A 72,089-nucleotide genomic window follows, 5' to 3' on the forward strand; every position below is an offset into this window, starting at 1 on the left:
GCCCAGGCTTGTGTCCAATATGGCCCCTTATTCACTATGTAGTGCACTACTTTACACACAGGCCCAGGCTTGTGTCAATATGGCCCCTTATTCACTATATAGTACTACTTTACACACAGGCCCAGGCTTGTGTCCAATATGGCCCCTTATTCACTATATAGTGCACTACTTTACACACAGGACCAGGCTTGTGTCCAATATGGCCCCTTATTCACTATATAGTGCACTACTTTACACAGGCCCAGGCTTGTACCCAACCAAACTCACATAGAGGATGTATCAATATGGCCCCTTATTCACTATCTAGTGCACTACTTTAGACACAGGCCCAGGCTTGTGTCCTACTTTGGCCCCTTTTCACTATATAGTGCACTACTTTACACAGGACCAGGCTTGTGTCCAATATGGCCCCCTTATTCACTCTATAAAGGGAACAGAATGACTTTCTATGGGTCCAGGCACTCTATAAAGGGAATAGAATGACTCTATGGGTCCAGGTTAACACTCTATAAAGGGAATGAATGACTCTATGGGTCCAGGTTATTCACTATATAGGGACTAGGAATGACTCAGGGCCAGGTTAACACTCTATAAAGGGAATAGAATGACTCTATGGGCCAGGTTAACACTCTATACAGGGAACAGAATGACTCTATGGGACCAGGTTAACACTCTATAAAGGGAACAGAATGACTCTCTATGGGTCCAGGTTAACACTCTATAAAGGGGAACAGAATGACTCTATGGGTCCAGGTTAACACTCTATAAAAGGGAACAGAATGACTCTCTATGGGTCCAGGTTAACACTCTATAAAAGGGAACAGAATGACTCTATGGGTCCAGGTTAACACTCTATAAAGGGGAACAGAATGACTCTATGGGTCCAGGTTAACACTCTATAAAGGGGAACAGAATGACTCTATGGGTCCAGGTTAACACTCTATAAGGGGAACAGAATGACTCTCTATGGGTCCAGGTTAACACTCTATAAAGGGAACAGAATGACTCTATGGGTCCAGGTTAACACTCTATAAAGGGGAACAGAATGACTCTCTATGGGTCCAGGTTAACACTCTATAAAGGGAATAGAATGACTCTATGGGTCCAGGTTAACACTCTATAAAGGGGAACAGAATGACTCTCTATGGGTCCAGGTTAACACTCTATAAAGGGGAACAGAATGACTCTATGGGTCCAGGTTAACACTCTATAAAGGGAACAGAATGACTCTATGGGTGACACTCTATAAGGGAACAGAATGACTCTATGGGTCCAGGTTAACACTCTATAAAGGGAACAGAATGACTCTCTATGGGTCCAGGTTAACACTCTATAAAGGGGAACAGAATGACTCTCTATGGGTCCAGGTTAACACTCTATAAAGGGAACAGAATGACTCTCTATGGGTCAGGTTAACACTCTATAAAGGGGAACAGAATGACTCTCTATGGGTCCAGGTTAACACTCTATAAAGGGGAACAGAATGACTCTCTATGGGTCCAGGTTAACACTCTATAAAGGGAACAGAATGACTCTCTATGGGTCCAGGTTAACACTCTATAAAGGGAACAGAATGACTCTATGGGTCCAGGTTAACACTCTATAAAAGGGAATAGAATGACTCTCTATGGGTCCAGGTTAACACTCTATAAAGGGAACAGAATGACTCTCTATGGGTCAGGTTAACACTCTATAAAGGGGAATAGAATGACTCTCTATGGGTCCAGGTTAACACTCTATAAAGGGAACAGAATGACTCTCTATAGGTCCAGGTTAACACTCTATAAAGGGAACAGAATGACTCTCTATGGGTCCAGGTTAACACTCTATAAAGGGAACAGAATGACTCTCTATGGGTCCAGGTTAACACTCTATAAAGGGGAACAGAATGACTCTCTATGGGTCCAGGTTAACACTCTATAAAGGGGAACAGAATGACTCTCTATGGGTCCAGGTTAACACTCTATAAAGGGGAACAGAATGACTCTCTATGGGTCCAGGTTAACACTCTATAAAGGGGAACAGAATGACTCTATGGGTCCAGGTTAACACTCTATAAAGGGAACAGAATGACTCTCTATGGGTCCAGGTTAACACTCTATAAAGGGGAACAGAATGACTCTATGGGTCCAGGTTAACACTCTATAAAGGGGAACAGAATGACTCTATGGGTCCAGGTTAACACTCTATAAAGGGAACAGAATGACTCTATGGGTCCAGGTTAACACTCTATAAAGGGGAACAGAATGACTCTATGGGTCCAGGTTAACACTCTATAAAGGGGAACAGAATGACTCTCTATGGGTCCAGGTTAACACTCTATAAGGGGAACAGAATGACTCTCTATGGGTCCAGGTTAACACTCTATAAAGGGGAACAGAATGACTCTATGGGTCCAGGTTAACACTCTATAAAGGGGAACAGAATGACTCTCTATGGGTCCAGGTTAACACTCTATAAAGGGGAACAGAATGACTCTCTATGGGTCCAGGTTAACACTCTATAAAGGGGAACAGAATGACTCTCTATGGGTCCAGGTTAACACTCTATAAAGGGAACAGAATGACTCTCTATAGGTCCAGGTTAACACTCTATAAAGGGGAACAGAATGACTCTCTATGGGTCCAGGTTAACACTCTATAAAGGGAACAGAATGACTCTCTATGGGTCCAGGTTAACACTCTATAAAGGGGAACAGAATGACTCTATGGGTCCAGGTTAACACTCTATAAAGGGGAACAGAATGACTCTCTATGGGTCCAGGTTAACACTCTATAAAGGGGAACAGAATGACTCTCTATGGGTCCAGGTTAACACTCTATAAAGGGAACAGAATGACTCTATGGGTCCAGGTTAACACTCTATAAAGGGGAACAGAATGACTCTATGGGTCCAGGTTAACACTCTATAAAGGGGAACAGAATGACTCTATGGGTCCAGGTTAACACTCTATAAAGGGAACAGAATGACTCTCTATGGGTCCAGGTTAACACTCTATAAAGGGAACAGAATGACTCTATGGGTCCAGGTTAACACTCTATAAAGGGGAACAGAATGACTCTCTATGGGTCCAGGTTAACACTCTATAAAGGGGAACAGAATGACTCTCTATGGGTCCAGGTTAACACTCTATAAAGGGAACAGAATGACTCTATGGGTCCAGGTTAACACTCTATAAAGGGGAACAGAATGACTCTATGGGTCCAGGTTAACACTCTATAAAGGGGAACAGAATGACTCTCTATGGGACTCTATAAAGGGGACAGAATGACTCTATGGGTCCAGGTTAACACTCTATAAAGGGAACAGAATGACTCTATGGGTCCAGGTTAACACTCTATAAAGGGGAACAGAATGACTCTATGGGTCCAGGTTAACACTCTATAAAGGGGAACAGAATGACTCTATGGGTCCAGGTTAACACTCTATAAAGGGGAACAGAATGACTCTATGGGTCCAGGTTAACACTCTATAAAGGGAACAGAATGACTCTATGGGTCCAGGTTAACACTCTATAAAGGGGAACAGAATGACTCTCTATGGGTCCAGGTTAACACTCTATAAAGGGAACAGAATGACTCTATGGGTCCAGGTTAACACTCTATAAAGGGGAACAGAATGACTCTCTATAGGTCCAGGTTAACACTCTATAAAGGGGAACAGAATGACTCTATGGGTCCAGGTTAACACTCTATAAAGGGAACAGAATGACTCTATGGGTCCAGGTTAACACTCTATAAAGGGGAACAGAATGACTCTCTATGGGTCCAGGTTAACACTCTATAAAGGGGAACAGAATGACTCTCTATGGGTCCAGGTTAACACTCTATAAAGGGGAACAGAATGACTCTATGGGTCCAGGTTAACACTCTATAAAGGAACAGAATGAATGGGTCCAGGTTAACACTCTATAAAAGGGACAGAATGACTCTATGGGTCCAGGTTAACACTCTATAAAGGGAACAGAATGACTCTATGGGTCCAGGTTAACACTCTATAAAGGGGAACAGAATGACTCTATGGGTCCAGGTTAACACTCTATAAAGGGAACAGAATGACTCTATGGGTCCAGGTTAACACTCTATAAAGGGAACAGAATGACTCTCTATGGGTCCAGGTTAACACTCTATAAAGGGGAACAGAATGACTCTATGGGTCCAGGTTAACACTCTATAAAGGGAACAGAATGACTCTATAGGTCCAGGTTAACACTCTATAAAGGGGAACAGAATGACTCTCTATGGGTCCAGGTTAACACTCTATAAAGGGAACAGAATGACTCTATGGGTCCAGGTTAACACTCTATAAAGGGGAACAGAATGACTCTATGGGTCCAGGTTAACACTCTATAAGGGGAACAGAATGACTCTCTATGGGTCCAGGTTAACACTCTATAAAGGGGAACAGAATGACTCTATGGGTCCAGGTTAACACTCTATAAAGGGAACAGAATGACTCTATGGGTCCAGGTTAACACTCTATAAAGGGAACAGAATGACTCTATGGGTCCAGGTTAACACTCTATAAAGGGAACAGAATGACTCTATTCCAGGTTAACACTCTATAAAGGGAACAGAATGACTCTATGGGTCCAGGTTAACACTCTATAAAGTGAATAAGACTCTCCATTCCAGGTTAACACTCTATAAAGTGAATCCTTTGGAACACAGCCACAGTAGTAACCCTTATAAATCTGCAGATCCTTGGGTCCATTTCAATCTGCAGATTGGGTTTTTTATTTTCAAAATCACAACGTGACAGTAAAACAGTCTTTAAAGAAAGAAGAGATGAAACCATGCAACACTCAACAAGCCCACGTTACAGTTACTCCTGGGTTCAGGTTAACCATCTCTATCATCATCATCATCATCATCATCATCATCATCATCAATATCATGATCATCATCATCATCATCATCATCATCATCATCATCATGCATTCATATCATCATCATCATCATCATCATCATCATCATCATCATCATGATCATCAATATCAATATCAATATCATCACCACCATCATCAATATCATCATCATCATCATCATCATCATCATCCATCATCATCATCATCATCATCATCATCATCATCATGATCATCAATATCAATATCAATATCATCATCATCATCATCATCAATATCATGATCATCATCAATATCATGATCATCATCATCATCAATATCAATATCAATATCATCATCATCATCATCAATATCATCATCATCATAATCATCAATATCATCATCATCATCACTTACAACACCATAAGACTTCACACAATAGTGACAAGGACGTTTGACTTTTTGGGGGAGGCAGAATCGATCAAATCTCGAAGACCTCAGGGGTGGAGACCTCAGGGGGAGACAGAAGACCTCAGGGGGAAGACCTCATCCACTGAGTTTGACAGGACAAAAATCACGCCGTAGATAGTCATTCTTCTGTTTCATTAGTTCCTTACCACGTAGATAGAACGGGGTTCTCTTCTGTTTCAGTAGTTCCTTACCACGTCAGAGATAGAACGGGGTTCTCTCTGTTTCAGTAGTTCGTTACCCAGTCCATCGCTGCCTTTAGGCCTCATGCTTGGTGTTAAAGGGGGACAGTGACCCCGAGCAGCAGATATACACTACACTTCAGCAAACTAACCACTGGCACCAAACGCTAACCTGCTCCTCCCAGATCAGTGTCTAACCTGCTGCTCCCAGATCAGTGTCTAACCTGCTGCTCCCAGATCAGTGTCCCACAACCTGCTGCTCCCAGATCAGTGTCTGCTCCTCCCAGATCAGTGTCTGCTGCTCCCAGATCAGTGTCTAACCTCCTCCTCCCAGATCAGTGTAACCTGCTGCTCCCAGATCAGTGTCTGCTGCTCCCAGATCAGTGTCTGCTGCTCCCAGATCAGTGTCTAACCTGCTGCTCCCAGATCAGTGTCTAACCTGCTGCTCCCAGATCAGTGTCTAACCTGCTGCTCCCAGATCAGTGTCTAACCTGCTGCTCCCAGATCAGTGTCTAACCTGCTGCTCCCAGATCAGTGTCTAACCTGCTGCTCCCAGATCAGTGTCTAACCTGCTGCTCCCAGATCAGTGTCTAACCTGCTGCTCTCAGATCAGTGTCTAACCTGCTGCTCCCAGATCAGTGTCTAACCTGCTGCTCCCAGATCAGTGTCTAACCTGCTGCCCCCAGATCAGTGTCTAACCTGCTGTTCCCAGATCAGTGTCTAACCTGCTGCTCCCAGATCAGTGTCTAACCTGCTGTTCCCAGATCAGTGTCTAACCTGCTGTTCCCAGATCAGTGTCTAACCTGCTGCTCCCAGATCAGTGTCTAACCTGCTGCCATCATTAACCATGCTCCCAGATCAGTGTCACAACCTGCTTTCAGTGTCTAATGCAGATCAGTGTCTAAGCTGTTCCCAGATCAGTGTCTAACCTGCTGCTCCCAGGAAGTGTGTGCCATCATTCATTCATATTGTCATGTTTGGATGCCAGGAAGTGGCTAGGAGTGACATGCTGGTCCATACTGTTATACCCAGGAAGTAGCTGGGAGTGACATGCTGGTCCATACTGATATACCCAGGAAGTAGCTAGGAGTGACATGCTGGTCCATACTGATATACCCAGGAAGTAGCTAGGAGTGACATGCTGGTCCATACTGATATACCCAGGAAGTAGCTAGGAGTGACATGCTGGTCCATACTGATATACCCAGGAAGTAGCTAGGTGACATGCTGGTCCATACTGATATACCCAGGAAGTAGCTAGGAGTGACATGCTGGTCCATACTGTTATACCCAGGAAGTAGCTAGGAGTGACATGATGGTCCATACTGTTATACCCAGGAAGTAGCTAGGAGTGACATGATGGTCCATACTGATATATCCAGGAAGTAGCTAGGAGTGACATGCTGGTCCATACTGATATACCCAGGAAGTAGCTAGGAGTGACATGCTGGTCCATACTGATATACCCAGGAAGTAGCTAGGAGTGACATGCTGGTCCATACTGATATACCCAGGAAGTAGCTAGGAGTGACATGCTGGTCCATACTGATATACCCAGGAAGTCAGCTAGGAGTGACATGCTGGTCCATACTGATATACCCAGGAAGTAGCTAGGAGTGACATGCTGGTCCATACTGATATACCCAGGCTAACCAATCACCATCGTAACATTCTAATTTACATTCTGACTGGAATAATCATGTCATGATACTTTGGGTGCTAACAGTGGCACCCATTACAGATACTAAACCTCCAACCCAGTTGACCCTCTACTGTACTGTATAGATACGTCTCAGGGTCACTAACCTGCCAGGGAGGTAAAGACACTGTGTAGGCTACTGCCGTTAGGCTGTATTCTGTAGCGACGACTACAGAACATATTGTACACATCACAATCACATGTTCTTCATCATAGCCAGACAACAGGCTTCCTCAGGATGTTTACATGATGTTTAATGGAAGATGGTTGATACATGGTGAATGGCGTTATCTTTTTAAAGAGCAACTCTCTCAATAGGCAAAGAGGCAGACATTTTGGGGAAATTACATTCAAGAAGCATTGAAAAATAGAGCAACTATAAAAGGACAAACCTGAGAAAACAGCAGTTGTCTGTTGATATGTTACCATGGTAACACTCCCCAGACAGCGTGAAGTTGATATGTTACCATGGTAACACTCCCCAGACAGCGTGAAGCCATGTTGTTTTACATGGATCCAATAACAGCTCAGGTGTGTCAACTATAACAGAGACAGGAGGCAACTGAAAGACACAGTAACAGAAATGAGATTCTAGATGTAGAACTTAGAAGATGGTCATTCTAGAACTATAACTTAGAAGATGGTCATTCTAGAACTATAACTTAGAAGATGGTCATTCTAGAACTATAACTTAGAAGATGGTCATTCTAGATGTAGGACTTAGAAGATGGTCATTCTAGATGTAGAACTTAGAAGATGGTCATTCTAGATGTAGAACTTAGAAGATGGTCATTCTAGATGTAGGACTTAGAAGATGGTCATTCTAGATGTAGAACTTAGAAGATGGTCATTCTAGATGTAGAACTTAGAAGATGGTCATTCTAGATGTAGGACTTAGAAGATGGTCATTCTAGATGTAGAACTTAGAAGATGGTCATTCTAGAACTATAACTTAGAAGATGGTCATTCTAGATGTAGGACTTAGAAAGATGGTCATTCTAGATGTAGGACTTAGAAGATGGTCATTCTAGATGTAGGACTTAGAAGATGGTCATTCTAGATCTAGAACTTAGAAGATGGTCATTCTAGATGTAGGACTTAGAAGATGGTCATTCTAGAACTAGAACTTAGAAGATGGTCATTCTAGATGTAGGACTTAGAAGATGGTCATTCTAGATGTAGAACTTAGAAGATGGTCATTCTAGATGTAGAACTTAGAAGATGGTCATTCTAGAATATAACTTAGAAGATGGTCATTCTAGAACTAGAACTTAGAAGATGGTCATTCTAGAACTATAACTTAGAAGATGGTCATTCTAGAACTATAACTTAGAAGATGGTCATTCTAGATGTAGGACTTAGAAGATGGTCATTCTAGAACTATAACTTAGAAGATGGTCATTCTAGATGTAGAACTTAGAAGATGGTCATTCTAGAACTATAACTTAGAAGATGGTCATTCTAGAACTATAACTTAGAAGATGGTCATTCTAGATCTAGGACTTAGAAGATGGTCATTCTAGAACTATAACTTAGAAGATGGTCATTCTAGATGTAGGACTTAGAAGATGGTCATTCTAGATGTAGGACTTAGAAGATGGTCATTCTAGATGTATAACTTAGAAGATGGTCATTCTAGATGTAGGACTTAGAAGATGGTCATTCTAGATGTAGAACTTAGAAGATGGTCATTCTAGAACTAGAACTTAGAAGATGGTCATTCTAGAACTATAACTTAGAAGATGGTCATTCTAGATCTAGAACTTAGAAGATGGTCATTCTAGAATAGGACTTAGAAGATGGTCATTCTAGATGTAGGACTTAGAAGATGGTCATTCTAGATGTAGGACTTAGAAGATGGTCATTCTAGATGTAGAACTTAGAAGATGGTCATTCTAGATGTAGAACTTAGAAGATGGTCATTCTAGATCTAGAACTTAGAAGATGGTCATTCTAGATGGAGGACTTAGAAAGATGGTCATTCTAGATGTAGAACTTAGAAGATGGTCATTCTAGAACTATAACTTAGAAGATGGTCATTCTAGAACTATAACTTAGAAGATGGTCATTCTAGATGTAGAACTTAGAAGATGGTCATTCTAGAACTATAACTTAGAAGATGGTCATTCTAGAACTATAACTTAGAAGATGGTCATTCTAGAACTATAACTTAGAAGATGGTCATTCTAGATGTAGAACTTAGAAGATGGTCATTCTAGAACTATAACTTAGAAGATGGTCATTCTAGAACTATAACTTAGAAGATGGTCATTCTAGATGTAGGACTTAGAAGATGGTCATTCTAGATGTAGGACTTAGAAGATGGTCATTCTAGATGTAGGACTTAGAAGATGGTAATTCTAGATGTAGAACTTAGAAGATGGTCATTCTAGATGTAGAACTTAGAAGATGGTCATTCTAGAACTATAACTTAGAAGATGGTCATTCTAGATGTAGAACTTAGAAGATGGTCATTCTAGAACTATAACTTAGAAGATGGTCATTCTAGAACTATAACTTAGAAGATGGTCATTCTAGAACTATAACTTAGAAGATGGTCATTCTAGATGTAGAACTTAGAAGATGGTCATTCTAGATGTAGGACTTAGAAAGATGGTCATTCTAGATGTAGAACTTAGAAGATGGTCATTCTAGAACTATAACTTAGAAGATGGTCATTCTAGAACTATAACTTAGAAGATGGTCATTCTAGAACTATAACTTAGAAGATGGTCATTCTAGAACTATAACTTAGAAGATGGTCATTCTAGATGTAGGACTTAGAAGATGGTCATTCTAGATGTAGGACTTAGAAGATGGTCTAGAACTTCTTAGATGTCATTCTAGAACTATAACTTAGAAGATGGTCATTCTAGATGTAGGACTTAGAAGATGGTCATTCTAGAACTATAACTTAGAAGATGGTCATTCTAGATGTAGAACTTAGAAGATGGTCATTCTAGATGTAGGACTTAGAAGATGGTCATTCTAGAACTATGTAACTTAGAAGATGGTCATTCTAGATCTAGAACTTAGAAGATGGTCATTCTAGAACTATAACTTAGAAGATGGTCATTCTAGATGTAGGACTTAGAAGATGGTCATTCTAGATGTAGGACTTAGAAGATGGTCATTCTAGAACTATAACTTAGAAGATGGTCATTCTAGATGTAGGACTTAGAAGATGGTCATTCTAGAACTATAACTTAGAAGATGGTCATTCTACTATAACTATAACTTAGAAGATGGTCATTCTAGAACTATAACTTAGAAGATGGTCATTCTAGAACTATAACTTAGAAGATGGTCATTCTAGAACTATAACTTAGAAGATGGTCATTCTAGACTGAAGATGGTCATTCTAGATGTAACTTAGAAGATGGTCATTCTAGATGTAGGACTTAGAAGATGGTCATTCTAGATGTAGGACTTAGAAGATGGTCATTCTAGATGTAGGACTTAGAAGATGGTCATTCTAGATGTAGGACTTAGAAGATGGTCATTCTAGATGTAGGACTTAGAAGATGGTCATTCTAGATGTAGGACTTAGAAGATGGTCATTCTAGATATAGGACTTAGAAGATGGTCATTCTAGATGTAGGACTTAGAAGATGGTCATTCTAGATGTAGGACTTAGAAGATGGTCATTCTAGATGTAGGACTTAGAAGATGGTCATTCTAGATGTAGGACTTAGAAGATGGTCATTCTAGATGTAGGACTTAGAAGATGGTCATTCTAGATGTAGGACTTAGAAGATGGTCATTCTAGATGTAGAACTTAGAAGATGGTTAGAAGATTCTAGATGTAGGACTTAGAAGATGGTCATTCTAGATGTAGGACATTTAGAAGATGGTCATTCTAGATGTAGGACTTAGAAGATGGTCATTCTAGATGTAGAACCTAGAAGATGGTCATTCTAGATGTAGGACTTAGAAGATGGTCATTCTAGATGTATAACTTAGAAGATGGTCATTCTAGATGTAGGACTTAGAAGATGGTCATTCTAGAACTAGAACTTAGAAGATGGTCATTCTAGATGTAGAACTTAGAAGATGGTCATTCTAGAACTATAACTTAGAAGATGGTCATTCTAGATGTAGAACTTAGAAGATGGTCTAGAACTATCTAGAAGATGGTAATTCTAGATGTAGGACTTAGAAGATGGTCATTCTAGATGTAGAACTTAGAAGATGGTCATTCTAGATGTAGGACTTAGAAGATGGTCATTCTAGATGTAGGACTTAGAAGATGGTCATTCTAGACTGTAACTTAGAAGATGGTAATTCTAGATGTAGAACTTAGAAGATGGTCATTCTAGAACTATAACTTAGAAGATGGTCATTCTAGATGTATAACTTAGAAGATGGTCATTCTAGATGTAGGACTTAGAAGATGGTCATTCTAGATGTAGGACTTAGAAGATGGTCATTCTAGATGTAGGACTTAGAAGATGGTCATTCTAGATGTAGGACTTAGAAGATGGTAATTCTAGATGTAGAACTTAGAAGATGGTCATTCTAGATGTAGGACTTAGAAGATGGTAATTCTAGATGTAGAACTTAGAAGATGGTCATTCTAGATGTAGGACTTAGAAGATGGTAATTCTAGATGTAGAACTTAGAAGATGGTCATTCTAGATGTAGGACTTAGAAGATGGTCATTCTAGATGTAGAACTTAGAAGATGGTCATTCTAGATGTAGAACTTAGAAGATGGTCATTCTAGATGTAGGACTTAGAAGATGGTAACTTCATGAGGAGTATGAGACACGCTGTTGTCAAACATTCTAACTGATAACTAACATTACAAAGGGCTGCTCCTTGAAACCTTGTTGAACTGGCAATTTTCAGAATAGAACACTTTAGAATAACCTTCTAGAATGTGCCTCTCCCATTATGGGGTGTAAATACATCTCCATACTCCAACGTCACTGTATGAGTGAGTCCCACGGGTTTAACTTCATTTGATCCCCTTCAGTTAATACACTGTAGTAGAGAACATCAGATTACATCACAAATAGACAAGTGGATCTCCACCTACAGCTCACACCTCCTGCCTCCCAAAATGGCCCCCTATTCCCTACATAGTGCACTACTTTTAACCAGAGCCGTGATGGTAGTGCACTATATAGGGAATAGGGGGCCATTTTGGTTTGTAGCCCACGATGTTCGGTTGTCTACTATGATGTGATACTGGTTTGGTTTATGACAACATCCTCTCTGTCTCGTTCTAGACCGTGCCTAACCTAACTTCCTGTTTACACCTTTCATACCGGCCTCTGTCTTTTACTATTATACAGGTGGGCCTTGGAGGGAGGGGGAGAGGAGGGGGAGGAAGAAAGAGGGAGAGACAGTCCTTCTAAATGAAGAGGGAGAGAAGGAGGGAGAGGGGAGACAAGGGGAGAGGGAAGCATGGAGAGAAGGATGAGGTCTCTATCCATCCCAGTCCTTCTAAATGAAGAGGGAGAGAAGGAGGGATAAAGTGGGGGAGACAAGGGAGAGAAGGGGTAAGAAGGAAGGATGGAAGGGGAAAGGGAGAGGTGGAGACACAGGGAGATGGAAGGAGGGAGAGAGAAATGAGGCTCCTCTCTATTCGTCCCAGTCCTTCTTGATCCCCAGGTTCCACTCCCAGGAGAGGTGGTCGGTCTTGTCGTCATCGGTGAAGTGGGACTTGATGTGGTAGCTGCCTCTGACAATCATGCCTTTGGGCGCCTCCTCCACCGGGGTCATGAACTCGTGCTCCTCCACCCGCGGCCCGTAGCTGCCCACCATGTACACCGCCTTGTCCACTGCACGACACAAAATGGACGCTCAGTTGCACACTTCCTAGCCAGGTTTTAAGGGTAAATGTGGGGAAACTGTGACAATTTGTGTCAGTGACAACACACCAAATGGCGGCTCAGTTGAACAGTTGGTAATCAGGTTTTAGGTGAATGTGGGGGAAACTGACATCTTGTGTCAATGAAAACACACAAAATGGCACCTCAGTTGCATCGCTGTTAACCTGGAATTAGGTGTACGTGTGGAAACTGTGATGTCTTGTGTCGATGACAACACATAAAATGGCAGCTCAGTTGCACCCTTGCTAGCCAGGGTTTAGATGTATGTATCAGAAACTGACACTGTCTATGGGCCTAAACAGCACAGCGTATCCACAGCTCGGCACAAAATGGGGTCCTCCTTACCTCTGATTCCTTTCCTGTAGGTCAGATGGACGTACTTCAGCCCAGACACAATATCCCTGTTAACCTGGAGAGGAGAGGAGAGGAGAGGAGGAGAGGAGAGGGAGGAGGAGAGGGAGGGAGGGGAAGGGGAGGGAGGGGAGGGAAGGGAGGAGGGGGAGGGGAGGGGAGAGGAGGGAGGGGGAGGAGGGAGGGGAGAGGAGGAGGGGGGGAGAGGAGGAGGGGAGGGGAGGAGGAGGGGGAGGGGAGGGGAGAGGAGGAGGGGAGGGAGGAGGGGAGGAGGAGGAGGGGAGGGGAGGGGAGGGAGGGGAGGGGGAGAGAGGAGATGAGAGGAGGGAAGGAAAGGAAAGGAAAGGAGAGTTATTGTAATATGAAGTCTCATTAAGAGGCAACTTTAGACAGCTTTGTTCCAAAACACTCTACTCCCTATTCAGTGCACAATGTTTGACCAGGGCACTTAGCCCTATAGGTCCTGGTCTAAATTAGTGCCCTCAGTCCTATAGACCCTGGTCTAAATTAGTGCCCTCAGTCCTATAGACCCTGGTCTAAATTAGTGCCCTCAGTCCTATAGACCCTGGTCGAAAGTAGTGCCCTCAGTCCTATAGACCCTGGTCTAAAGTAGTGCCCTTAGTCCTATAGACCCTGGTCTAAGTAGTGCCCTCAGTCCTATAGGCCCTGGTCTAAAGTAGTGCCCTCAGTTCTATAGGTCCTGGTCTAAAGTAGTGCCCTTCAGTCCTATAGGCCCTGGTCTAAAGTAGTGCCCTTAGTCCTATAGGCCCTGGTCTAAAGTAGTGCCCTTAGTCCTATAGGTCCTGGTCTAAAGTAGTGCCCTCAGTCCTATAGACCCTGGTCTAAAGTAGTGCCCTTAGTCCTATAGACCCTGGTCTAAGTAGTGCCCTCAGTCCTATAGGTCCTGGTCTAAAGTAGTGCCCTTCGTCCTATAGGCCCTGGTCTAAAGTAGTGCCCTTAGTCCTATAGGTCCTGGTCTAAAGTAGTGCCATTAGTCCTATAGACCCTGGTCTAAAGTAGTGCCCTTAGTCCTATAGACCCTGGTCTAAAGTAGTGCCCTTAGTCCTATAGGCCCTGGTCTAAAGTAGTGCCCTTAGCCCTATGGGTCCTGGTCTAAAGTAGTGCACTATATATGGAATAGGGTGCCATTTGAGGCACACACAAGTAGGGGTGTGAACGTTTCAAATAGTGATCTTGAACTTTAAGAAAAATCCCTAACAGAAAAACAGTTGTTTTGGTGGCCTAGTGATGGAAGTCAGATCCGCTGCCTGTTCAATGGTGCTTCTAAACCATCTCCAGAGTAGTGCCCTCAGTCCTATAGACCCTGGTCTAAAGTAGTGCCCTCAGTCCTATAGACCCTGGTCTAAAGTAGTGCCCTCAGTCCTATAGACCCTGGTCTAAAGTAGTGCCCTCAGTCCTATAGACCCTGGTCTAAAGTAGTGCCCTCAGTCCTATAGACCCTGGTCTAAAGTAGTGCCCTCAGTCCTATAGACCCTGGTCTAAAGTAGTGCCCTCAGTCCTATAGACCCTGGTCTAAAGTAGTGCCCTCAGTCCTATAGACCCTGGTCTAAAGTAGTGCCCTCAGTCCTATAGACCCTGGTCTAAAGTAGTGCCCTCAGTCCTATAGACCCTGGTCTAAAGTGCCCTCAGTCCTATAGACCCTGGCCCTCAGTCCTATAGACCCTGGTCTAAAGTAGTGCCCTCAGTCCTATAGACCCTGGTCTAAAGTAGTGCCCTCAGTCCTATAGACCCTGGTCTAAAGTAGTGCCCTCAGTCCTATAGACCCTGGTCTAAAGTAGTGCCCTCAGTCCTATAGACCCTGGTCTAAAGTAGTGCCCTCAGTCCTATAGACCCTGGTCTAAAGTAGTGCCCTCAGTCCTATAGACCCTGGTCTAAAGTAGTGCCCTCAGTCCTATAGACCCTGGTCTAAAGTAGTGCCCTCAGTCCTATAGACCCTGGTCTAAAGTAGTGCCCTCAGTCCTATAGACCCTGGTCTAAAGTAGTGCCCTCAGTCCTATAGACCCTGGTCTAAAGTAGTGCCCTCAGTCCTATAGACCCTGGTCTAAAGTAGTGCCCTCAGTCCTATAGACCCTGGTCTAAAGTAGTGCCCTCAGTCCTATAGACCCTGGTCTAAAGTAGTGCCCTCAGTCCTATAGACCCTGGTCTAAAGTAGTGCCCTCAGTCCTATAGACCCTGGTCAAAGTAGTGCCCTTAGTCCTATAGGTCCTGTTCATAGACCCTGGTCTAAAACCAGTCCTATAGACCCTGGTCTAAGTAGTGCCCTCAGTCCTATAGGTCCTGGTCTAAAGTAGTGCCCTCAGTCCTATAGACCCTGGTCTAAAGTAGTGCCCTCAGTCCTATAGACCCTGGTCTAAAGTAGTGCCCTCAGTCCTATAGACCCTGGTCTAAAGTAGTGCCCTCAGTCCTATAGACCCTGGTCTAAAGTAGTGCCCTCAGTCCTATAGACCCTGGTCTAAAGTAGTGCCCTCAGTCCTATAGACCCTGGTCTAAAGTAGTGCCCTCAGTCCTATAGACCCTGGTCTAAAGTAGTGCCCTCAGTCCTATAGACCCTGGTCTAAAGTAGTGCCCTCAGTCCTATAGACCCTGGTCTAAAGTAGTGCCCTTAGTCAGACCCTAGTGCCATTAGTCCTATAGGCCCTGGTCTAAAGTAGTGCCCTCAGTCCTATAGGTCCTGGTCTAAAGTAGTGCCCTTAGTCCTATAACCCTGGTCTAAAGTAGTGCCCTCAGTCCTATAGGCCCTGGTCTAAAGTAGTGCCCTCAGTCCTATAGGTCCTAAATGGTAGACTAAGTAGTGCCCTGGTCTAAAGTAGTGCCCTTAGTCCTATAGACCCTGGTCTAAAGTAGTGCCCTTAGTCCTATAGACCCCTCCTATAGACCCTGGTCTAAAGTAGTGCCCTTAGTCCTATAGACCCTGGTCTAAAGTAGTGCCCTTAGTCCTATAGACCCTGGTCTAAAGTAGTGCCCTTAGTCCTATAGACCCTGGTCTAAAGTAGTGCCCTTAGTCCTATAGGCCCTGGTCTAAAGTAGTGCCCTTAGTCCTATAGGCCCTGGTCTAAAGTAGTGCCCTCAGTCCTATAGACCCTGGTCTAAAGTAGTGCCCTCAGTCCTATAGGCCCTGGTCTAAAGTAGTGTAGCCCTGGTCCTGGTCTAAAGTAGTGCCCTGGAATAGGGTCCTATAGGCCCTGGTCTAAAGTAGTGCCCTCAGTCCTATAGGTCCTGTTCAATGGTGCTTCTAAACCATCTCCAGAGTAGTGCCCTCAGTCCTATAGACCCTGGTCTAAAGTAGTGCCCTCAGTCCTATAGACCCTGGTCTAAAGTAGTGCCCTCAGTCCTATAGACCCTGGTCTAAAGTAGTGCCCTCAGTCCTATAGACCCTGGTCTAAAGTAGTGCCCTCAGTCCTATAGACCCTGGTCTAAAGTAGTGCCCTCAGTCCTATAGACCCTGGTCTAAAGTAGTGCCCTCAGTCCTATAGACCCTGGTCTAAAGTAGTGCCCTCAGTCCTATAGGCCCTGGTCTAAAGTAGTGCCCTTAGTCCTATAGGCCCTGGTCTAAAGTAGTGCCCTCAGTCCTATAGGCCCTGGTCTAAAGTAGTGCCCTCAGTCCTATAGACCCTGGTCTAAAGTAGTGCCCTCAGTCCTATAGACCCTGGTCTAAAGTAGTGCCCTCAGTCCTATAGACCCTGGTCTAAAGTAGTGCCCTCTAAAGTAGTCCTATAGACCCTGGTCTAAAAGTAGTGCCCTCAGTCCTATAGACCCTGGTCTAAAGTAGTGCCCTCAGTCCTATAGACCCTGGTCTAAAGTAGTGCCCTCAGTCCTATAGACCCTGGTCTAAAGTAGTGCCCTCAGTAGACCCTTGGTCCTATAGACCCTGGTCTAAACCATCTCCAAGTAGTGCCCTCAGTCCTATAGACCCTGGTCTAAAGTAGTGCCCTCAGTCCTATAGACCCTGGTCTAAAGTAGTGCCCTCAGTCCTATAGACCCTGGTCTAAAGTAGTGCCCTCAGTCCTATAGACCCTGGTCTAAAGTAGTGCCCTCAGTCCTATAGACCCTGGTCTAAAGTAGTGCCCTCAGTCCTATAGACCCTGGTCTAAAGTAGTGCCCTTAGTCCTATAGGTCCTGTTCAATGGTGCTTCTAAACCATCTCCAGAGAAGGTTTCCTGTTGGCATTCAAAAAGCCCTTGTGTACCTTTATAGACGAACAGACATGCCGTAGCCTGACACCGCCTGGTATAGAGGTCCTGGATGGCAGGAAGCTTGACCCAAGTGATGTACTGGGCCGTTCGCACTACCCTCTGTAGTGCCTTGCGGTCGGAGGCCGAGCAGTTGCCATTACCAGGCGGTGATACAGGATGCTCTCGATGGTGCAGGTGTAGAACCTTTTGAGGATCTGAGGACCCATGCCAAATCTTTTCAGTCTCTTGAGGGGGAATAGGTTTTGTTGTGCCCTCTTCACAACTGTATTGGTATGCTTGGACTATGTTAGTTTGCTGGTGATGTGGACACCAAGGAACTTGAAGCTCTCAACCTGCTCCACTACAGCCCCGTCGATGAGAATGGGGGCGTGTTCGGTCCTCGTTTTCCTGTAGTCCACAATCATCATCTTTGTCTTGATCTCATTGAGGAAGGGTTGTTGTCCTGGCACCACACGGCCAGGTCTCTAACCTCCCTATAGGCTGTCTCGTCGTTGTCGGTGATCAGGCCTACCACTGTTTTGCCATCGGCAAACTTGATGATGTGTTGGAGTCGTGCCTGGCTGTGCAGTCATGAGTGAACAGGGAGTACATTAGGGGACTGAGCACGCACCCCTGAGGGGCCCCAGTGTTGAGGATCAGCATGGCAGATGTGTTGTTACCTGACCTCACCACCTGGGGGCTGCCCGTCAGGAAGTCCAGGATCCAGTTGCAGACGGAGGTGTTTACTCCCAGGGTCCTTAGCTTATTGATGAGCTTTGGGGGCACTATGGTGTTAAACGCTGAGCTGTAGTCAATGAATAGCATTTTCATTGGTCTTCCTTTTTTCCAGGTGGGAAAGGGCAGTGTGGAGTGCAATAGAGATTGCATGATCTGTGGATCTGTTAGGACGGGTATGCAAAGTGGAGTGGGTCTAGGGTTTCTGGGATAATGGTGTTGATGTGAGCCATGACCAGCCTTTTAAAGCACTCCATGGCTAGAGATGTGAGTGCTACGGGTCTGTAGTCATTTAGACAGGTTACCTTAGTGTTCTTGGGCACAGGGACTATGGTGGTCTGCTTAAAACATGTTGGTATTACAGACTAAGACAGGGACAGGTTGAAAATGTCAGTGAAGACACTTGCCAGTTGGTCAGCACATGCTCGCAGTACACGTCCTGGTAATCCGTCTGGCCCTGCGGCCTTGTGAATGTTGACCTGTTTAAAGGTCTTACTCACATCGGCTGAGGAGAACGTGATCACACAGTCTTCCAGAACAGCTGGTGCTCTCATGCATATTTCAGTGTTATTTGCCTCAAAGCGAGCATAGAAGTAGTTTAGCTCATCTGGTAGGCTCGTGTCACCGGGCAGTTCTCAGCTGTGCTTCCCTTTGTAGTCTGTAATGGTTTACAGGCCCTGCCACATCCGACGAGCGTCAGAACCGGTGTAGTACGACTCGATCTTAGTCCTGTATTGACGCTTTGCCTGTTTGATGGTTCGTCGGACGGCTTTGCGGGATATATTATAAGCTTCCGGGTTAGTCCTGCTTCTTGAAAGCGCCAGCTTTCGCCTTTAACTCAGTGAGGATGTTGCCTGTAATCCATAGCTTCTGGTTGGGGTATGTACATACGGTCACTGTGGGGACGACGTCATCGATGCACTTATTGATGAAGCCAATGTCTGATGTGGTGTCCTCCTCAATGCCATCGGAGGAATCCTGGAACATATTCCAGTCTGTGCTAGCAAAACAGTCCTGTTGCTTAGCAACTGCTTCCTTTGACCACTTTTTTTATTGATCTAGTCACTGCTGCTTCCTGCTTCAATGTTTGCTTGTAAGCAGGAATCAGAAGGATATAATTATGGTCAGGTTTGCCAAATGGAGGGCGAGGGAGAGCTTTGTATGCGTCTCCTCATACCCTCGTAAAACTGACTATCCTACCGATCCTTGACTTCGACAATGTCATTTACAAAATAGCCTCCAACGCCCTACTCAGCAAACTGGATGTAGTCTATCACAGTGCCATCCGTTTGGTCACCTGGTTAAATAAAGGTGTTCTCAACTAGCCTACCTGGTTAAATAAAGGTGTTCTCAACTGGCCTACCTGGTTAAATAAAGGTGTTCTCAACTGGCCTACCTGGTTAAATAAAGGTGAAATAAAATAAATAAAAAAAGAGAAGAGAGCAGAACAGAACCAAACAGAGCAGAGAAGAACAGAACAGAACCAAACAGAGCAGAACAGAAAGGTGAAGAGGAGATTGATCCCTGATCTGTTTCACCAGTCTTGTGCTTATCTCCCCCCACCAGGTGTCTCCTATTTCCCTCCATTATCCCCAGTGTATTTATACCTGCGTTTTCTGGTTGTCTGTTGCCAGTTCGTCTTGTTTTGTCAGGTCTTACCAGCGTGTTTCCTGTTTCTCCTGTTCAAGTTCTAGTTTTCTAGTCTTCCCGGTTCCAACCTTTCTGCCTGTCCTGGCCCTGAGCCTGCCTGCCGTTCTGGCCCTGAGCCTGCCTGCCGTTCTGGCCCTGATTGACTCTGTCTTGGACTTGTGAACCCCTGCCTGCCCTCGACCTGCCCTTTAAACTGTCCCTATGTTATAATAAATATTCTGAGACCCGAACCATCCGACTCCTGTATCTGCATCTAGGTCAAATGCTGAGTCGTGACAGAGATGTTCTCACCTTAAAGTGTATCTTCACTCTGTAGTCCAGGACAAAGGAGGAGAAGGTTCTTACCTTGAAGTGTATCTTCACTCTGTAGTCCACTCCTTCCTTCATGGTGAAACTCTTCTTCTTCAGAGCTTCCGGGTCACCTGCAGGTCAACACCATGACAACGTGAGGTCAACAGATGAGGTTATCACTTCAATATTCAAACACAACATCCAAACTGCTGATGATATCCATATTGTTTTGAAGTTCTCTGTGTCTCTGACTGTTCTCTGTGTCTGGTCTCTGACTGTTCTCTGTGTCTGGTCTCTGACTGTTCTCTGTGTCTGGTCTCTGACTGTTCTCTGTGTCTGGTCTGACTGTTCTCTGTGTCTGGTCTCTGACTGTTCTCTGTGTCTGGTCTCTGTGTCTGGGTTCTGGCTGTTCTCTGTGTCTCTGTCTGGTCTCTGTGTCTGGTCTCTGACTGTTCTCTGTGTCTGGTCTCTGACTGTTCTCTGTGTCTCTGACTGTTCTCTGTGTCTGGTCTCTGACTGTTCTCTGTGTCTGGTCTCTGACTGTTCTCTGTGTCTGGTCTCTGACTGTTCTCTGTGTCTGGTCTCTGACTGTTCTCTGTGTCTCTGACTGTTCTCTGTGTCTGGTCTCTGACTGTTCTCTGTGTCTCTGACTGTTCTCTGTGTCTGGTCTCTGACTGTTCTCTGTGTCTCTGACTGTTCTCTGTGTCTGGTCTCTGACTGTTCTCTGTGTCTGGTATCTGACTGTTCTCTGTGTCTGGGTTCTGACTGTTCTCTGTGTCTGTTCTCTGACTGTTCTCTGTGTCTGGTCTCTGACTGTTCTCTGTGTCTGGTCTCTGGCTGTTCTCTGTGTCTGGTCTCTGTGTCTGGGTTCTGGCTGTTCTCTGTGTCTGGTCTCTGTGTCTGGTCTCTGACTGTTCTCTGTGTCTGGTCTCTGACTGTTCTCTGTGTCTCTGACTGTTCTCTGTGTCTGGTCTCTGACTGTTCTCTGTGTCTCTGACTGTTCTCTGTGTCTGGTCTCTGACTGTTCTCTGTGTCTGGTATCTGACTGTTCTCTGTGTCTGGGTTCTGACTGTTCTCTGTGTCTGTTCTCTGACTGTTCTCTGTGTCTGGTCTCTGGCTGTTCTCTGTGTCTGGTCTCTGGCTGTTCTCTGTGTCTGGTCTCTGTGTCTGGTCTCTGGCTGTTCTCTGTGTCTGGTCTCTGGCTGTTCTCTGTGTCTGGTCTCTGACTGTTCTCTGTGTCTGGTCTCTGACTGTTCTCTGTGTCTCTGACTGTTCTCTGTGTCTGGTCTCTCACTGTTCTCTGTGTCTCTGACTGTTCTCTGTGTCTGGTCTCTGACTGTTCTCTGTGTCTCTGACTGTTCTCTGTGTCTGGTATCTGACTGTTCTCTGTGTCTGGGTTCTGACTGTTCTCTGTGTCTGTTCTCTGACTGTTCTCTGTGTCTGGTCTCTGACTGTTCTCTGTGTCTGGTCTCTGGCTGTTCTCTGTGTCTGGTCTCTGTGTCTGGGTTCTGGCTGTTCTCTGTGTCTCTGTCTGGTCTCTGTGTCTGGTCTCTGACTGTTCTCTGTGCCCAATCTCTGACTGTTCTCTGTGTCTCTGACTGTTCTCCGTGTCTAGTCTCTGACTGTTCTCTGTGTCTCTGACTGTTCTCTGTGTCTGGTCTCTGACTGTTCTCTGTGTCTGGTCTCTGACGGTTCTCTGTGTCTGGTCTCTGACTGTTCTCTGTGCCTGGTCTCTGACTGTTCTCTGTGCCTGGTCTCTGACTGTTCTCTGTGTCTGGTCTCTGACTGTTCTTTGTGTCTGGTCTCTGACTGTTCTCTGTGCCTGGTCTCTGACTGTTCTCTGTGTCTGGTCTCTGACTGTTCTCTGTGTCTGGTCTCTGACTGTTCTCTGTGTCTGGTCTCTGACTGTTCTCTGTGTCTGGTCTCTGACTGTTCTCTGTGCCCGGTCTCTGACTGTTCTCTGTGCCCGGTCTCTGACTGTTCTCTGTGTCTCTGACTGTTCTCTGTGTCTCTGACTGTTCTCTGTGTCTGGTCTCTGACTGTTCTCTGTGTCTGGTCTCTGACTGTTCTCTGTGTCTGGTCTCTGACTGTTCTCTGTGTCTGGTCTCTGACTGTTCTTTGTGTCTGGTCTCTGACTGTTCTCTGTGTCTCTGACTGTTCTCTGTGTCTGGTCTCTGACTGTTCTCTGTGTCTGGTCTCTGACTGTTCTCTGTGTCTTTGACCTTTCTCTGTGTCTCTGACTGTTCTCTGTGTCTCTGACTGTTCTCTGTGTCTCTGACTGTTCCCTGTGTCTCTGACTGTTCTCTGTGTCTGGTCTCTGACTGTTCTCTGTGTCTCTGACTGTTCTCTGTGTCTGGTCTCTGACTGTTCTCTGTGTCTCTGACTGTTCTCTGTGTCTCTGACTGTTCTCTGTGTCTCTGACTGTTCTCTGTGTCTGGTCTCTGACTGTTCTCTGTGTCTCTGACTGTTCTCTGTGTCTGGTCTCTGACTGTTCTCTGTGTCTCTGACTGTTCTCTGTGTCTGGTCTGTGTCTGGTCTCTGACTGTTCTTTGTGTCTGGTCTCTGACTGTTCTCTGTGTCTCTGACTGTTCTCTGTGTCTGGTCTCTGACTGTTCTCTGTGTCTGGTCTCTGACTGTTCTCTGTGTCTTTGACTGTTCTCTGTGTCTCTGACTGTTCTCTGTGTCTCTGACTGTTCTCTGTGTCTCTGACTGTTCTCTGTGTCTGGTCTCTGACTGTTCTCTGTGTCTCTGACTGTTCTCTGTGTCTGGTCTCTGACTGTTCTCTGTGTCTCTGACTGTTCTCTGTGTCTCTGACTGTTCTCTGTGTCTGGTCTCTGACTGTTCTCTGTGTCTGGTCTCTGACTGTTCTCTGTGTCTGGTCTCTGACTGTTCTCTGTGTCTCTGACTGTTCTCTGTGTCTCTGACTGTTCTCTGTGTCTGGTCTCTGACTGTTCTCTGTGTCTGGTCTCTGACTGTTCTCTGTGTCTGGTCTCTGACTGTTCTCTGTGTCTGGTCTCTGACTGTTCTCTGTGTCTCTGACTGTTCTCTGTGTCTCTGACTGTTCTCTGTGTCTGGTCTCTGACTGTTCTCTGTGTCTCTGACTGTTCTCTGTGTCTGGTCTCTGACTGTTCTCTGTGTCTGGTCTCTGACTGTTCTCTGTGTCTCTGACTGTTCTCTGTGTCTCTGACTGTTCTCTGTGTCTGGTCTCTGACTGTTCTCTGTGTCTCTGACTGTTCTCTGTGTCTGGTCTCTGACTGTTCTCTGTGTCTCTGACTGTTCTCTGTGTCTGGTCTCTGACTGTTCTCTGTGTCTGGTATCTGACTGTTCTCTGTGTCTGGGTTCTGACTGTTCTCTGTGTCTGTTCTCTGACTGTTCTCTGTGTCTGGTCTCTGGCTGTTCTCTGTGTCTGGTCTCTGTGTCTGGGTTCTGGCTGTTCTCTGTGTCTCTGTCTGGTCTCTGTGTCTGGTCTCTGACTGTTCTCTGTGTCTCTGACTGTTCTCTGTGTCTGGTCTCTCACTGTTCTCTGTGTCTCTGACTGTTCTCTGTGTCTGGTCTCTGACTGTTCTCTGTGTCTCTGACTGTTCTCTGTGTCTGGTATCTGACTGTTCTCTGTGTCTGGGTTCTGACTGTTCTCTGTGTCTGTTCTCTGACTGTTCTCTGTGTCTGGTCTCTGACTGTTCTCTGTGTCTGGTCTCTGGCTGTTCTCTGTGTCTGGTCTCTGTGTCTGGGTTCTGGCTGTTCTCTGTGTCTCTGTCTGGTCTCTGTGTCTGGTCTCTGACTGTTCTCTGTGCCCAATCTCTGACTGTTCTCTGTGTCTCTGACTGTTCTCCGTGTCTAGTCTCTGACTGTCCTCTGTGTCTCTGACTGTTCTCTGTGTCTGGTCTCTGACTGTTCTCTGTGTCTGGTCTCTGACGGTTCTCTGTGTCTGGTCTCTGACTGTTCTCTGTGCCTGGTTTCTGACTGTTCTCTGTGTCTGGTCTCTGACTGTTCTCTGTGTCTGGTCTCTGACTGTTCTCTGTGTCTGGTCTCTGACTGTTCTCTGTGTCTGGTCTCTGACTGTTCTCTGTGTCTGGTTTCTGACTGTTCTCTGTGTCTGGTCTCTGACTGTTCTTTGTGTCTGGTCTCTGACTGTTCTCTGTGCCCGGTCTCTGACTGTTCTCTGTGTCTCTGACTGTTCTCTGTGTCTGGTCTCTGACTGTTCTCTGTGTCTGGTCTCTGACTGTTCTCTGTGTCTGGTCTCTGACTGTTCTCTGTGCCCGGTCTCTGACTGTTCTCTGTGTCTCTGACTGTTCTCTGTGTCTCTGACTGTTCTCTGTGTCTGGTCTCTGACTGTTCTCTGTGTCTGGTCTCTGACTGTTCTCTGTGTCTGGTCTCTGACTGTTCTCTGTGTCTGGTCTCTGACTGTTCTTTGTGTCTGGTCTCTGACTGTTCTCTGTGTCTCTGACTGTTCTCTGTGTCTCTGACTGTTCTCTGTGTCTGGTCTCTGACTGTTCTCTGTGTCTGGTCTCTGACTGTTCTCTGTGTCTTTGACTGTTCTCTGTGTCTCTGACTGTTCTCTGTGTCTCTGACTGTTCTCTGTGTCTCTGACTGTTCCCTGTGTCTCTGACTGTTCTCTGTGTCTGGTCTCTGACTGTTCTCTGTGTCTCTGACTGTTCTCTGTGTCTGGTCTCTGACTGTTCTCTGTGTCTCTGACTGTTCTCTGTGTCTCTGACTGTTCTCTGTGTCTCTGACTGTTCTCTGTGTCTGGTCTCTGACTGTTCTCTGTGTCTCTGACTGTTCTCTGTGTCTGGTCTCTGACTGTTCTCTGTGTCTCTGACTGTTCTCTGTGTCTGGTCTCTGACTGTTCTCTGTGTCTCTGACTGTTCTCTGTGTCTGGTCTCTGACTGTTCTCTGTGTCTCTGACTGTTCTCTGTGTCTGGTCTCTGACTGTTCTCTGTGTCTGGTCTCTGACTGTTCTTTGTGTCTGGTCTCTGACTGTTCTCTGTGTCTCTGACTGTTCTCTGTGTCTGGTCTCTGACTGTTCTCTGTGTCTGGTCTCTGACTGTTCTCTGTGTCTTTGAATGTTCTCTGTGTCTCTGACTGTTCTCTGTGTCTCTGACTGTTCCCTGTGTCTCTGACTGTTCTCTGTGTCTGGTCTCTGACTGTTCTCTGTGTCTCTGACTGTTCTCTGTGTCTGGTCTCTGACTGTTCTCTGTGTCTCTGACTGTTCTCTGTGTCTCTGACTGTTCTCTGTGTCTCTGACTGTTCTCTGTGTCTGGTCTCTGACTGTTCTCTGTGTCTCTGACTGTTCTCTGTGTCTGGTCTCTGACTGTTCTCTGTGTCTCTGACTGTTCTCTGTGTCTGGTCTCTGACTGTTCTCTGTGTCTCTGACTGTTCTCTGTGTCTCTGACTGTTCTCTGTGTCTGGTCTCTGACTGTTCTCTGTGTCTGGTCTCTGACTGTTCTCTGTGTCTGGTCTCTGACTGTTCTCTGTGTCTCTGACTGTTCTCTGTGTCTGGTCTCTGACTGTTCTCTGTGTCTGGTCTCTGACTGTTCTCTGTGTCTCTGATTGTTCTCTGTGTCTGGTCTCTGACTGTTCTCTGTGTCTGGTCTCTGACTGTTCTCTGTGTCTGGTCTCTGACTGTTCTCTGTGTCTCTGACTGTTCTCTGTGTCTGGTCTCTGACTGTTCTCTGTGTCTGGTCTCTGACTGTTCTCTGTGTCTCTGATTGTTCTCCGTGTCTAGTCTCTGACTGTTCTCTGTGTCTCTGACTGTTCTCTGTGTCTGGTCTCTGACTGTTCTCTGTGTCTGGTCTCTGACTGTTCTCTGTGTCTGGTCTCTGACTGTTCTCTGTGTCTGGTCTCTGACTGTTCTCTGTGTCTGGTTTCTGACTGTTCTCTGTGTCTGGTCTCTGACTGTTCTTTGTGTCTGGTCTCTGACTGTTCTCTGTGCCCGGTCTCTGACTGTTCTCTGTGTCTGGTCTCTGACTGTTCTCTGTGTCTGGTCTCTGACTGTTCTCTGTGTCTGGTCTCTGACTGTTCTCTGTGTCTGGTCTCTGACTGTTCTCTGTGCCCGGTCTCTGACTGTTCTCTGTGCCCGGTCTCTGACTGTTCTCTGTGTCTCTGACTGTTCTCTGTGTCTCTGACTGTTCTCTGTGTCTGGTCTCTGACTGTTCTCTGTGTCTGGTCTCTGACTGTTCTCTGTGTCTGGTCTCTGACTGTTCTCTGTGTCTGGTCTCTGACTGTTCTTTGTGTCTGGTCTCTGACTGTTCTCTGTGTCTCTGACTGTTCTCTGTGTCTGGTCTCTGACTGTTCTCTGTGTCTGGTCTCTGACTGTTCTCTGTGTCTCTGACTGTTCTCTGTGTCTCTGACTGTTCTCTGTGTCTGGTCTCTGACTGTTCTCTGTGTCTGGTCTCTGACTGTTCTCTGTGTCTGGTCTCTGACTGTTCTCTGTGTCTTTGACCTTTCTCTGTGTCTCTGACTGTTCTCTGTGTCTCTGACTGTTCCCTGTGTCTCTGACTGTTCTCTGTGTCTGGTCTCTGACTGTTCTCTGTGTCTCTGACTGTTCTCTGTGTCTGGTCTCTGACTGTTCTCTGTGTCTCTGACTGTTCTCTGTGTCTCTGACTGTTCTCTGTGTCTCTGACTGTTCTCTGTGTCTGGTCTCTGACTGTTCTCTGTGTCTCGTCTCTGTCTGTTCTTCGTGTCTCTGACTGTTCTCTGTGTCTCTGACTGTTCTCTGTGTCTGGTCTCTGACTGTGCTCTGTGTCTCTGACTGTTCTCTGTGTCTGGTCTCTGACTGTTCTCTGTGTCTCTGACTGTTCTCTGTGTCTGGTCTCTGACTGTTCTCTGTGTCTGGTATCTGACTGTTCTCTGTGTCTGGGTTCTGACTGTTCTCTGTGTCTGTTCTCTGACTGTTCTCTGTGTCTGGTCTCTGGCTGTTCTCTGTGTCTGGTCTCTGTGTCTGGGTTCTGGCTGTTCTCTGTGTCTCTGTCTGGTCTCTGTGTCTGGTCTCTGACTGTTCTCTGTGTCTCTGACTGTTCTCTGTGTCTGGTCTCTCACTGTTCTCTGTGTCTCTGACTGTTCTCTGTGTCTGGTCTCTGACTGTTCTCTGTGTCTCTGACTGTTCTCTGTGTCTGGTATCTGACTGTTCTCTGTGTCTGGGTTCTGACTGTTCTCTGTGTCTGTTCTCTGACTGTTCTCTGTGTCTGGTCTCTGACTGTTCTCTGTGTCTGGTCTCTGGCTGTTCTCTGTGTCTGGTCTCTGTGTCTGGGTTCTGGCTGTTCTCTGTGTCTCTGTCTGGTCTCTGTGTCTGGTCTCTGACTGTTCTCTGTGCCCAATCTCTGACTGTTCTCTGTGTCTCTGACTGTTCTCCGTGTCTAGTCTCTGACTGTCCTCTGTGTCTCTGACTGTTCTCTGTGTCTGGTCTCTGACTGTTCTCTGTGTCTGGTCTCTGACGGTTCTCTGTGTCTGGTCTCTGACTGTTCTCTGTGCCTGGTTTCTGACTGTTCTCTGTGTCTGGTCTCTGACTGTTCTCTGTGTCTGGTCTCTGACTGTTCTCTGTGTCTGGTCTCTGACTGTTCTCTGTGTCTGGTCTCTGACTGTTCTCTGTGTCTGGTTTCTGACTGTTCTCTGTGTCTGGTCTCTGACTGTTCTTTGTGTCTGGTCTCTGACTGTTCTCTGTGCCCGGTCTCTGACTGTTCTCTGTGTCTCTGACTGTTCTCTGTGTCTGGTCTCTGACTGTTCTCTGTGTCTGGTCTCTGACTGTTCTCTGTGTCTGGTCTCTGACTGTTCTCTGTGCCCGGTCTCTGACTGTTCTCTGTGTCTCTGACTGTTCTCTGTGTCTCTGACTGTTCTCTGTGTCTGGTCTCTGACTGTTCTCTGTGTCTGGTCTCTGACTGTTCTCTGTGTCTGGTCTCTGACTGTTCTCTGTGTCTGGTCTCTGACTGTTCTTTGTGTCTGGTCTCTGACTGTTCTCTGTGTCTCTGACTGTTCTCTGTGTCTCTGACTGTTCTCTGTGTCTGGTCTCTGACTGTTCTCTGTGTCTGGTCTCTGACTGTTCTCTGTGTCTTTGACTGTTCTCTGTGTCTCTGACTGTTCTCTGTGTCTCTGACTGTTCTCTGTGTCTCTGACTGTTCCCTGTGTCTCTGACTGTTCTCTGTGTCTGGTCTCTGACTGTTCTCTGTGTCTCTGACTGTTCTCTGTGTCTGGTCTCTGACTGTTCTCTGTGTCTCTGACTGTTCTCTGTGTCTCTGACTGTTCTCTGTGTCTCTGACTGTTCTCTGTGTCTGGTCTCTGACTGTTCTCTGTGTCTCTGACTGTTCTCTGTGTCTGGTCTCTGACTGTTCTCTGTGTCTCTGACTGTTCTCTGTGTCTGGTCTCTGACTGTTCTCTGTGTCTCTGACTGTTCTCTGTGTCTGGTCTCTGACTGTTCTCTGTGTCTCTGACTGTTCTCTGTGTCTGGTCTCTGACTGTTCTCTGTGTCTGGTCTCTGACTGTTCTTTGTGTCTGGTCTCTGACTGTTCTCTGTGTCTCTGACTGTTCTCTGTGTCTGGTCTCTGACTGTTCTCTGTGTCTGGTCTCTGACTGTTCTCTGTGTCTTTGAATGTTCTCTGTGTCTCTGACTGTTCTCTGTGTCTCTGACTGTTCCCTGTGTCTCTGACTGTTCCCCGTGTCTGGTCTCTGACTGTTCTCTGTGTCTCTGACTGTTCTCTGTGTCTGGTCTCTGACTGTTCTCTGTGTCTCTGACTGTTCTCTGTGTCTCTGACTGTTCTCTGTGTCTCTGACTGTTCTCTGTGTCTGGTCTCTGACTGTTCTCTGTGTCTCTGACTGTTCTCTGTGTCTGGTCTCTGACTGTTCTCTGTGTCTCTGACTGTTCTCTGTGTCTGGTCTCTGACTGTTCTCTGTGTCTCTGACTGTTCTCTGTGTCTCTGACTGTTCTCTGTGTCTGGTCTCTGACTGTTCTCTGTGTCTGGTCTCTGACTGTTCTCTGTGTCTGGTCTCTGACTGTTCTCTGTGTCTCTGACTGTTCTCTGTGTCTGGTCTCTGACTGTTCTCTGTGTCTGGTCTCTGACTGTTCTCTGTGTCTCTGATTGTTCTCTGTGTCTGGTCTCTGACTGTTCTCTGTGTCTGGTCTCTGACTGTTCTCTGTGTCTGGTCTCTGACTGTTCTCTGTGTCTCTGACTGTTCTCTGTGTCTGGTCTCTGACTGTTCTCTGTGTCTGGTCTCTGACTGTTCTCTGTGTCTCTGATTGTTCTCCGTGTCTAGTCTCTGACTGTTCTCTGTGTCTCTGACTGTTCTCTGTGTCTCTGACTGTTCTCTGTGTCTCTGACTGTTCTCTGTGTCTGGTCTCTGACTGTTCTCTGTGTCTGGTCTCTGACTGTTCTCTGTGTCTGGTCTCTGACTGTTCTCTGTGTCTGGTCTCTGACTGTTCTCTGTGTCTCTGACTGTTCTCTGTGTCTCTGACTGTTCTCTGTGTCTGTTCTCTGACTGTTCTCTGTGTCTCTGACTGTTCTCTTTGTCTGGTCTCTGACTGTTCTCTGTGTCTGGTCTCTGACTGTTCTCTGTGTCTCTGACTGTTCTCTGTGTCTCTGACTGTTCTCTGTGTCTGGTCTCTGACTGTTCTCTGTGTCTCTGACTGTTCTCTGTGTCTGGTCTCTGACTGTTCTCTGTGTCTCTGACTGTTCTCTGTGTCTGGTCTCTGACTGTTCTCTGTGTCTGGTATCTGACTGTTCTCTGTGTCTGGGTTCTGACTGTTCTCTGTGTCTGTTCTCTGACTGTTCTCTGTGTCTGGTCTCTGGCTGTTCTCTGTGTCTGGTCTCTGTGTCTGGGTTCTGGCTGTTCTCTGTGTCTCTGTCTGGTCTCTGTGTCTGGTCTCTGACTGTTCTCTGTGTCTCTGACTGTTCTCTGTGTCTGGTCTCTCACTGTTCTCTGTGTCTCTGACTGTTCTCTGTGTCTGGTCTCTGACTGTTCTCTGTGTCTCTGACTGTTCTCTGTGTCTGGTATCTGACTGTTCTCTGTGTCTGGGTTCTGACTGTTCTCTGTGTCTGTTCTCTGACTGTTCTCTGTGTCTGGTCTCTGACTGTTCTCTGTGTCTGGTCTCTGGCTGTTCTCTGTGTCTGGTCTCTGTGTCTGGGTTCTGGCTGTTCTCTGTGTCTCTGTCTGGTCTCTGTGTCTGGTCTCTGACTGTTCTCTGTGCCCAATCTCTGACTGTTCTCTGTGTCTCTGACTGTTCTCCGTGTCTAGTCTCTGACTGTCCTCTGTGTCTCTGACTGTTCTCTGTGTCTGGTCTCTGACTGTTCTCTGTGTCTGGTCTCTGACGGTTCTCTGTGTCTGGTCTCTGACTGTTCTCTGTGCCTGGTTTCTGACTGTTCTCTGTGTCTGGTCTCTGACTGTTCTCTGTGTCTGGTCTCTGACTGTTCTCTGTGTCTGGTCTCTGACTGTTCTCTGTGTCTGGTCTCTGACTGTTCTCTGTGTCTGGTTTCTGACTGTTCTCTGTGTCTGGTCTCTGACTGTTCTTTGTGTCTGGTCTCTGACTGTTCTCTGTGCCCGGTCTCTGACTGTTCTCTGTGTCTCTGACTGTTCTCTGTGTCTGGTCTCTGACTGTTCTCTGTGTCTCTGACTGTTCTCTGTGTCTCTGACTGTTCTCTGTGTCTCTGACTGTTCTCTGTGTCTGGTCTCTGACTGTTCTCTGTGTCTCTGACTGTTCTCTGTGTCTGGTCTCTGACTGTTCTCTGTGTCTCTGACTGTTCTCTGTGTCTGGTCTCTGACTGTTCTCTGTGTCTCTGACTGTTCTCTGTGTCTGGTCTCTGACTGTTCTCTGTGTCTCTGACTGTTCTCTGTGTCTGGTCTCTGACTGTTCTCTGTGTCTGGTCTCTGACTGTTCTTTGTGTCTGGTCTCTGACTGTTCTCTGTGTCTCTGACTGTTCTCTGTGTCTGGTCTCTGACTGTTCTCTGTGTCTGGTCTCTGACTGTTCTCTGTGTCTTTGAATGTTCTCTGTGTCTCTGACTGTTCTCTGTGTCTCTGACTGTTCCCTGTGTCTCTGACTGTTCTCTGTGTCTGGTCTCTGACTGTTCTCTGTGTCTCTGACTGTTCTCTGTGTCTGGTCTCTGACTGTTCTCTGTGTCTCTGACTGTTCTCTGTGTCTCTGACTGTTCTCTGTGTCTCTGACTGTTCTCTGTGTCTGGTCTCTGACTGTTCTCTGTGTCTCTGACTGTTCTCTGTGTCTGGTCTCTGACTGTTCTCTGTGTCTCTGACTGTTCTCTGTGTCTGGTCTCTGACTGTTCTCTGTGTCTCTGACTGTTCTCTGTGTCTCTGACTGTTCTCTGTGTCTGGTCTCTGACTGTTCTCTGTGTCTGGTCTCTGACTGTTCTCTGTGTCTGGTCTCTGACTGTTCTCTGTGTCTCTGACTGTTCTCTGTGTCTGGTCTCTGACTGTTCTCTGTGTCTGGTCTCTGACTGTTCTCTGTGTCTCTGATTGTTCTCTGTGTCTGGTCTCTGACTGTTCTCTGTGTCTGGTCTCTGACTGTTCTCTGTGTCTGGTCTCTGACTGTTCTCTGTGTCTGGTCTCTGACTGTTCTCTGTGTCTAGTCTCTGACTGTTCTCTGGACAGTGTATTTACAGGGGAAGGGGGAAGAAGAGGAGAGATACATGGAGAGAGATGTAGAGAACAGAGGGAAGGAGGAAGCAGTAGAGATACAAGGAGAGATCAGAGGGAAGGAGGAAGCAGTAGAGATAAAAGGAGAGATGTAGTGAACAGAGGGAAGGAGGAAGCAGTAGAGATAAAAGGAGAGAACAGAGGGAAGGAGGAAGCAGTAGAGATAAAAGGAGAGATGTAGAGAACAGAGGGAAGGAGGAAGCAGTAGAGATAAAAGGAGAGAACAGAGGGAAGGAGGAAGCAGTAGAGATAAAAGGAGAGAACAGAGGGAAGGAGGAAGCAGTAGAGATAAAAGGAGAGATGTAGAGAACAGAGGGAAGGAGGAAGCAGTAGAGATAAAAGGAGAGAACAGAGGGAAGGAGGAAGCAGTAGAGATAAAAGGAGAGATGGAGAACAGAGGGAAGGAGGAAGCAGTAGAGATAAAAGGAGAGAACAGTGGGAAGGAGGAAGCAGTAGAGATAAAAGGAGAGAACAGAGGGAAGGAGGAAGCAGTAGAGATAAAAGGAGAGATGTAGAGAACAGAGGGAAGGAGGAAGCAGTAGAGATAAAAGGAGAGAGATGTAGAGAACAGAGGGAAGGAGAAAGCAGTAGAGATAAAAGGAGAGAGATGTAGAGAACAGAGGGAAGGAGAAAGCAGTAGAGATAAAGGGAAAGGACAGCACTGATGTGTTGTGGTACACACACACACACACACACACACACACACACACACACACACACACACACACACACAGCCCTGCCCCCTGCCTCCCTAGACCTAGTTTAACAGTAACTCCAGGTATTACCAGTTAACATCAAAGTCACATCAGACAACCATTACACTCTCTCCCTTCCTCCCTCTCTGAAGACAGGATCAGACATTGGTTCTCACTGTGTTTCTCCCTCTCGCTCACCCTCCCTCTCGCTCACCCTCCCTCTCGCTCACCCTCCCTCTCGCTCACCCTCCCTCTCGCTCACCCTCCCTCTCTCCCTCTCTGTCTCTCTCACCCTCCCTCTCTCCCTCTCTCCCTCTCTCCCTCTCTCCCTCTCTCCCTCACCCCTCCCTCTCTCCCTCTCTCCCTCTCTGTCTCTCTCACCCTCCCTCTCTCCCTCTCTCCCTCTCTCCCTCTCTCCCTCTCTCCCTCTCTCCCTCTCTGTCTCTCTCACCCTCCCTCTCTCCCTCTCTGTCTCTCTCACCCTCCCTCTCCCTCTCCTCTCTCACCCCTCTCTCCCTCTCTCCCTCTCTCTCTCTCCCTCTCTCCCTCTCTCCCTCTCTGTCTCTCTCCCTCCCTCTCTCCCTCTCTCCTCTCTCCCTCTCTGTCTCTCTCACCCTCCCTCTCTCCCTCTCTCCCTCTCTCCCTCTCACCCTCTCTCCCTCTCTCCCTCTCTCCCTCTCACCCTCTCCCCTCTCTCCCTCTCACCCTCTCTCCTCTCTCCCTCTCCTCTCTCACCCTCTCTCCCTCTCTCCCTCTCACCCTCTCACCCTCTCTCCCTCTCACCCTCTCTCCCTCTCACCCTCTCTCCCTCTCTCCCTCTCACCCTCTCTCCCTCTCACCCTCTCACCCTCTCTCCCTCTCTCCCTCTCTCCCTCTCTCCCTCTCACCCTCTCTCCCCTCTCTCCCTCTCTCCCTCTCCCCCTCTCTGTCTCTCTCACCCTCCCTCTCTCCCTCTCTCCCTCTCTCCCTCTCTCCTCTCTCCCTCTCTGTCTCTCTCTCACCCTCCCTCTCTCCCTCTCTCCCTCTCTCCTCTCTCCCTCTCTGTCTCTCTCACCCTCCCTCTCTCCCTCTCTCCCCTCTCCCTCTCTCCCTCTCACCCTCTCTCCCCTCTCTCCCTCTCTCCCTCTCTCCCTCTCTACCTCTCTCCCTCCTCCCTCTCTCCCTCTCTCCCTCTCTCCCTCTCTACCTCTCTCACCCTCCCTCTCTCCCTCTCTCCCTCTCTCCCTCTCTGTCTCTCTCACCCTCCCTCTCTCCCTCCTCCCTCTCTCCCTCTCTCCCTCTCTACCTCTAACTCCCCGTCTGCTGTGGTAAAAACACATCACACGCAGGTTTATCAGGCATCTCTTTTCCCTCTCTGTCTCTCTCACCCTCTCTGTCTCTCTCACCCTCTCTCTCTCTCTCTCTCTCTCTCTCTCTCTCTCTCTCTCTCTCTCTCTCTCTCTCTCTCTCTCTCTCTCTCTCTCTCTCTCTCTCTCTCAACCTCCCTCCCTCTCTCTCACCCTCTCAACCTCCCTCCCTCTCTCTCTCTCAACATCCCTCCCTCTCTCTCACCCTCTCTGTCTCTCTCAACCTCCCTCCCTCTCTCTCACCCTCTCTCTCTCTCTCAACCTCCCTCCCTCTCTCTCAACATCCCTCCCTCTCTCTCACCCTCTCTGTCTCTCTCAACCTCCCTCCCTCTCTCTCACCCTCTCTGTCTCTCTCTCACCCTCTCTGTCTCTCTCTCACCCTCCCTCTCTCTCCATCCCTACCCCTCAGTTTTCCTCTCTCTCATTTCGGTCTCATCTTTCCATCAGAAAATCCTTTGACACTATATAGAATAGGTTGTAGAGAGAATGGAGGGGGGAACATCGTAGAGGAGGGAGGGAGGTAGCTCCACCCCCTCTCTCTACTATTAAAGATGAAGGAGGAGCATGGTGGTAGCTCCACCCCCTCTCTCTACTATTAAAGATGAAGGAGGAGCATGGTGGTAGCTCCACCCCCTCTCTCTACTATTAAAGATGAAGGAGGAGCATGGTGGTAGCTCCACCCCCTCTCTCTACTATTAAAGATGAAGGAGGAGCATGGTGGTAGCTCCACCCCCTCTCTCTACTATTAAAGATGAAGGAGGAGCATGGTGGTAGCTCCACCCCCTCTCTCTACTATTAAAGATGAAGGAGGAGCATGGTGGTAGCTCCACCCCCTCTCTCTACTAGTAATGAGGAGCATGGTGGTAGCTCCACCCCCTCTATCTACTATTAAAGATGAAGGAGGAGCATGGTGGTAGCTCCACCCCCTCTCTACTAGTAATGAGGAGCATGGTGGTAGCTCCACCCCTCTCTCTACTAGTAAAGATGGAGGAGGATCATGGTGGTAGCTCCACCCCCTCTCTCTACTAGTAAATATGGAGGAGGAGCATGGTGGTAGCTCCACCCCCTGTCTCGACTAGTAATGAAGAGCATGGTGGTAGCTCCACCCCTCTCTCTACTAGTAAGGAGGAGCATGGTGGTAGCTCCACCCCCTCTCTCTACTAGTAAGGAGGAACATGGTGGTAGCTCCACCCCCTCTCTCTACTAGTAAGGAGGAGCATGGTGGTAGCTCCACCCCCTCTCTCTACTAGTAATGAGGAGCATGGTGGTAGCTCCACCCCCCTCTCTCTACTCGTAAAGATGAAGGAGGAGCATGGTGGTAGCTCCACCCCCTCTCGCTACTAGTAAGGAGGAGCATGGTGGTAGCTCCACCCCCTCTCTCTACTAGTAAGGAGGAGCATGGTGGTAGCTCCACCCCCTCTCTCTACTAGTAAGGAGGAGCATGGTGGTAGCTCCACCCCCTCTCTCTACTAGTAAGGAGGAGCATGGTGGTAGCTCCTCCATAAGCCTTCAATGTAATTTTTAGAGAATTTGGCCGTACGTCCAACCGGCCTCACAACCGCAGACCACGTGTATGGCGTCGTGTGGGCAAGTGGTTTGCTGATGTGAACGTCCCTGTTTATTATCTATTGTCACACCCTGATCTGTTTCACCTGTCTTGTAATTGTCTCCACCCCCCTCCAAGTGTCGCCCATCTTCCCCATTATCCCCAGTGTATTTATACCTGTGTTCTCTGTTTGTCTGTTGCCAGTTCGTCTTGTTTGACCACTCTGCCTGCCGTCCTGTACCTGACCCTGCCTGCCGTCCTGTACCTGAGCCTGCCTGCCGTCCTGTACCTTACCCTGAGCCTGCCTGTCATCCTGTACCTTACCCTGAGCCTGCCTGCCATCCTGTACCTGACCCTGCCTGCCGTCCTGTACCTTACCCTGAGCCTGCCTGCCATCCTGTACCTGACCCTGCCTGCCGTCCTGTACCTTACCCTGAGCCTGCCTGTCATCCTGTACCTGACCCTGAGCCTGCCTGCCATCCTGTACCTGACCCTGAGCCTGCCTGTCATCCTGTACCTTACCCTGACCCTGAGCCTGCCTGCCGTCCTGTACCTTACCCTGAGCCTGCCGTCCTGTACCTTACCCTGAGCCTGCCTGCCATCCTGTACCTGACCCTGAGCCTGCCTGTCATCCTGTACCTTACCCTGACCCTGAGCCTGCCTGCCGTCCTGTACCTTACCCTGAGCCTGCCGTCCTGTACCTTACCCTGAGCCTGCCTGCCGTCCTGTACCTTACCCTGATCCTGCCTGCCGTCCTGTACCTTACCCTGATCCTGCCTGCCGTCCTGTACCTGACCCTGCCTGCAATCCTGTACCTGACCCTGAGCCTGCCTGTCATCCTGTACCTTACCCTGATCCTGCCTGCCGTCCTGTACCTTACCCTGATCCTGCCTGCCGTCCTGTACCTTACCCTGAGCCTGCCTGCCATCCTGTACCTTACCCTGATCCTGCCTGCCGTCCTGTACCTTACCCTGAGCCTGCCTGTCATCCTGTACCTGACCCTGAGCCTGCCTGCCATCCTGTACCTTACCCTGAGCCTGCCTGCCATCCTGTACCTTACCCTGATCCTGCCTGCCATCCTGTACCTTACCCTGACCCTGAGCCTGCCTGCCATCCTGTACCTTACCCTGAGCCTGCCTGCCATCCTGTACCTTACCCTGAGCCTGCCTGTCGTCCTGTACCTTACCCTGATCCTGCCTGCCGTCCTGTACCTTACCCTGAGCCTGCCTGCCATCCTGTACCTGACCCTGAGCCTGCCTGTCATCCTGTACCTTACCCTGACCCTGAGCCTGCCTGCCGTCCTGTACCTGACCCTGAGCCTGCCTGTCATCCTGTACCTTACCCTGACCCTGAGCCTGCCTGCCGTCCTGTACCTGACCCTGAGCCTGCCTGTCATCCTGTACCTTACCCTGACCCTGAGCCTGCCATCCTGCACCTTACCCTGTTGCTGTAATAAATATTGTTACTTCGACACAGTCTACATCTGGGCTTACCTTGATTCCTGATATCTATATTATTGTTATTTTATTGTGTTACTTTTAATTATATTAGTTTTGTTATTGTATATTTTATTAATTGTTTTACGAAATATTTTGTTGCTTACCTTTTTTTTTTTAACTCCACATTGTTGGTTAAGGGCTTGTAAGTAAGCATTTCACTGTAAGGCCTACGACACCTGTTGTAATCGACACGTGACAAATCAAATTTGACTTGAAGCAAGCACACAATTCTTCAGGAATGTTACGCTTTCTATTTTACGGTGTGCTGTCATGTACGAGAGGCATCAAAGGCCTTTCAATCGATGCTTCAAGATGTCCACCATTATTCCTGTACCCAAGAAAGCGAAGGTAACTGAGCTAAACGACTATCGCCCCGCAGCACTCACTTCTGTCATCATGAAGTGCTTTGAGAGGCTAGTTAAGGATCACCTCCACCTTCCCTGACAACCTAGACCCACTACAACTCACATACCGCCCCAACAAATCACTATCGTCCCGCAGCACTAACTTCTGTCATCATGAAGTGCTTTGAGAGGCTAGTTAAGGAACCAAATACTCAACTTTTGACTACTTTAATACACTATAAATACATTTGTCAGAATTACTTATGACTTCTTCAAATGGGGGACTAGATACATAGTTTTCATTTCAAAATGTGAAACAGATATGTATTAAAATACCCTCATTTAAAAGATGATATTATATACTATCGTTGTCACATTACACATTGTTTTGTTTTTTTAACTACAAAAACGTGTTTTAATTCAAATGTTGGTGCCGCTCTGCTCTACAAGCTGTATAATGTTAGCTAGCTCTGGTCTCGCTCTCAAACTCTAGGCGGCATTACGTACTGTATAATGTAATGATGAAGGGCTAGCTCTGGTCTCGCTCTCAAACTCTAGGCGGCATTACGTACTGTATAATGTAATGATGAAGGGCTAGCTCTGGTCTCGCTCTCAAACTCTAGGCGGCATTACGTACTGTATAATGTAATGATGAAGGGCTAGCTCTGGTCTCGCTCTCAAACTCTAGGCGGCATTATGTACTGTATAATGTAATGATGAAGGGCTAGCTCTGGTCTCGCTCTCAAACTCTAGGCGGCATTACGTACTGTATAATGTAATGATGAAGGGCTAGCTCTGGTCTCGCTCTCAAACTCTAGGCGGCATTACGTACTGTATAATGTAATGATGAAGGGCTAGCTCTGGTCTCGCTCTCAAACTCTAGGCGGCATTACGTACTGTATAATGTAATGATGTCATGATGAAGGGCTAGCTCTGGTCCAACGTTAGTTAAGCCAACTCTATGAAGTATCTACATGGCATCATCAGTCTCTCTGATGCTACTGTGCTCTCAAACTCTAGCTTATACATGTTGTAGGGAACAGTCACAGACGCTGCTCTCTCGGTCTCTCTCTCTCTGCCTCTATCTCTGTGTACCTCTCTCTCTGCATCTCTCTCTCTCTCAAACTCTATCTCTGTATAATGTAATGATCTAGCTCTGGTCTCTCTCTCTGCCTCTATCTCTGTGTACCCCTCTCTGTATCTGTATCTCTCTCTCTCTCTCTCATTACGTCTGTATAATGTAATGATCTAGCTCTGGTCTCTCAAACTCTAGGCGGCGTCTCGTACTGCATTATAATGTAATGATGAAGGGCTAGCTCTGGTCTCTCTCAAACTCTGCATCATCTGTATAATGTCTGATCTCTCTCTCTGCCTCTATCTCTGCATCTCTCTCTCTGCATCTCTCTCTCTGCATCTCTATCTCTCTCTCTCTCTCTGCCTCTATCTCTGTGTACCTCTCTCTCTGCATCTCTCTCTCTCTCTCTCTGCCTCTCTCTCTCTCTCTCTGCATCTCTCTCTGTGTACCTCTCTCTCTGCATCTCTCTCTCTGCATCTCTCTCTCTCTGCATCTCTCTCTGTGTACCTCTCTCTGCATCTCTCTCTCTCTCTGCCTCTCTCTCTCTCTCTGCATCTCTCTCTCTCTCTCTCTCTGCATCTCTCTCTCTGCATCTCTCTCTCTGCATCTCTCTCTCTGCATCTCTCTCTGTGTACCTCTCTCTCTGCATCTCTCTCTCTCTCTCTGCATCTTTCTCTGTGTACCTCTCTCTCTGCATCTCTCTCTCTCTCTCTGCATCTCTTTCTCTCTCTCTCTGCATCTCTCTCTGTGTACCTCTCTCTCTGCATCTCTCTCTCTGCATCTCTCTCTGTGTATCTCTCTCTCTGCATCTCTCTCTCTCTCTCTCTCTCTCTCTGCCTCTATCTCTGTGTATCTCTCTCTCTGCATCTCTCTCTCTCTCTCTGCATCTCTATCTCTGTGTACCTCTCTCTCTGCATCTCTCTCTCTCTCTCTGCTCTGCATCTCTCTGCCTCTATCTCTGTGTACTTCTCTCTCTGCATCTCTCTCTCTCTCTCTTCCTCTATCTCTGTGTACCTCTCTCTCTGCATCTCTCTCTCTCTCTCTCATCTGCTCTCTCTCTGCCTCTATCTCTGTGTACCTCTCTCTCTGCATCTCTCTCTCTCTCTCTCTGTTTCTCTCTCTCTCTCTCTGCCTCTATCTCTGTGTACCTCTCTCTCTGTTTCTCTCTCTCTCTCTCGGATGGTTCTATCACCTAGCAACCAGGTGACCTTTCCCATTTGTCTCAGTCTCAGTTTGTTTGTATGTGTGTGTGTGTGTGTGTGTGTGTGTGTGTGTGTGTGTGTGTGTGTGTGTGTGTGTGTGTGTGTGTGTGTGTGTGTGTGTGTGTGTGTGTGTGTGTGTGTGTGTGTGTGTGTGTGTGTGTGTGTTGGTTGTCCTTTGTGAAATAGAAGATAGTGGTGTATACTTAGATATCGTCTCATTCAAGGGAAGCCCCTCCACACCCACCCTTACAATACCCACCCACCCTTACAATACCCACCCTTACAATACCCACCCACCCTTACAATACCCACCCACCCTTACAATACCCACCCTTACAATACCCACCCACCCTTACAATACCCACCCTTACAATACCCACCCTTACAATACCCACCCTTACAATACCCACCCTTACAATACCCACCCTTACAATACCCACCTTACAATACACCCTTACCCACCCACCCTTACAATCACCCACCCACACTTACAATCACCCACCCACCCAATCACCCACCCACCCACACTAGTCATCCACATGAGAACACACACCAGACACCACACACACACCAGACACCACACACACACCAGACACCACACACACACCACACACACCAGACACACACACCAGACACCACACACACACACACACACCAGACACCACACACCAGACACCACACACCAGACACCACACACACACAGACACCAGACACCACACACCAGACACACCAGACACACACACCACACGCCACACACCACACACCACACACCACACACCACACACCACACACTACACACACACACGCCACACACCACACACCACCACACACCAGACACCACACACACACCACACACACCAGACACTACACACACACACGCCACACACCAGTCACACCAGACACACACACACACACCACACACACCAGACACACACACACCACACACACACCACACACACCAGCCACACAAACCACACACACCAGACACATCAGACACCACACACACACACCAGACACACCACACACACCAGACACACCACACACACCACACATACCACACACCACACACACCAGACACCACACACACCAGACACCACACACCACACACACCAGACACCACACACACACACACACCACACACCACACACCAGACACCACACACACCACACACACACACACACCACACACCAGACACCACACACACACCACACACACCAGACACACACCACCAGACACACACCACACACACACCAGACACACCACACACACCAGACACACACCACACACACCAGACACACACCACACACCACACACACCACACACACACCACACACACCACACACACCACACACCACACACACCACACACCACACACACCACACACCACACACACACACACACACCAGACACACACCACACACCACCACACACCAGACACATCACACATCAGACACACACACACACCACACACACACCACACACCACACACCACACACACCAGACACACACCACACACACCAGACACACACCACACACCACACACCAGACACATCATACATCAGACACACACCACACACCACACACCACACACACCAGACACACACCACACACACCAGACACACACCAGACACACCATACATCAGACACACACCACACACCACACACACACAGACACACACCAGACACACACCAGACACACACCACACACCAGACACATCATACACCAGACACACACCACACACCAGACACACACCATACATCCACACACATCACACACCAGACACACACCACACACCAGACACACAGACACACACCAGACACATCATACACACACACATCAGACACACACCACACACACCAGACACACACCACACACACCAGACACACATCATCAGACATCACACACACACCACACACACCAGGATGACATCATCATACTCCAGACACACATACATCAGACACACACACACACACCACACACACACACACACACACAGACACATCACACATCAGACACACACACACACACACCAGACACACACCACACACACCAGACACACACCACACACCAGACACATCATACACCAGACACACACCACACACACCAGACACATCATACATCAGACACACACCACACACACAGACACACACCACACACAGACACACCACACACCAGACACACACACACACACACAGACACATCATACACCAGACACACACCACACACACCAGACAGGATCATACATGGACACACACCCACACACAGACACACAGACACACACCAGACACACACCAGACACACACCAGCCACACACCAGAGGGATGGATCAGACAGTCAGGACACACACCAGACATAGTCAGAGAGGGATCAGAGACAGTGAGGGCAGGGACACCAGACAGTGACAGGACACACACCAGATACACACCAGACACCAGACATCATACAGGAGACACACAGATAGTGAGGAACAGAGAGGGACAGATCAGTGAGAAACAGAGGGACCAGGATGGAGAGATACAGTGCAGGACCAGGGATGGACACAGTGAGAGAACAGAGAGGGATGGAGGGACCAGACACAGTGAGGGCAGGAGAGGGATGGAGGACATCAGACACAGGGATGGAGAGATACAGGGCAGACACAGGGATGGAGACAGTGAGGGCACCAGATGGACAGATGGAGAGACACAGGGCAGACACATCATGGAGAGACACACACCAGATGGAGAGATAGTGACACACCAGAGGGATGGATAAATGGAGAGACAGTGAGTGCAGGAGAGGGATGGAGACCAGTGACACACATGGAGGGATGGAGAGATACAGGGCAGGAGAGGGATGGAGATAGTGAGACATAGGGAGGGATGGAGAGACAGTGAGGGCAGGAGACACCACCAGACAGTGAGGGCAGGAGAGGGATGGAGAGATGGACACAGTGAGGGCAGGAGAGGGATGGAGAGATGGAGAGATAGTGACAGGAGAGGGATGGACACACGGAGAGACAGTGACCAGGACAGGGATGGACACCACCAGAGGGATGGAGAGATAGTGAGGGCACAGGGATGGACACATAGTGACAGGAGAGGGATGGACACATGGAGAGACAGTGAGGGCAGACACCAGAGGGCAGAGGGACCAGATAGTGACAGAGGGATGGACAGACACCAGACACACATCAGGGATGGACAGACCAGACACACCACACACACCAGACATGGACACACACACCAGACACATCATAGACCACACACACCAGATAGTGAGGGCACACCAGACACATCAGTGACACCAGCTATTATTAAAGCACAGATACCAGACACACCAGAGGGACCAGAGACATCATGAGGGCAGGAGATCAACTAGATACCAGAGAGATAGTGACACCACATGGAATCATGGACAGATACCACACACATCAGAGGGGACCCATGACACCAGGAGAGGGCATGATCAACACACATGATAGAGAAAGGGATGGATAGGGACCAGAGACATCAGAGGTCCATGGTGATGGGGCCACACACCAGACACATCAGGGTCAGTCTGGTGACCTGGACATTGGGAATGGTCAGGTCTGAAAAAACACACACAGAGACATCAGTGTGTGTGTGAATCACTAGATACCAGACACACACCACACACACCAGACACGTGCGTGTGTGTGTGTGTGTTCAGGATGAATATTGAGTTATAGCTATTATTAAAGCAGCATCACACCAGATACCAGGATGAATCAACTAGATACCAGCATGAATCACACACCAGCATGAATCAACTAGATACCAGCATGAATCAACTAGATACCAGGACATCAACTAGATACCAGGATGAATCAACACCACACACAACAGACACCATCATGAATCACTAGATACCAGGATGAATCAACACCAGGATGAACACACCACAGGATGAATCAACTAGATACCAGCATGAATCAACAGGATGAATCACATTCCAGGATGAATAGATCTAGATACCAGCATGAATCAACTAGATACCAGCATGAATCACCAGACACAGGATACTGTGGTCCAGGACACTAGATACCACATTACTGAATCAACTTGACACCAGACACACACTACACCAGGACACAACAGTTCCAGGATGAATCAGACACATGAGACAGAGGTAATAGACACACAAGATGACAAGGTTCAGGGCCCAGTGCCAACATTACTGTGGTCTTTGATGCAGGGCCCAGTACCAACATTACTGCGGTCTCTGACACACCAGACATTACTGTGGTCTTTGACACAGGGCCCAGACAGGGCCCACCACATTACTGCGGTCTCTGATGCAGGGCCCAGTGCCAACACTGTGGTCTTTGATGCAGGGCCACAGTACCAACATTACACACACTCTGATGCAGGCCACACACCACATTAATGGTCTCTGATACAGGGCCCAGTGCCAACATTACTGTGGTCCAGACACACACCCACACCAGACACACACCACACACACCAGACATTACTGTGGTCATACAGGGCCCAGTACCACACACCACACACACCAGACACATCGGTCAGACACAGTGCCAACCACTGTGGTCTTTGACCAGACAGGGCCCACACACCAGACACACCACACACAGACACAGACACACACCACAGTAACACAGACACATCATACACCAGACACACACACTGTGGTCTTTGACACACACCAGACCAACATACATCAGACACACACCACACACCAGACACATCATACACCAGACACACATGCACACACACCAGACACACTGTGGTCTCTGACACACCAGACACATCAAGACATCAGTCTCTGACACCACAGTACCAGACACATCAGACACCACACACAGATGGATGGCCCTCCACAGTTCCCTGCTCTGTGGGAGGATGACATCATCATGGCTCTGCAGGATGGGGCGTTAAACCTACATTATCATGCTGAGCTGTCACCCACACACACACACACACACACACACACACACACACACACAGTAACACACACACACACAGAGAAGACAGAGAGACACAGATACACACACACACACACAGTAACACATACACATGCACAGATAGTACAGACACAGTAACACAGTAAGAGAGAGAAAGAGAGAGACAGAGTAGACACACCCACACAGTCCCAGTAAGAACAGGATCCAGCGCCTGTAAGACACAGTCCATCCCACTACACTGAATTCATTCATATTGGTAACACAGTAAGACTCATCCCACTGCACTGAATTTATTCACATTGGAGCACAGTAATCACAGAGGGATGGAAGATAGTGAAGACAAAGAGAGGGATGAGAGATAGTGAGGGCAGGAGAGGGAGGAGAGATAGTGAGGGCAGGAGAAGGATGGAGAGATAGACGAGGGCAGGAGAGGGATGGAAGACATGAGTAAAAGTAAGGGATGGAGAGACAGTGAGGGCAGGACAGGGATGGAGTAAGATAGTGAGGGCAGGAGAGGGATGGAGAGAGTAAGACACAGTGAACACAGGAGACAGGGATGGAGAGATAGTGAGGGCAGGAGAGGGATGGAGGATGGTGAGATAGTGGTGAGATATGATAGAGAAAAGGATGGATAGGGATAAAGGAGTAACACAGTATTTACCTGAGAGGTCCATGGTGATGGGGCCAGGTGCTTGGTCACACATCAGGGTCAGTCAGTGACCTGGACATTGGGAATGGTCAGGTCTGAAAAACACACACAGAGATGTTTCAGTGTGTAACACACAGTGTGTGTGTGTGTGTAAGACACAGTAACACAGTGTGTGTGTGTGTGTGTGTGTGTGACACAGTGTGTGTGTGTGTGTGTGTGTGTGTGTGTGTGTGTTCTTGTTGATAATATTGAGTTATAGCTAACACATTAAAGCAGCAGTAACACAGATACCAGGATGAATCAACTAGATACCAGCATGAATCAACTAGATACCAGCATGAATCAACTAGATACCAGCATGAATCAACTAGATACCAGGATGAATCAACTAGATACCAGGATGAATCAACTAGATACCAGGATGAATCAACAGATACCAGGATGAATCAACTAGATACCAGGATGAATCAACTAGATACCAGGATGAATCATCTAGTAACACCAGGATGAATCACTAGATACCAGATGAATCATCAGTAACACAGTATACAGTAACAGGATGAATCAACTAGATACCAGGATGAATCATCTAGATACCAGGATGAATCAACTAGATACCAGATGAATCAACTAGATACCACAGTAACACAGATACACAGATACAGTAAGAATCAACTCTATTAGACAGTAAGACACAGTAATAGACACACAAGATGACAAGGTTCAGGGCCCAGTACCAACATTACTGTGGTCTTTGAACACAGGGCCCAATACACAGTATCACTGTGGTCTTTGAGTAGGGCCCAGTACCACATTACTGTGGTCTTTAATGCAGGGCCCAGTACCAACAGTTACAGTGGTCTTTGACAGGGTAACACAGTAACACAGTAAGACACTGTGGTCTTTGATGCAGGGCACAGTAACACATTACTGTGGTCTTTGATGCAGGGCACAGTACCAACATTACTGTGGTCTTTGATAAGGGCCCAGTACCAACATTACTGTGGTCACAGTGCAGTAACCAGTACCAACATTACTGTGGTCTTTGATGCACAGGCCCAGTACACAACCACATTACTGTGGTCTTTGATGCACAGGCCCAGTACCAACATTACACGGTCTCAGTGATAACACAGGCCCAGTAAGACACAGTAACAACATTACTGCGGTAACACAGTCTGATGCAGGGCCACAGTACCAACATTAAGTACTGTGGTCTTGCAATATACAGTATTCCATGTCAATTGCACAGTAAGCACACACACAGTAACACACACTGACCACAGTAACACACACTGACCACAGTAACACAGTAACACAGTAATACACACTGACCACAGTAACACAGTAAGACACAGTAACCACAGTAACACAGTAACACAGTAAGACACAGTGGCCACAGTAACACAGTAACCACAGTAACACAGTAAGACACAGTAACACATTAAGACACAGTAACACAGTAAGACACAGTAACACAGTAAGACACAGTAACCACAGTAACACAGTAAACACAGTAACACAGTAAGACACAGTAACACAGTACCACAGTAAGACACAGTAACACAGTAACACAGTAACACAGTAAGACACAGTAACACAGTAATACACAGTAACACAGTAATACACAGTAACACAGTAACACAGTAAGACACAGTAACACAGTAACACAGTAAGACACAGTAACACAGTAAGACACAGTAACACAGTAAGACACAGTAAACACAGTAACACAGTAAGACACAGTAACACAGTAACACAGTAACAGTAAGACACACAGTAAGACACAGTAACACAGTAAGACACAGTAACACAGTAAGACACAGTAACACAGTAACACAGTAACACAGAACACAGTACAGACACAGTAACACAGTAAGACACAGTAGACACAGTAACACAGTAAGACACAGTAACACAGTAACCACAGTAAACACAGTAAGAAACACAGTAAGACACAGTAACACAGTAAGACACAGTAACACAGTAAGACACAGTAACACAGTAACACAGTAAGACACAGTGACCACAGTAACACAGTAACACAGTAACCACAGTAACACATTAAGACACAGTAACACAGTAAGACACAGTAACACAGTAACACAGGACACAGTAACACAGTAAGACACAGTAACACAGTAACACAGTAAGACACAGTAACACAGTAAGACACAGTAACACAGTAAGACACAGTAACACAGTAAGACACAGTAACACAGTAACACAGTAAGACACAGTAACACAGTACCACAGTAAGACACAGTAAAAAGACACACAGTAACCACAGTAACACAGTAAGACACAGTAACACAGTAACACAGTAAGACACAGTAACACAGTAACACAGTAAGACACAGTAACACAGTAACACAGTAAGACACAGTAACACAGTAACACAGTAACACACACAACCACAGTAACAGTAACACAGTAACACAGTAAGACACAGTAACACAGTAACACAGTAAGACACAGTAACACAGTAACACACAGTAACACAGTAAGACACAGTAAGACACAAAGACAGTAACAGTAACACAGTAACACAGTAAGACACAGTAACACAGTAAGACACAGTAAACACAGTAACACAGTAAGACACAGTAAGACACAGTAAGACACAGTAACCACAGTAACACAGTAACACACAGACCACAGTAACACAGTAAGACACAGTAACACAGTAACACAGTAAGACACAGTAACACAGTAAGACACAGTAACACAGTAAGACACAGTAACACACAGTAACACAGTAAGACACAGTAACACAGTAAGACACAGTAACACAGTAACACAGTACCACAGTAAGACACAGTAAACACAGTAAGACACAGTAACACAGTAAGACACAGTAACACAGTAAGACACAGTAACACACAGTAAGACACAGTAACACAGTAAGACACAGTAACACAGTAACACAGTAAGACCACAGTAACACAGTAAGACACAGTAACACAGTACCACAGCAACACAGTAAGACACAGTAACACAGTAACACAGTAAACACAGTAACACAGTAAGACACAGTAACCACAGTAACACAGTAACACAGTGACACACAGTAACACAGTACACAGTACACACAGTAACACAGTAACACAGTAAGACACAGTAACACAGTAAGACACAGTAACACAGTAACACAGTAACACAGTAACACAGTAACACAGTAAGACACAGTAACCACAGTAACACAGTAAGACACAGTAACACAGTAACACAGTAAGACACAGTAACACAGTAACACAGTAAGACACAGTAAGACACAGTAACACAGTAACACAGTAACACAGTAAAACACAGTAACACAGTAACACAGTAAGACACAGTAACACAGTAAGACACAGTAAACACAGCAAGACACAGTAACACAGTAACACAGTACCACAGTAAGACAGTAAAAAGACACAGTAACACAGTAACACACAGTAAGACACAGTAACACAGTAAGACACAGTACAGACACAGTAACACAGTAACACAGTAAGACACAGTAACACACAGTAACACACAGTAACCACAGTAACACAGTAAACACAGTAAGACACAGTAACACAGTAAGACACAGTAACACAGTAACACAGTAAACACAGTAACCACAGTAACACAGTAAGACACAGTAACACAGTAAGACACAGTAACACAGTAAAACAGTAACACAGTAAGACAGTAACACAGTAACACAGTAAGACACAGTAACACAGTAAGACACAGTAACACAGTAACACAGTAACACAGTAACACAGTGAACACAGTAACACAGTAAGACACAGTAACACACTGACCACAGTAACACAGTAACACACACTTAACACAGTAAACACAGTAAGTACACAGTAACACAGTAACACAGTAACACAGTAACACACTGACCACAGTAAACACAGAACACAGTAACACACTGACCACAGTAACACACACTGACCACAGTAACACAGTAACACACTGACACAGTAAGACACAGTAACACAGTAACACACTGACCACAGTAACACACACAGAACACAGTAACACAGTAACACACTGACCACAGTAACACAGTAACACACTGACCACAGTAACACACTGACCACAGTAACACAGTAACACACTGACCACAGTAAACACACTGACCACAGTAACACACTGACCACAGTAACACACTGACCACAGTAACACAGTAACACACTGACCACAGTAACACACTGTACCACAGTAACACACTGACCACAGTAACACACTGACCACAGTAACACACTGACCACAGTAACACACTGACCACAGTAACACAGTAACACACTGACCACAGTAACACAGTAACACACTGACCACAGTAACACAGTAACACACTGACCACAGTAACACACTGACCACAGTAACACACTGACCACAGTAACACAGTAACACACAGTAACACAGTAACACACACTGACCACAGTAACACACACAGTAACACACTGACCACAGTAACACACTGACCACAGTGACCACAGTAAGACACACTGACCTGCCACCACTGGTCCAGCTCCTAGTAGAGTCTGTTTGTATTTCCTGAGACTCTCATCATCCTTGTCTAGTTCCTGTATCTCCTGCAGGCTCTTCTGGGCTGGTGGAGTGTAGTTCAGGTCTGTCTCGTCCTCCTCCTCTCCCACAGGCTTCTCCTCCTTATCCGCCATCAAACCTGCATGGGAACACAGGGTATTAACACAATCAGAGACCCTGCATCTCTCTCTCTCACACTCTCTCTCTCTCTCTCTAACACACTCTCTCTCTCTCTCTCTCTCTCTCTCACTGGGATCTTCATCTCTATCTCACACTGTTGTCTGCTAACAGGTCACTCTCTAATTTCTCTCTACAGATCTCTCATGGTTGATCTCTCTCTCTCTCCTCTCTCTTGCTCAGGTCTACAGATGTAGGATCTTCATTTGATCTCCCTGTTGTTGCTACAGGTGTAGGATCTTCATTTGATCTGAATGTTGTTGCTACAGGTTACAGATGTAGGATCTTCATTTGATCTCCCTGTTGTTGCTACAGGTTACAGATGTAGGATCTTCATTTGATCTCCCTGTTGTTGCTACAGGTTACAGGTGTAGGATCTTCATTTGATCTCCCTGTTGTTGCTACAGGTTACAGGTGTAGGATCTTCATTTGATCTCCCTGTTGTTGCTACAGGTTACAGGTGTAGGATCTTCATTTGATCTCCCTGTTGTTGCTACAGGTGTAGGATCTTCATTTGATCACCCTGTTGTTACTACAGGTGACTTACAGTGAACAGAGTACTGTAAGGGGTTAGCATGTTTAACAGCTTATGGTGGGATACAGAGTTGTTTGTATGGTTAATTATCTAGAACAGAGCAGCTCTGAAAACGCACACGGACAAACACACACATACACACTACAGGATGACATAATGCCTTCCACCTGTCTAGATGGGGTCAACTCCCCGTGGAGGATAGATGTGTGTGTGTGTGTGTGTGTGTGTGTTCTCTCCTGAGTGTCTGTTATTTACAGCGTCTCCATGACAACCAGGGTCCAAGAAGCCGCCTCTCTTTCTCTCTCAGTCTCCATGGCAACCACTTTTTAAAAAATAATTAAATAACATGACATCACCATACTGATAATGTCCATACCATGAAGATAAACAATGACTATATTACCTCTATGAATCACCCGGTATCTGATATCAATGGTTTCACTTGAGGAAGTATCCACTAAGTCAAGTCAGTACACAGAATAAGTGAAAGAGGTTCAATGGCCCAGTCCTTTAAAAAACAGAACAGCCCCTTGGGGTGCTGGAGCGGTCACACTCTGATCTACTTCCTATTTCTGTATCTCTATCCTGTCCAATAAACATCATGGCTCAAGCCTCATGACATGACACAATATGAGGAAGTAGAAGAGGATCAACAGTGGAACATTATTAAAACAACCTACAGTTGACTGACTACAACCAAGACTTACTGACTGAGTCCTACTGACTACAACCAAGACTTACTGACTGAGTCCTACTGACTACAACCAAGTCTTACTGACTGAGTCCTACTGACTACAACCAAGTCTTACTGACTGAGTCCTACTGACTACAACCAAGTCTTACTGACTGAGTCCTACTGACTACAACCAAGTCTTACTGACTGAGTCCTACTGACTACAACCAAGACTTACTGACTGAGTCCTACTGACTACAACCAAGACTTACTGACTGAGTCCTACTGACTACAACCAAGTCTTACTGACTGAGTCCTACTGACTACAACCAAGACTTACTGACTGAGTCCTACTGACTACAACCAAGTCTTACTGACTGAGTCCTACTGACTACAACCAAGTCTTACTGACTGAGTCCTACTGACTACAACCAAGTCTTACTGACTGAGTCCTACTGACTACAACCAAGTCTTACTGACTGAGTCCTACTGACTACAACCAAGTCTTACTGACTGAGTCCTACTGACTACAACCAAGTCTTACTGACTGAGTCCTACTGACTACAACCAAGTCTTACTGACTGAGTCCTACTGACTACAACCAAGACTTACTGACTGAGTCCTACTGACTACAACCAAGACTTACTGACTGAGTCCTACTGACTACAACCAAGTCTTACTGACTGAGTCCTACTGACTACAACCAAGACTTACTGACTGAGTCCTACTGACTACAACCAAGTCTTACTGACTGAGTCCTACTGACTACAACCAAGTCTTACTGACTGAGTCCTACTGACTACAACCAAGTCTTACTGACTGAGTCCTACTGACTACAACCAAGTCTTACTGACTGAGTCCTACTGACTACAACCAAGTCTTACTGACTGAGTCCTACTGACTACAACCAAGTCTTACTGACTGAGTCCTACTGACTACAACCAAGTCTTACTGACTGAGTCCTACTGACTACAACCAAGACTTACTGACTGAGTCCTACTGACTACAACCAAGTCTTACTGACTGAGTCCTACTGACTACAACCAAGTCTTACTGACTGAGTCCTACTGACTACAACCAAGTCTTACTGACTGAGTCCTACTGACTACAACCAAGTCTTACTGACTGAGTCCTACTGACTACAACCAAGTCTTACTGACTGAGTCCTACTGACTACAACCAAGTCTTACTGACTGAGTCCTACTGACTACAACCAAGTCTTACTGACTGAGTCCTACTGACTACAACCAAGACTTACTGACTGAGTCCTACTGACTACAACCAAGTCTTACTGACTGAGTCCTACTGACTACAACCAAGTCTTACTGACTGAGTCCTACTGACTACAACCAAGTCTTACTGACTGAGTCCTACTGACTACAACGGTCAAGACTTACTGACTGAGTCCTACTGACTACAACCAAGACTTACTGACTGAGTCCTACTGACTACAACCAAGTCTTACTGACTGAGTCCTACTGACTACAACCAAGACTTACTGACTGAGTCCTACTGACTACAACCAAGACTTACTGACTGAGTCCTACTGACTACAACCAAGTCTTACTGACTGAGTCCTACTGACTACAACCAAGTCTTACTGACTGAGTCCTACTGACTACAACCAAGTCTTACTGACTGAGTCCTACTGACTACAACCAAGTCTTACTGACTGAGTCCTACTGACTACAACCAAGTCTTACTGACTGAGTCCTACTGACTACAACCAAGTCTTACTGACTGAGTCCTACTGACTACAACCAAGTCTTACTGACTGAGTCCTACTGACTACAACCAAGTCTTACTGACTGAGTCCTACTGACTACAACCAAGTCTTGCTGACTGAGTCCTACTGACTACAACCAAGTCTTACTGACTGAGTCCTACTGACTACAAATGAATCCTACTGACTCCACCTGAGTCCAACTGAGTCCACCTGTGGTCCTGTATGGCTCAGCTGGCAGAGCATGGAGCTTTCAACACTAAAGACTGGGGGTTGAGAGGCAGCTCTCAGGGGGGAACTGTGGGGGGACCTTGGATGGTTTGGTGGCCTAGCGGTTGGGAGCTTGGATGGTTTGGTGGCCTGGCGGTTGGGAGCTTGGATGGTTTGGTGGCCTGGCGGTTGGGAGCTTGGATGGTTTGGTGGCCTGGCGGTTGGGACCTTGGATGGTTTGGTGGCCTGGCGGTTGGGACCTTGGATGGTTTGGTGGCCTGGCGGTTGGGACCTTGGATGGTTTGGTGGCCTGGCGGTTGGGAGCTTGGATGGTTTGGTGGCCTGGCGGTTGGGAGCTTGGATGGTTTGGTGGCCTGGCGGTTGGGAGCTTGGATGGTTTGGTGGCCTGGCGGTTGGGACCTTGGATGGTTTGGTGGCCTGGCGGTTGGGACCTTGGATGGTTTGGTGGCCTGGCGGTTGGGACCTTGGATGGTTTGGTGGCCTGGCGGTTGGGAGCTTGGATGGTTTGGTGGCCTGGCGGTTGGGACCTTGGATGGTTTGGTGGCCTGGCGGTTGGGAGCTTGGATGGTTTGGTGGCCTGGCGGTTGGGACCTTGGATGGTTTGGTGGCCTGGCGGTTGGGACCTTGGATGGTTTGGTGGCCTGGCGGTTGGGAGCTTGGGCCGGTGGTTGAGAGGTCGCTGATTAGAATCCCCGATTCAACTTGGTGGGAGATCTGTCAATGTGCTCTTGGGCGGGGTGCTCCTGTGGGTCTCTCTGGATGGGAGTCTGTTAAGACTCCTGTGGGTCTCTCTGGATGGGAGTCTGTTAGGCTCCTGTGGGTCTCTCTGGATGGGAGTCTGTTAGACTCCTGTGGGTCTCTCTGGATGGGAGTCTGTTAGACTCCTGTGGGTCTCTCTGGATGGGAGTCTGTTAGGCTCCTGTGGGTCTCTCTGGATGGGAGTCTGTTAGACTCCTGTGGGTCTCTCTGGATGGGAGTCTGTTAGACTCCTGTGGGTCTCTCTGGATGGGAGTCTGTTAGACTCCTGTGGGTTTCTCTGGATGGGAGTCTGTTAGACTGGACGTAATGTAGATGCTGAGCGGCAGGAGGTAGATTGTATGTTTTAATATTCAATAAAATAAAAATAAAACATGGATTTAAAACTTATATATATTGTGGGTTCGATTTCTGCTGAGGAAAAGCATATGAGAAATGTATTGGAAAAATAGCATACATTATGTTATTATATCAACTGACTGACATTATGTTATTATATCAACTGACTGACATTATGTTATTATATCAACTGACTGACATTATGTTATTATATCAACTGACTGACATTATGTTATTATATCAACTGACTGACATTATGTTATTATATCAACTGACTGACATTATGTTATTATATCATCTGACTGACATTATGTTATTATATCAACTGACTGACATTATGTTATTATATCAACTGACTGACATTATGTTATTATATCAACTGACTGACATTATGTTATTATATCAACTGACTGACATTATGTTATTATATCAACTGACTGACATTGTTATTATATCATCTGACTGACATTATGTTATTATATCAACTGACTGACATTATGTTATTATATCAACTGACTGACATTATGTTATTATATCAACTGACTGACATTGTGTTATTATATCAACTGACTGACATTATGTTATTATATCAACTGACTGACATTATGTTATTATATCAACTGACTGACATTGTGTTATTATATCAACTGACTGACATTATGTTATTATATCAACTGACTGACATTATATCAACTGACTGACATTATGTTATTATATCAACTGACTGACATTATGTTATTATATCAACTGACTGACATTATGTTATTATATCAACTGACTAACATTATGTTATTATATCAACTGACTGACATTATGTTATTATATCAACTGACTGACATTATGTTATTATATCAACTGACTGAGTCCATCTGACTGACATTATGTTATTATATCAACTGACTGACATTATGTTATTATATCAACTGACTAACATTATGTTATTATATCATCTGACTGACATTATGTTATTATATCAACTGACTAACATTATGTTATTATATCAACTGACTGACATTATGTTATTATATCAACTGACTGACATTATGTTATTATATCAACTGACTGACATTATGTTATTATATCAACTGACTGAGTCCAACTGACCTAAACTGAGTCCAACTGACTGAGTCCAACTGACCTAAACTGAGTCCAACTGGCTGAGTCCAACTGACCTAAACTGAGTCCAACTGACTGAGTCCAACCGACCGGAGAGTAGTTTTGGGGTAATACCATGTATGGTCAGAGGGGGGAGAGTAGTTTTGGGGTAATACCATGTATGGTCAGAGGGGGAGTAGTTTTGGGGTAATACCATGTATCGTCAGAGGGGGAGAGTAGTTTTGGGGTAATACCATGTATGGTCAGAGGGGAGAGTAGTTTTGTGGTAATACCATGTATGGTCAGAGGGGGGAGAGTAGTATTGGGGTAATACCATGTATGGTCAGAGGGGGGAGAGTACTTTTGGGGTAATACCATGTATGGTCAGCGGGGGGAGAGTAGCTTTGTCAGATTCACACTGTGGTGGGAATCAAGTATTGATGTCATTGGAGCTTCGCATAAACATAAACATTTGAGTGAGGACTGGGAATCATGGCTCTCTACTGAATTACAGTAAAAACCAACAGTCGGGACTGGGCATCATGGCTCTCTACTGAATTACAGTAAAAACCAACAGTCGGGACTGGGCATCATGGCTCTCTACTGAATTACAGTAAAAACCAACAGTCAGGACTGGGGATCATGGCTCTCTACTGAATTACAGTAAAAACCAACAGTCAGGACTGGGCATCATGGCTCTCTACTGAATTACAGTAAAAACCAACAGTCAGGACTGGGCATCATGGCTCTCTACTGAATTACAGTAAAAACCAACAGTCAGGACTGGGCATTTGCATCTAAATTACATTTAAGTCATTTAGCAGACGCTCTTATCCAGAGCGACTTACAAATTGGTGCATTCACCTTATGACATCCAGTGGAACAGTCACTTTACAATAGTGCATCTAAATCTTAAGGGGGGGGGGGGGTGAGAGGGATTACTTATCCTATCCTAGGTATTCCTTAAAGAGGTGGGGTTTCAGGTGTCTCCGGAAGGTAGTGATTGACTCCGCTGTCCTGGCGTCGTGAGGGAGTTTGTTCCACCATTGGGGGGCCAGAGCAGCGAACAGTTTTGACTGGGCTGAGCGGGAACTGTACTTCCTCAGTGGTAGGGAGGCGAGCAGGCCAGAGGTGGATGAACGCAGTGCCCTTGTTTGGGTGTAGGGCCTGATCAGAGCCTGGAGGTACTGAGGTGCCGTTCCCCTCACAGCTCCGTAGGCAAGCACCATGGTCTTGTAGCGGATGCGAGCTTCAACTGGAAGCCAGTGGAGAGAGCGGAGGAGCATCATGGCTCTCTACTGAATTACAGTAAAAACCAACAGCCTGCAGCTGGGGATTATCTAAAATCCCCTCCCAATGAAATTTAACAATGTTTCTCATACACAATGAAATGAAACACAGACAACCTCTTGCTAATCAGAAGGCTATTGGAAAGGGAAAGAGGGGGATATCTAGTCAGTTGTACAACTGAATGCATTCAACTGAAATGTGCGATTGGTTCTGGGGCGGGGCTTAGCGAAGGGTCTACGGCAGTTGCTGTCCATTGGAATGTAGCGATTGGTTCTGGGGCGGGGCTTAGCGAAGGGTCTACGGCAGTTGCTGTCCATTGGAATGTTGTGATTGGTTCTGGGGCGGGGCTTAGCGAAGGGTCTACGGCAGTTGCTGTCCATTGGAATGTAGCGATTGGTTCTGGGGCGGGGCTTAGCGAAGGGTCGACGGCAGTTGCTGTCCATTGGAATGTTGTGATTGGTTCTGGGGCGGGGCTTAGCGAAGGGTCTACGGCAGTTACTGTCCATTGGAATGTTGAGATTGGTTCTGGGGCGGGGCTTAGCGAAGGGTCTACGGCAGTTACTGTCCATTGGAATGTTGAGATTGGTTCTGGGGCGGGGCTTAGCGAAGGGTCGACGGCAGTTGCTGTCCATTGGAATGTAGCGATTGGTTCTGGGGCGGGGCTTAGCGAAGGGTCGACGGCAGTTGCTGTCCATTGGAATGTAGCGATTGGTTCTGGGGCGGGGCTTAGCGAAGGGTCTACGGCAGTTGCTGTCCATTGGAATGTAGCGATTGGTTCTGGGGCGGGGCTTAGCGAAGGGTCGACGGCAGTTGCTGTCCATTGGAATGTTGTGATTGGTTCTGGGGCGGGGCTTAGCGAAGGGTCTACGGCAGTTACTGTCCATTGGAATGTTGAGATTGGTTCTGGGGCGGGGCTTAGCGAAGGGTCTACGGCAGTTACTGTCCATTGGAATGTTGAGATTGGTTCTGGGGCGGGGCTTAGCGAAGGGTCGACGGCAGTTGCTGTCCATTGGAATGTAGCGATTGGTTCTGGGGCGGGGCTTAGCGAAGGGTCGACGGCAGTTGCTGTCCATTGGAATGTAGCGATTGGTTCTGGGGCGGGGCTTAGCGAAGGGTCTACGGCAGTTGCTGTCCATTGGAATGTTGCGATTGGTTCTGGGGCGGGGCTTAGCGAAGGGTTGATGAAGAACAAATTGTTATTTACAATGACGGCCTCAAACAGAGAGGAGGAGGGGGGGGGGCTCCCCTTTATTACTAGGAGTCCCCTCAGGTACAAACACTGATACTCTCTCTCACACACACACACACACACACACACTGACACACACACAGGCAGGTGCTCACAAACACACACTGACATTCTCACACACAAACAGTAGTAGGTTGGTTGTACTACTGTATGTCGTAGGGAGGATATTAGTCTCTCTCCCTGTCTCTCTATCTACACACCAACACCTTGGGGAGAACATGCCGTCTAATTGATTCACTCAGTGTAACATGTGTCTTCCCCCGTCCCCCGTCCCCACCCCCACACTCACACACAATCTCATCCATCAATTTTGACAGGGGGGTAGATGTGGTGACATCATTCAGCTGACACACACACACACACACACACACACACACACACACACACACACACACACACACACACACACACACACACACACACACACACACACACACACACACACACACACACACACACACACACACACACCCAATTGGCAGACAACCAGGAGTGCGTGAACAGAAAAGCCCTGATACAACAGGTCCTGAGACATGAAATTACAACAGACACCACAACACACACACACATACCACAACACACACACACCACACAACACACACACACCACACCACACCACAACACACACACACATACCACACACACCACACCACACACACACCACAACACACACACACACACACACACACCACAACACACACCACACCACACCACACCACAACACACACACACATACCACAACACACACACACCACACCACACCACAACACACACACAAACACACACACACACACACACACACACACACACACACACACATACCACAACACCACACCACACCACAACACACACACACAAACACACCACAACACACACACCGACACACACAACACAACACACACACACACAGGACCAATACAATATGGACCACCTTTGGCTTGTCTTATCATACCAAACATAAAACCATCTCCAACCACCTAGAGATCATATATATATATATTTATATACACACACACAGAAAATAATCTACACTGTACAGACTAGACAGAAAGACACACACACACACACACACACACACACACACACACACACACACACACACACACACACACACACACACACACAGGTAAAACAGCATAAAAGGCGTTACCTTGGTAACACATGGTTAGCCAGAGAAGCTCCAGAACCTGACCCCCAAACTCACACACATCCAAGCCCAGCATGGTGGCTGCTGCCGGGGCTACACTGGGCTCCAGAGGCTGGCTGACTACCGGGATCCTCCACAGGTAGGGCAAAGTAACCAGCACGCAAACGGTTTCAAGTCAGCAGTATCAAAAAGAGTCCTTTTAAACAGAGGAATGAAGAAACAAGCATCCCTTCTTCTCCTAACAGGACAGATATCGACAGAGAGAGAGAGAGAGAGGGAGAGGGAGAATCCTTGGGTGTGGGTGGGGATGAGAGGGATAGAGCATCTGTGAAGGAGAGAGAGCGAGAGAGAGAGAGAGAGAGAGAGAGAGAGAGAGAGAGAGAGAGAGAGAGAGAGAGAGAGAGAGAGAGAGAGAGAGAGAGGAGTGTCTGTGCCGGCTCCCTACAAAATGTGTAAGCTAGCACGGTAGCATAGTGACACCCGATGATGTCATTGACTAAATGCTAAGTCCTCTATTGATTTATATTGGAAATGCTTATGGCTAATTTTGAAAATCATATTCAGTTAGCTTAAGATGCTAAATTAGAAATGTTAATTCCTATTTGTATTTAGTTAGAGATGCTAAGGGAGATGCTAGCCCTGTCTACAGTTCTGTGTGCTGGAGATGCCATTCCAGTATGCAGACGATAGCTATCGATTCTCAGACAGAAGTAGCTAAACCTCTGCCTCCTCTCCTCCTCCTCTCCCTCTATCCTCTCCCCCCCCATCCCCCTCCCTCCCTCCTTCAGTCACCAGCCCAGAGACTGCAATGAGCTCATCTTTCCCCCTTCCCACCCTCCCTCCCTCGCTTGCTTTCGCTCACTCCCATTCTCCCACTCGCTCTCTCTCATGCTCTCTTTTTTTGCTTCCTCAGTACACAAGCCACTCTCCCTCTCCATCCACTCTCCCTCTCCATCCATCCACTCTCCTTCTCCTCCCTCCATCCATCCACTCTCCTTCTCCTCCCTCCATCCATCCACTCTCCTTCTCCTCCCTCCATCCACTCTCCCTCTCCTCCCTACGTCCACTCTCCTTCTCCTCATCCACTCTCCCTCTCCTCCCTCCATCCACTCTCCTTCTCCTCCCTCCATCCACTCTCCCTCTCCTCCCTACGTCCACTCTCCTTCTCCTCATCCACTCTCCCTCTCCTCCCTATGTCCACTCTCCTTCTCCATCCATCCACTCTCCCTCTCCTCCATCCATCCACTCTCCCTCTCCTCCCTCCATCCACTCTCCTTCTCCTCCCTCCATCCACTCTCCTTCTCCTCCCTCCATCCACTCTCCAGAGGTACCTGAAGAGTTAACCAACCCTGTGAAGGGGTTTGGTACCTTATATTTTTATACTTCAACAAAGAAGTGAGTTATGTTGGCAGCTTGTGTAGTAGTAGAGTTTTACTAACAGGACCCTGATCTAGGATCAATCCTAACACAACACTAACCACAGATCTAGGATGAACCCTAACAACACTAACCACAGATCTAGGATGAACCCTAACAACACTAACCACAGATCTAGGATCAATCCTAACACAACACTAACCACAGATCTAGGATGAACCCTAACAACACTAACCACAGATCTAGGATCAGTCCTAACAACACTAACCACAGATCTAGGATGAACCCTAACAACACTAACCACAGATCTAGGATCAGTCCTAACACAACACTAACCACAGATCTAGAATCAGTCCTAACACAACACTAACCACAGATCTAGGATCAATCCTAACAACACTAACCACAGATCTAGGATGTCGTTCCCATAGCAACGATAAAAACATTCCCAAACCAGAAACCGTGGATTGATGGCAGCATTCGCGTGAAACTGAAAGTGCGAACCACTGCTTTTAATCAGGGCAAGGTGTCTGGTAACATGTACGAATATAAACAATGCAGCTATTCCCTCCGCAAGGCTATTAAACAAGCTAAGTGTCAGTACAGAGACAAAGTGGAATCTCAATTCAATGGCTCAGACACAAGAGGCATGTGGCAGGGTCTACAGTCAATCACGGACTACAGGAAGAAACCCAGCCCAGTCACGGACCAGGATGTCTTGCTCCCAGGCAGACTAAATAACTTTTTTGCCCGCTTTGAGGACAATACAGTGCCACTGACACGGCCTGCAACGAAAACATGTGGTCTCTCCTTCACTGCAGCCGAGGTGAGTAAGACATTTAAACGTGTTAACCCTCGCAAGGCTGCAGGCCCAGACGGCATCCCCAGCCGCGCCTCAGAGCATGCGCAGACCAGCTGGCCGGTGTGTTTACGGACATATTCAATCAATCCCTATACCAGTCTGCTGTTCCCACATGCTTCAAGAGGGCCACCATTGTTCCTGTTCCCAAGAAAGCTAAGGTAACTGAGCTAAACGACTACCGCCCCGTAGCACTCACTTCTGTCATCATGAAGTGCTTTGAGAGACTAGTCAAGGACCATATCACCTCCACCCTACCTGACACCCTAGACCCACTCCAATTTGCTTACCGCCCAAATAGGTCCACAGACAATGCAATCTCAACCACACTGCACACTGCCCTAACCCACCTGGACAAGAGGAATACCTATGTGAGAATGCTGTTCCTCGACTACAGCTCGGCATTCAACACCATAGTACCCTCCAAGCTCGTCATCAAGCTCGAGACCCTGGGCCTGTGCAACTGGGTACTGGACTTCCTGACGGGCCGCCCCCAGGTGGTGAGGGTAGGCAACAACATCTCCTCCCCGCTGATCCTCAACACGGGGGCCCCACAAGGGTGCGTTCTGAGCCCTCTCCTGTACTCCCTGTTCACCCACGACTTCGTGGCCACGCACGCCTCCAACTCAATCATCAAGTTTGCGGACGACACAACAGTGGTAGGCTTGATTACCAACAATGACGAGACGGCCTACAGGGAGGAGGTGAGGGCCCTCGGAGTGTGGTGTCAGGAAAATAACCTCACACTCAACGTCAACAAAACTAAGGAGATGATTGTGGACTTCAGGAAACAGCAGAGGGAACACCCCCCTTTCCACATCGATGGAACAGTAGTGGAGAGGGTAGCTAGTTTTAAGTTCCTCGGCATACATTACATTTACATTTAAGTCATTTAGCAGACGCTCTTATCCAGAGCGACTTACAAATTGGCATACACATCACAGACAAACTGAATTGGTCCACTCACACTGACAGCGTCGTGAAGAAGGCGCAGCAGCGCCTCTTCAACCTCAGGAGGCTGAAGAAATTCGGCTTGTCACCAAAAGCACTCACAAAATTCTACAGATGCACAATCGAGAGCATCCTGGCGGGCTGTATCACCGCCTGGTACGGCAACTGCTCCGCCCTCAACCGTAAGGCTCTCCAGAGGGTAGTGAGGACTGCACAACGCATCACCGGGGGCAAACTACCTACCCTCCAGGACACCTACACCACCCGATGTCACAGGAAGGCCATAAAGATCATCAAGGACATCAACCACCCGAACCACTGCCTGTTCACCCCGCTATCATCCAGAAGGCGAGGTCAGTACAGGTGCATCAAAGCTGGGACCGAGAGACTGAAAAATCTCAAGGCCATCAGACTGTTAAACAGCCACCACTAACATTGAGTGGCTGCTGCCAACACACTGTCATTGACACTGACCCAACTCCAGCCATTTTAATAATGGGAATTGATGGGAAATGATGTAAATATATCACTAGCCACTTTAAACAATGCTACCTTATATAATGTTACTTACCCTACATTATTAATCTCATATGCATATGTATATACTGTACTCTACATCATCGACTGCATCCTTATGTAATACATGTATCACTAGCCACTTTAACTATGCCACTTTGTTTACTTTGTCTACACACTCATCTCATATGTATATACTGTACTCGATACCATCTACTGTATGCTGCTCTGTACCATCACTCATTCATATATCCTTATGTACATATTCCTTATCCCCTTACACTGTGTATAAGACAGTAGTTTTGGAATTGTTAGTTAGATTACTTGTTGGTTATCACTGCATTGTCGGAACTAGAAGCACAAGCATTTCGCTACACTCACATTAACATCTGCTAACCATGGAATCAGTCCTAACACAACACTAACCACAGATCTAGGATCAGTCCTAACACAACACTAACCACAGATCTAGGATCAATCCTAACAACACTAACCACAGATCTAGGATGAACCCTAACAACACTAACCACAGATCTAGGATCAGTCCTAACACAACACTAACCACAGATCTAGAATCAGTCCTAACACAACACTAACCACAGATCTAGGATCAGTCCTAACACAACACTAACCACAGATCTAGGATCAGTCCTAACACAACACTAACCACAGATCTAGAATCAGTCCTAACACAACACTAACCACAGATCTAGAATCAGTCCTAACACAACACTAACCACAGATCTAGGATCAGTCCTAACACAACACTAACCACAGATCTAGGATCAATCCTAACACAACACTAACCACAGATCTAGGATCAGTCCTAACACAACACTAACCACAGATCTAGAATCAGTCCTAACACAACACTAACCACAGATCTAGGATGAACCCTAACAACACTAACCACAGATCTAGGATCAGTCCTAACACAACACTAACCACAGATCTAGAATCAGTCCTAACACAACACTAACCACAGATCTAGGATCAGTCCTAACAACACTAAACCACAGATCTAGGATCAATCCTAACACAACACTAACCACAGATCTAGAATCAGTCCTAACACAACACTAACCACAGATCTAGGATCAGTCCTAACAACACTAAACCACAGATCTAGGATCAGTCCTAACAACACTAACCACAGATCTAGGATCAGTCCTAACACAACACTAACCACAGATCTAGAATCAGTCCTAACACAACACTAACCACAGATCTAGAATTAATCCTAACAACACTAACCACAGATCTAGAATCAGTCCTAACACAACACTAACCACAGATCTAGGATCAGTCCTAACAACACTAACCACAGATCTAGGATCAGTCCTAACACAACACTAACCACAGATCTAGAATCAATCCTAACACAACACTAACCACAGATCTAGGATCAGTCCTAACACAACACTAACCACAGATCTAGAATCAGTCCTAACACAACACTAACCACAGATCTAGGATCAGTCCTAACAACACTAACCACATATCTAGAATCTTACCTAACAACACTAACCACAGATCTAGGATCAGTCCTAACACAACACTAACCACAGATCTAGGATCAGTCCTAACAACACTAACCACATATCTAGAATCTTACCTAACAACACTAACCACAGATCTAGGATCAGTCCTAACACAACACTAACCACAGATCTAGAATCAATCCTAACAACACTAACCACAGATCTAGGATCAGTCCTAACACAACACTAACCACAGATCTAGAATCAATCCTAACACAACACTAACCACAGATCTAGAATCAGTCCTAACACAACACTAACCACAGATCTAGGATCAGTCCTAACACAACACTAACCACAGATCTAGGATCAGTCCTAACACAACACTAACCACAGATCTAGAATCAATCCTAACAACACTAACCACAGATCTAGGATCAGTCCTAACACAACACTAACCACAGATCTAGAATCAGTCCTAACACAACACTAACCACAGATCTAGAATCAGTCCTAACACAACACTAACCACAGATCTAGGATCAGTCCTAACACAACACTAACCACAGATCTAGAATCAGTCCTAACGTTCACAGTAAACGCTGCAGATGCCCCACTCAATCAGAAATCCCCTTTAAATGGGATCAGATTACACTGTTATTTAAATACGGGTTGAATCCCAGGCCTGGGATCAGATTACACTGTTATTTAAATACGGATTGAATCCCAGGCCTGGGATCAGATGTTATTTAAATACGGATTGAATCCCGGCCCTGGGATCAGATTACACTGTTATTTAAATACATTGTAGTTCTACTATTATGGCGGGAAAATCACTTCTGGGGGAATGTTTGCTTTATGTTGTCAGTTTGTTGACCTCTGAATAACATACTTCTGGACAGCTGAAACAAGCACACAATTCTTCAGGAAAAATGTCACTTTCTCTTTTACGCTGTGCTGTCTTGTACGAGAGGCCTTCACAGAAACAGAGGGCCTTCACAGAAGCAGAAGGCCTTCACAGAAACAGAAGGCCTTCACAGAAACAGAAGGCCTTCACAGAAACAGAAGGCCTTCACAGAAGCAGAAGACCTTCACAGAAACAGAAGGCCTTCACAGAAACAGAAGGCCTTCACAGAAGCAGAAGGCCTTCACAGAAACAGAAGGCCTTCACAGAAGCAGAAGGCCTTTACAGAAACAGAAGTCCTTCACAGAAACAGAAGGCCTTCACAGAAGCAGAAGGCCTTCACAGAAGCAGAAGGCCTTCACAGAAACAGAAGGCCTTCACAGAAACAGAAGGCCTTCACAGAAACAGAAGGCCTTCACAGAAGCAGAAGGCCTTCACAGAAGCCTTCTGATTCAGATAACAACAACATGCCCAGTGTCATCTCGTGCACTACACTGGTCTGGCCATGGCTTTCCTGCTCCACAGGAAGCTGCTCTATCCTGAAGTCATTTAATGTCCAGCTAAATGTTATTTATGATTTAAGGTTTAAAAGGGAACGATATAAACCAGTACTTTTGGGGGGGTGTTTATAACCGGTTCAGAGCTTTCTTTTGCTGGTCGGAACAGTGGAACAGAACTGAACATAAAAAATGGTTTATTGGAAAATCATTTAGGTTCCAAACCCCTGGAAGGAATGTTTTCATCAATTACAGCTCAGCCTTCAACATCATAGTGCCCTCTAAGCTGAGGGCCCTGGAGGAGTGGTGCTGCTCCTGCTCCTTAACGTCAACTAAACGAAGGAGCTGATCAGGGACTACAGGAGACAGCAGAGACAGCAGAGACAGAAGAGACAGCAGGGACTACAGGAGACAGCAGAGACAGCAGAGACAGAAGAGACAGCAGGGACTACAGGAGACAGCAGAGACAGCAGAGACAGCTCGGCCCCTTCCACATCGATGGCAGTGGAGAGGGTCAAAAGCCTTAAGTTCCTCTGCCTCCACATCACTGAGCACCTGAAATGGTCCCCACACACTGACAGCGTGGTGAAGAAGGCACAACAGCACCTCTTCAACCTCATTTGGCTTGGCACCTAAGACCCTCACAAACGTTTACAACTGCACCGCCCACAACCGCAGGGCTCTCCAGAGGGTGGTGAGGTCTGCCCAACGCATCACCGGGGGCAAACTACCTGCCCTCCAGGACACATACAGCACGTAATTTAAACAGTAAATAATTTAAATTAAACAAAATTACTTATTTACTGTTTTAATTACTTTGGTAACCAGTTTTCAAGGACCTCGGCCACCCGAGACCTGGCCGTTCAACCCAATACCACTGTCACTAACCGACTACCAACCGGTACCCTACCCTGCACCTTAGAGACTGCTGCCCTATAGTCACTGTCACTAACCGACTACCACCCGGTACTCTACCCTGCACCTTAGAGACTGCTGCCCTATAGTCACTGTCACTAACCGACTACCACCCGGTACTCTACCCTGCACCTTAGAGGCCGCTGCCCTATAGTCACTGTCACTAACCGACTACCACCCGGTACTCTACCCTGCACCTTAGAGACTGCTGCCCTTAGAGACTGCTGCCCTTAGAGACTGCTGCCCTATAGTCACTGTCACTAACCGACTACCACCCGGTACTCTACCCTGCACCTTAGAGACCGCTGCCCTTAGAGACTGCTGCCCTATAGTCACTGTCACTAACCGACTACCACCCGGTACCCTACCCTGCACCTTAGAGACTGCTGCCCTATAGTCACTGTCACTGACCGACTACCACCCGGTACTCTACCCTGCACCTTAGAGACTGCTGCCCTATAGTCACTGTCACTAACCGACTACCACCCGGTACTCTACCCTGCACCTTAGAGGCCGCTGCCCTATAGTCACTGTCACTAACCGACTACCACCCGGTACTCTACCCTGCACCTTAGAGACTGCTGCCCTTAGAGACTGCTGCCCTTAGAGACTGCTGCCCTATAGTCACTGTCACTAACCGACTACCACCCGGTACTCTACCCTGCACCTTAGAGACCGCTGCCCTTAGAGACTGCTGCCCTATAGTCACTGTCACTAACCGACTACCACCCGGTACCCTACCCTGCACCTTAGAGACTGCTGCCCTATAGTCACTGTCACTGACCGACTACCACCCGGTACTCTACCCTGCACCTTAGAGACCGCTGCCCTTAGAGACTGCTGCCCTATAGTCACTGTCACTAACCGACTACCACCCGGTACTCTACCCTGCACCTTAGAGACCCCTGCCCTATAGTCACTGTCACTGACCGACTACCACCCGGTACCCTACCCTGCACCTTAGAGACCGCTGCCCTTAGAGACCCCTGCCCTATAGTCACTGTCACTGACCGACTACCACCCGGTACCCTACCCTGCACCTTAGAGACCGCTGCCCTTAGAGACCGCTGCCCTTAGAGACCGCTGCCCTATAGTCACTGTCACTAACCGACTACCACCCGGTACCCTACCCTGCACCTTAGAGACCGCTGCCCTTAGAGACTGCTGCCCTATAGTCACTGTCACTAACCGACTACCACCCGGTACCCTACCCTGCACCTTAGAGACCCCTGCCCTATAGTCACTGTCACTAACCGACTACCACCCGGTACTCTACCCTGCACCTTAGAGACCCCTGCCCTATGTACATAGAGTCATTGAACACTGGTCACTTTAATAATGTTTACATGCTGTTCCACCACTTCATATGTATATACTGTATTCTAGTCCTGGTTCATCCTATATAACTACTGTCTATACTGTCTATACCCACCATCCTATATAACTACTGTCTATAAACACCATCCTATATAACTACTGTCTATAAACACCATCCTATATAACTACTGTCTATAAACACCATCCTATACAACATACAACTACTGTCTATACTGACTATACACACCATCCTATATAACTACTGTCTATAAACACCATCCTATATAACTACTGTCTATAAACACCATCCTATATAACTACTGTCTATACCCACCATCCTATATAACTACTGTCTATACTGTCTATAAACACCATCCTATATAACTACTGTCTATAAACACCATCCTATATAACTACTGTCTATAAACACCATCCTATATAACTACTGTCTATAAACACCATCCTATATAACTACTGTCTATACACACCATTCTATATAACTACTGTCTATACACACCATCTATACACACCATCTATACACACCATCCATACACACCATCCAAACACACCATCCATACACACCATCCATACACACCATCTATACACACCATCTATACGCACACCATCTATACACACCATCCATACACACCATCTATACACACCATCCATACACACCATCTATACACACCATCCATACACACCATCTATACGCACACTATCTATACACACCATCCATACACACCATCCATACACACACATCCATACACACCATCTATACACACCATCCATACACACCATCTATACACACCATCCATACACACCATCTATATACACCATCTATACACAACATCTATACATACACCATCCATACACACCATCCTATACACACCATCTATACACACCATCTATACACACACCATCTATATACACACCATCTATACACACCATCCATACACACCATCCATACACACCATCTATACACACCATCTATACACACCATCTATACACACACCATCTATACACACCATATATACATACACCATCTATACACACCATCTATACACACCATCTATACACACCATCTATACACACCATCTATACACACCATCCATACACACCATCTATATACACCATCTATACACAACATCTATACACACCATCTATACACACCATCTATACATACACCATCTATACACACCATCTATACACACCATCTATACACACCATCTATACACACCATCTATACACACCATCTATCCATCCATACACACCATCTATACACAACATCTATACATACACACCATATATACATACACCATCTATACAGACCATCTATACACACCATCTATACACACCATCTATACACACCATATATACATACACCATCTATACACACCATCTATACACACCATCCATACACACCATCTATACAGACCATCTATACACACCATCTATACAGACCATCTATACACACCATCCATACACACCATCCTATACACACCATATATACATACACCATATATACATACACCATCTATACACACACCATCTATACACACCATCTATACACACCATCTATACACACCATATATACACACCATCTATACACACCATCCATACACACCATCTATACACACCATCCACACACTCCATCTATACACACCATCTATACACACCATCCATACACACCATCCATACACACCATCCACACACCATCTATACACACCATCTATACGCACACTATCTATACACACCATCCATACACACCATCCATACACACCATCCATACACACCATCTATACACACCATCCATACACACCATCTATACACACCATCCATACACACCATCTATATACACCATCTATACACAACATCTATACATACACCATCCATACACACCATCCTATACACACCATCTATACACACCATCTATACACACACCATCTATATACACACCATCTATACACACCATCCATACACACCATCCATACACACCATCTATACACACCATCTATACACACCATCTATACACACACCATCTATACACACCATATATACATACACCATCTATACACACCATCTATACACACCATCTATACACACCATCTATACACACCATCTATACACACCATCCATACACACCATCTATATACACCATCTATACACAACATCTATACACACCATCTATACACACCATCTATACATACACCATCTATACACACCATCTATACACACCATCTATACACACCATCTATACACACCATCTATACACACCATCTATACACACCATCCATACACACCATCTATACACAACATCTATACATACACACCATATATACATACACCATCTATACAGACCATCTATACACACCATCTATACACACCATCTATACACACCATATATACATACACCATCTATACACACCATCTATACACACCATCCATACACACCATCTATACAGACCATCTATACACACCATCTATACAGACCATCTATACACACCATCCATACACACCATCCTATACACACCATATATACATACACCATATATACATACACCATCTATACACACACCATCTATACACACCATCTATACACACCATCTATACACACCATATATACACACCATCTATACACACCATCCATACACACCATCTATACACACCATCCACACACTCCATCTATACACACCATCTATACACACCATCCATACACACCATCCATACACACCATCCACACACCATCTATACACACCATCTATACACACCATCTATACACACCATCTATACACACCATCTATACACACCATCCATACACACCATCTATACAGACCATCTATACACACCATCTATACAGACCATCTATACACACCATCCATACACACCATCCTATACACACCATCCATACACACCATCTATACAGACCATCTATACACACCATCTATACAGACCATCTATACACACCATCTATACAGACCATCTATACACACCATCCATACACACCATCCTATACACACCATCTATACACACCATCTATACACACCATCTATACACACCATCTATACACACCATCTATACACACCATCTATACACACCATCCATACACACCATCCACACACACCATCTATACACACCATCCTATATAACTACTGTCTATACTGTCTATATACACCATCCATACACACCATCCATACACACCATCTATACACACCATCTATACACACCATCCATACACACCATCCACACACACCATCTATACACACCATCCTATATAACTACTGTCTATACTGTCTATATACACCATCCATACACACCATCTATACACACCATCTATACACACCATCTATACACACCATCCATACACACCATCCACACACACCATCCATACACACCATCCATACACACCATCCATACACACCATCCACACACACCATCTATACACACCATCCATACACACCATCTATACACACCATCCATACACACCATCTATACACACCATCCATACACACCATCCATACACACCATCTATACGCACACTATCTATACACACCATCCATACACACCATCCATACACACCATCCATACACACCATCTATATACACCATCTATACACAACATCTATACATACACCATCCATACACACCATCCTATACACACCATCTATACACACCATCTATACACACACCATCTATATACACACCATCTATACACACCATCCATACACACCATCCATACACACCATCTATACACACCATCTATACACACACCATCTATACACACCATATATACATACCATCTATACACACCATCTATACACACCATCCATACACACCATCCATACACACCATCTATACACAACATCTATACACACCATCTATACACACCATCTATACATACACCATCTATACACACCATCTATACACACCATATATACATACACCATCTATACACACCATCTATACACACCATCTATACACACCATCCATACACACCATCCTATACACACCATCTATACACACCATATATACATACACCATCTATACACACACCATCTATACACACCATCTATACACACCATATATACACACCATCTATACACACCATCCATACACACCATCCACACACACCATCTATACACACCATCCTATATAACTACTGTCTATACTGTCTATATACACCATCCATACACACCATCCATACACACCATCTATACACACCATCTATACACACCATCCATACACACCATCCACACACACCATCTATACACACCATCCTATATAACTACTGTCTATACTGTCTATATACACCATCCATACACACCATCTATACACACCATCCATACACACCATCCATACACACCATC

At 46.5% G+C, this 72,089-nt stretch overlaps 3 long non-coding RNA genes and 1 pseudogene across 66 annotated transcripts; 1 reads left to right on the plus strand and 3 right to left on the minus strand.

Annotated features, from left to right (window-relative positions):
• The first annotated feature begins 640 nt into the window (after positions 1-640).
• Positions 641-4,170, plus strand: LOC127917454 (uncharacterized). 48 transcript variants are annotated; one of them, XR_008097307.1, is made up of 10 exons: positions 641-753; positions 844-1,198; positions 1,412-1,585; positions 1,767-1,862; positions 2,001-2,133; positions 2,221-2,537; positions 2,674-2,852; positions 2,897-3,207; positions 3,329-3,771; positions 3,943-4,170. It is a non-coding gene; the product is annotated as an uncharacterized LOC127917454 (long non-coding RNA). The 48 variants fall into 48 exon arrangements; XR_008097318.1 differs by having other exon boundaries at positions 1,458-1,585; XR_008097319.1 differs by having other exon boundaries at positions 1,504-1,585.
• Positions 4,171-5,538: 1,368 nt separating this feature from the next.
• LOC127917455 (uncharacterized) lies at positions 5,539-6,333 on the minus strand. 16 transcript variants are annotated; one of them, XR_008097376.1, is made up of 4 exons: positions 6,297-6,329; positions 6,193-6,244; positions 5,907-6,088; positions 5,539-5,717 (listed from the first exon to the last, which is right to left on the minus strand). It is a non-coding gene; the product is annotated as an uncharacterized LOC127917455 (long non-coding RNA). The 16 variants fall into 16 exon arrangements; XR_008097374.1 differs by having other exon boundaries at positions 5,907-6,140; XR_008097364.1 differs by adding an exon at positions 5,747-5,788 and having other exon boundaries at positions 5,539-5,691; positions 5,907-6,166; positions 6,219-6,323.
• A 6,191-nt stretch (positions 6,334-12,524) lies between these two features.
• LOC127917457 (rho GDP-dissociation inhibitor 2-like) lies at positions 12,525-59,229 on the minus strand (annotated as a pseudogene).
• LOC127917458 (uncharacterized) lies at positions 52,564-54,561 on the minus strand. Of its 2 annotated transcripts, none has more exons than XR_008097379.1 (3): positions 53,561-54,561; positions 53,305-53,400; positions 52,564-53,208 (listed from the first exon to the last, which is right to left on the minus strand). It is a non-coding gene; the product is annotated as an uncharacterized LOC127917458 (long non-coding RNA). The 2 variants fall into 2 exon arrangements; XR_008097378.1 differs by having other exon boundaries at positions 53,497-53,649.
• Positions 59,230-72,089: the final 12,860 nt, after the last annotated feature.

The sequence above is a fragment of the Oncorhynchus keta genome, unplaced genomic scaffold, assembly GCF_023373465.1.
Source record: "Oncorhynchus keta strain PuntledgeMale-10-30-2019 unplaced genomic scaffold, Oket_V2 Un_contig_1147_pilon_pilon, whole genome shotgun sequence".
NCBI classification, from domain to species: domain Eukaryota; kingdom Metazoa; phylum Chordata; class Actinopteri; order Salmoniformes; family Salmonidae; genus Oncorhynchus; species Oncorhynchus keta.